Source organism: Pseudophryne corroboree, chromosome 2 (genome assembly GCF_028390025.1).
Source record: "Pseudophryne corroboree isolate aPseCor3 chromosome 2, aPseCor3.hap2, whole genome shotgun sequence".
Lineage (NCBI taxonomy): Eukaryota > Metazoa > Chordata > Amphibia > Anura > Myobatrachidae > Pseudophryne > Pseudophryne corroboree.
In genome coordinates, this window is record NC_086445.1 from 41,420,888 (window position 1) to 41,485,182 (window position 64,295).

A 64,295-nucleotide genomic window follows, 5' to 3' on the forward strand; every position below is an offset into this window, starting at 1 on the left:
GGTAGGACCCGGCATTTGCGGTGTGAATGCAGCATAAGAGTACTCTGAAGTATAACGTTATTGATTTAAATGAATATTACTGGTTTTTACAAGTTGCATTATTGAGATTGCATGGTTTAACTAAACTAAGGCCCGATAGTGTTGCCTATAGCAACAGCCAAGTTCAGAGTACTACAGTATTGTAGCAATTGTTAACCACATTGGTGTAAGCTCATTTTATACTACATCTGTTACTGATCCTTTGACATTTGCACAGATTCCATTTCCTAGTGAGAAAGTGTTAAAGATGAATACATCAAACCTCACTTTACTTTTTGGTGTCATCCTTGTATTGGGGATTTGGGAGTTCTCTGTTCCTCCGCAGTGCCATGACAAAACGAAGAGCCTTCAGGGACCAGGTACGATCCACACTACACATAAGCACCCACCACTAGGGGTGTCACACATCAACTCTGTATAGGTCACAAAACTGCAATTTTTTTTTCACGGACACATTTTGCCATTTCCTTGCGAATAAGCCTCTATGTTCACACAGGCGCAGTATACGGCTCCCAGCGTCTCTGCTGAACTCCCGACACTGTCAGATGCTGCTACTACATTTCGGTAACGCAACTTGTGAGTACAAATATTTTGTCAACAGTTTTAAAAAAAATCATAAAAGTTTGGAACGAGAAAAAGGAAATACAGAAAAACACAAAAAAATTCCCACCAGCAATTAACAGCTTCCCTGTAACAGGTTTTAGGAAGACCAAAGGAGATCATGTTGTGGGTGAGGGGGATGTGTGGAGTAACATTTCCTGACACTGGGAAAATTTCCCGTTGGGAGTCTGAGAAACATCCTCATTAAAAGCAGGCAATGCGGGAGAAAGGGTCTGATAGGCAGGAGAGGAACATACAGACATAGGAACCAATACTCACCCGGTACACATAGAGAAGGCTCCGGTACTCCGGACATGGTCCTCTAGGTCTACTGCCCAAATGGAGGATGAAGAAGTCATCAACCAGGCTATATTATGTGGGGACTTTGACCGCATCCCTACGGAAGAAGACAGAGGAACGGTGAAGGTTTTCCTGTGTGCGGACCCCCTGGGTAAGTAATACTACTATGGGTCTTCTCTATGGGCCATCAGAACTACCATTGGTGGTCACTCCTAACAGAGGAGTCTAACAGTCGGCCCTAACCAATATGGTGCTCTAGGCAAGATTTTGGCCGGTGCCCCCTATCACCGCCGCTATTTCCACCTCTGACCCAGCACCCCTTTCCCATGACCATCATCCCTAATGTTGGGGGCCTTTTTTTTTTGCTTCAAATACATCTTATTAGTGTTTGTATGTGAATAGGATGAACAAGCAGCTTCTGCTGTTTAAAATGATATGCGGCATGCCTATATTCTGTATGCATCTGTGGCTGTATCTGCATGTGAAATGCTACATTACAGTGATTTCCAGGAATACACTGTAACATAGCATTTCGCATGCAGATACAGCCGCAGTCACACACAGCATATAGGCATGCTGCATATCATTTTAATCAGCAGAAGCTGCTTGTGCACCTAGACATTCCAAGAGCTAATATTTTCTGTCTCACCTGTGTATAAAATATTGCTGCAAGCAGCTCTATGTTGCATACATACTTATTTAGTAATACCATATTGTATATATAGCAGAGTCTTGCTAGCATTTGCCATGCAATTCTGTTGGCTCCTCTACTGCTGTCCTAGCATTGTGAAAATAAAGATGGCTGCTGACTGCAAATGTCTGGACCCCAATGTTTAACTATACACCACCGCTACTGCAACTGCACAATCCCCTGTCAGAATCTGAGCCTCAATGATTGTACGGCACCTCAATAACCCCCCTACCCCCTTTCTTCTGGTTCTCTATGACCTCTGCAGTGTAAAAGGCTTTCTATATGTTTCTTCTAATTCTTCTGTCTGCTTGCGGTTCCTGACAGCTCCTCCTCAGTGTCCATGACGCAACGTCATGACATCATGTGCACCGCGCTGCACAGAACAGAGAAGCTGGGAGCCGAATGCTGCATGATAGACGCATGTTTAGGTGCCACTGGCGCAGCAGCTGTAGAGAACCTTTGGCCTTACTTACGCCCTTGGTGGTGGCACAGATTGCAGTGCTTTCAGTAGGTCCCTGTCACATAACATACTACTTATTGCATCTTGAAACTAGAACTGGTAATCAGCTCCTGTCATGTGACAATTGGGAGCTGATTGGCTGGAGCACCAGTTATCATACTTAGGCCCAGATTTATCAAGCCTTGGAGAGTGATAAATTGCACAGTGATAAAATACCAACCAATCAGCTCCTAACTGTCATTATTCAAACACAGGGGTCTATTTACTAATAGGTCTATTCATGAAGCAGTGAAAAGAGTGGAGAAGTGAGCCTGTGGAGAAGTTGCCCATGGCAACCGATCAGCTGCTTCTTACAATTGTATAGTATGCAAATTATAAATGTTGATTGGTTGCCATGGGCAACTTCTCCACTGGTTCACTTCTCCACACTTTTCACTGTTTCATAAATAGACCCCTAAGCCTTGGGTGGAGATAAAGTGCCAACCAATCAGCTTCTAACTGCCATGTCACAGTTAGGAGCTGATTGTTTGGTACTTTATCACTGTGCTATTTATCACTCTCCAAGGCTTGATAAATCTAGGCCTAGAGTTTTAAAACTCGTTGCTAATGAATGTCATTGATAAAACAGCCCCAAAGTACGTACAGCTGTCTTCCAAAGTGAAATGAAATCATTTAAGAGGAAACTTTCATCCAGCTCAGACAGATTCTATAGGTTGCTGTACTTGATGGATCCACATAAAGTTAATTCAAGGGAAGACTCATGGACAAAACATGTTCTCTCAGGACTTGCATGATCTGGGTGTCATTGTTTTGTAACGTTGCAGGTATACGAGGGTCCTATCACTTTTTAAGAATCGTTCTGTCACTGAAAGGTGCGGTTTCATTGAAATCATTGCATTTCATTGTTATTGTTAGAGCAAGCAAGAATATTTCCCAGCATAGAGAAATGTAATTATCAGGCCGCCCACTAGCTCAGACGCTCTTCCTCCTCGGGTAAGAGATGGGAAAAGCACATGAGGGAAGAGGGCCCTGCTCGTGAAAACTTACATTCTAAAGGGGGAGGGGCAGACAGACAGGGGTAACATGGATGGGGTAGAAAGTGAGAGTGGTTGACATTTTTTACACTTTGCCGACAAAAAACCCCACATGTATTTCACGGTGTGTATTGTTGACATGTCAGGGTGGTAATTTATATTGTGTCAGACGGGCGGATTAGGGGACAGGCCGCACCCAGATCTTATTATTGGGCACCACATAATACTGGACTGCACCCGATAACTGGGGTTCCAGAAATTTGTCAAAGTGCTAATAAAGGGGCATTAATACAGGAGATGAAGCATCACATTAATGCTTTAAATAAGGCAATGAGGTTGATATCGGAAAATGTCCTACTCAGAATCATGTGGACATCTCAACACGTGCAGCCCTGTCCACATCCGCATAATCATATGAGTGGACAGGACCGGCGCACTGCTCTCCTGAAATCACCTGCACTGCTGTGAGCTTTCCAATGATCTGATTGGTTACACATTGCTCCACCCTCACACATGTTACAGCCAGGGGAACGAGGAGATGCAAAATGAACTCAAAGAGGAGCTTAGATTCCTTTATAAATCCTGTATAATGTTTGTTATATTTATATGAACGTTTTTTTATTATTAACTGAAATTCCAATTTAAATGCAAATATTTAAATTGTGTATTTGGCGATCCATCTCCTCAAATAATCCCCTGTGTGTGAATTTGCTGTGTCCAGCAAGGAGACTTGGAATCCCAGGAACAGCTGAGAGGTAATGTTTTACCATGGAGTTATTTCACTCCTCTAAGTGCTTGGCATTGTGCTGCTGTAAGTGGTGGGCACGGTGCCTTCAGATGCCAGCTGGCAGAGACGAGTCCGCAGAAAATGGATGTATTTCTGTAACAAAACACTGCAACGGTAAAATTATCCGCCTAAGTGGTAAAACTGACAGAAACGTTTCCTCTGGATAAAAGCGGAACAGGAGATTATTCCCCAGGAATAGGCCTCTATGTCAGGATGTGTAATAAAGGCAGCGCACCTTCCCCTGCAGGTGGCCGGAGCACGCCGGAATCATCCCTACTATAGATAGCTGTAAATTGCAGCCTCTACCGGGCAGCCATGTCCTCACACCCTGGGGAGTCACCGCTGCTAGGAAAAGGTTCACTTCAGATTTATTTATTTGCTGGACAGTAAGGTCACAGCCAAGTTGCAATTCACAGGTGGGGTATAGTTTGTCAACATGAGAATGCTGACATGGTCGTAATGTCGACATGTCGTCACCGATTAAACATTGACATGATTAGAATGTCAACTAAATGTCCCTGGTGGTCTAGTGGTGAATTGCCTAACCCTAATCTCCCATAGCATAGCCCTCCTTATACCTAACCTCCCCTCCCATAGCCTAACCCTCCCCTAGTGCCTAACTCTAACCTCTCCTCCCATAACCTAACCCTCCCCTAGTGCCTAACCTCCCCTCCCATAACCTAACCCTCCCCTAGTGCCTAACCTCCCCACCCATAGCCTAACCCTCCCCTAGTGCCTAACCTCCCCTCCCATTACCTAACCCTCCCCTAGTGCCTAACCTCCCCTCCCATAACCTAACCCTCCCCTAGTGCCTAACCTCCCCTCCTATAGCCTAACCCTCCCCTAGTGCCTAACCTCCCCTCCTATAGCCTAACCCTCCCCTCCTATAGCCTAACCCTCCCCTCCTATAGCTTAACCCTCCCCTAGTGCCTAACCTCCTCTCCTATAGCCTAACCCTCCCCTATAGCCTAACCCTCCCCTCCCATAGCCTAACCCTCCCCTAGTGCCTAACCTCCCCTCCTATAGCCTAACCCTCCCCTCCTATAGCCTAACCCTCCCCTAGTGCCTAACCTCCCCTCCCATAGCCTAACCCTCCCCTAGTGCCTAACCTCCCCTCCTATAGCCTAACCCTCCCCTATAGCCTAACCCTCCCCTCCCATAGCCTAACCCTCCCCTAGTGCCTAACCCTCCCATATCCTAACCCTAACCTCCCCTCCCATAGCCTAACCCTCCTTGTGCCTAACCCTGACCCTCCCATATCCTAACCTCTCCTCCCATAGCCTAACCCTCCTTGTGCCTAACCCTAACCCTCCCCTAGTGCCTAACCCTAACCTCCCTTTCCATAGCCTAACCCTCCCCTAGTGCCTAACCCTAACCCTGCCATATCCTAACCTAACCTCCCCTCCCATAGCCTAAGCCTCTTTGTGCCTAACCCTAACCCTCCCCTAGTGCCTAACCCTAACCTCCCTTTCCATAGCTTAACCCTAACACTCCCATATACTAACCCTAACCTCTCCTCCCATAGCCTAACCCTCCCTTAGTGCCTAACCCTCCCATAGACTAACTCTCTTCATAGTGCCTAACCCTAACCTCCTCTCACATAGCCTAATCCTTCTTGTAGTGCCTAACCCTAGCACCCTCCCCAGTGCCTCCCCTCCTGTAGCCTAACCCTTCCTAACTGCTTGGCTGTTACTTTGGAGTCTATGTAGTAAGCCTTGGAGAGAGATAAAGTACCAGCCAAGCAGCTAACTTCCATGTTACAGGCTGTGTTTAAAAAATGACAGGAGCTGATTGGTTGGTAGTTTATCTCTCTCCACTTTATCACTCCCCAAGGCTTAGTACATCTGCCCCTGGGCCCTGAGTCACAGTCCCTTTACAGTGCTAGGAGAGATGTTACGCAGGTGAGGATGTGAAGCCTCCACGTTCATACAGAAGGAAGGCCAGCACATACCGCGCCAGGAACGCGTATGCCAGCTGGAGGTATCGGAATAACCGGTCGCATTCCTGCTTCAGTTAATTGAATTTAGCAATGATATGCTGTAGTGTTATATATGATGTGTATATGTATATGTAGTGTTATATATGATGTGCCGCACACCCTGCACCCATGAGAGATCCACCATCTGCTGCTTCAGAATCCGTGTGGCACCCCTCCAGTAAAGGTCCCTCCAGTGGGTCCATCTTGGCGGCCATGCATACCGCATGTTGGCACTGGCACAGCAGATAGCATAGACCCTGGCAGCACGCACACTTAAGTTAAGAACCCTCTTTCCAAATGTATTGTAGCAGCAAGGAGGACCTTTAGTGTGGGCCCAGGGCACAGAAACTGTCTTCTATCCAGGTATGGAGACTGGTCCATTGTACATAGGCCACCTCAGCTGTTAAAATGCCCCAGCCTGGGCCCAATATCTTTTCCAGTTTCCGTGCCGGATTTGCAGTAATATTGTTATCTGCACTGTAATGTAGAGAACCCTTGGCACGGGCAGGCCGCCCTGTTATGTCCTTGGGCGGTTGACTACAGGTGGCAGCTGACGTGTTGAGATAAGAAAGGTAAATGGAAACATAATGAAAACACAGTTAATCAGATGTTTATTTAAGTTTACAATTTCTTTTATCTCTCGAATTAAAGTTTTAGGAACAGGTTGTTTGACTCCAGACTAGTTATACGTACAGTATTTCACCTGTATTAGTTACCCATAAAGGGCAACTAACTCCAAAAGATACAATCTTAATACAAACTGACATGACTAGTGTTTCTGTAATTAGTACAGCGGTGGTGCACATGGGGGGGTTCTGAGTATCCCAAAACATCCTCTGATGGGCCGAGTCTCTCCGTATCGACAGTAGATCGTAGCCCCGACCCCGCGTGGGTCTATCTGAAGTGGGGGCAGCCATATATGACAAAATTCTATGAATTTGCATTAAAATGCCCCCACTTACCATTGAAATGGGGAGATCAGGGTAGGTAATGCATTATTCATGAGGACAGAGCAGGGCCAATATGACATTTTTAGCCATGATCCCCTCCATACACCTATGGTTCATGGCACTATGTGGTGAGCATTGGCCTATCTATAATGGATGCAGTATGTGCGGTGAACATGGTCCCCTGGGTCCAGAGGGGCCTGCCCCACATACCCTGCACCCATGTTTAATTACTTACCTCTCCGGAGTCACACATTGGCGCTGTAGCATTACATCACTTGGAAAATGGCCGCTGTGCTTGCTCATGAGAAGTGTCACCAGGACATGGTGGGCGCCATGTTTTCGGAGACCAGCGCATGGACGTCACTGGTTCCTATTGTGCCGAGGAGAGAAGGGGCGCCCGCACGGAGTTTGCACATGAGCCCCCTCCTCTGATAAACCGCCGCTGGTGGTGAGGGGTTGGGACCTAATGATAAGAAGCGCTTGGCTCCACCTCCGTCGTCTGTCAGCTGCATCTCCCCTAAAAACACTCTCCTGGAGTGTAGAAAGTAAATGTAGACAAGAACGTTAATTGACTAGGATCCAGTCACATGACTAAAGTACTTTGAGGCTGTTTTATTAAAGGCTCACTAACTCTTCATTCATTTTTGTACAAATAATATTGTCCTTTTTTATGCTGTATGACGTCAAGTCCGGACACGAACAGGCTGAAGTGATCGCAAGCGCTGAGTAGTTTCAGAGCTACTCAGAAACTGCACAAACTGTTTTTGCAGATCTCGGCTGCACATGCGGTCGCACTTCTGCTAAGCTAAAATACACTCCCCAGTGGGCGGCAGCATAGCGTTTGCACAACTGCTAAAACTAGCCAGCGAGCGATCAACTCGGAATGACCCCCATAGAGCAGGTGTGTTGCATTGGATAAGCCAGCAGCTGGAGATGTGTCTGAGACAGAAACTACCAGCGTAGACATACAGCCACAGAACAGGACTTCTGCAAGATCAAATAGTGGACAACCACCTAAGATATGTTATTATGAGTTAGCAAATATCACATTCTGTGAACCCCAAAATATCCAGGAAGCAAAGTCAAGTAACAACTGGAGTGAAAGGAAATCGGCAATAGACAAAGAGATGACATCGCTCAGTGGCAATAATAGGTGGACTATAGTTACAGAGTCACCTCAAAGTAGCCAGACCCTCCTCAAAGCAGTCAATAGCAAATGGATCTTCTACAAAAAAATGAAAGCAGACGGGATTACTGCGCATTATAAAGCTGGTCTTGTCACAAAGGGTGATACACTGAGATCTGGAGTTGACTACTGGGAAATCTACTCTACTGCAGCAAGGTACAGCACATGATGCTCAGTCTATTGGCAGGCGCAGCAGTAAACTGGTCAAGTAGAAAGCACCCACTGTAGCCCTATCCACCACCAAGGCAGAATACAGGAAGATAACCGACTCTTTTAAATAAGGATGACACCATCAACATGAAGTGTGACAATAAGGTGAAATTGACTTGTCCTATAGCACCAAGCACCATGGACGATCAGACACAACTTCATCCATGAGCTGGAGGGGAGTGGATCTATTCATGTGACCTTTGTAGCAAGTGAGAAGATTCCTGCTGATATGCTCACAAGGGAGTTACGTCACAATTACTAGTCTTATTTCTAAGGAATTGTGGAGTGGAATATACTTGACATGTTTATTTCTTGTTTAATCCTATATTTCCAGTTACAGGTCTTTACTGAAATAAAAGATGTAACCGGAGACAGCTTGTAGCGAGAGAAGGTGTTGATAAAGAAGTGCGCTCCTGTGCTATCTTCATAATGGAAGCATTAGATCCTTTACCAAGATGGATGCCAATATGTGTTCTGCACATATCGCTCCGGCACTCGCTCCATTTATTCATAAAGGAATAAATGAAGCGATCGTCAACTGCGAATAGACGCAGCTTGGAACACCATGCAGCATTCCGTGACGCAACGTGCTGGCTCTGGTGGTAGATAGTGTTTCCTGAGCCATTTAGCTCACTGCACGTCCCGTATCGCAGTAAGATGAGCATGGCTACATCTGTATACTGTATCAACAACTCTGAATGCATAGGCTGCACTCTCAGTGATATCACTGGTTCCTAGTGACTGGATAGGCTGCATTCTCAGTGATGTCACTGGTTCCTAGTGAATGGTTAGGCTGCATTCTCAGTGATGTCACTGGTACCTAGTCACTGGATAGGCTGCATTCTCAGTGATGTCACTGGTACCTAGTGAATGGTTAGGCTGCATTCTCAGTGATGTCACTGGTACCTAGTGAATGGTTAGGCTGCACTCTCAGTGATGTCACTGGTACCTAGTGAATGGATAGTCTGCATTCTCAGTGATGACACTGGTACCTAGTGAATGGTTAGGCTGCATTTTCAGTGAAGTCACTGGTAACTAGTGATTGGATAGGATGCACTCTCAGTGATGACACTGGTTCCTAGTGAATGGTTAGGCTGCATTTTCAGTGAAGTCACTGGTACCTAGTGAATGGTTAGGCTGCATTCTCAGTGATGTCACTGGTTCCTAGTGAATGGTTAGGCTGCATTCTCAGTGATGTCACTGGTACCTAGTCACTGGATAGGCTGCATTCTCAGTGATGTCACTGGTACCTAGTGAATGGTTAGGCTGCATTCTCAGTGAAGTCACTGGTACCTAGTGAATGGATAGTCTGCATTCTCAGTGATGACACTGGTACCTAGTGAATGGTTAGGCTGCATTTTCAGTGAAGTCACTGGTAACTAGTGATTGGATAGGATGCACTCTCAGTGATGACACTGGTTCCTAGTGAATGGTTAGGCTGCATTTTCAGTGAAGTCACTGGTACCTAGTGAATGGTTAGGCTGCACTCTCAGTGATGTCACTGGTACCTAGTGAATGGATAGTCTGCATTCTCAGTGATGTCACTGGTACCTAGTAAATGGATAGGCTATAATCTAAGTGATGTCACTGGTACCTAGTGAATGGATAGTCTGCATTCTCAGTGATGTCACTGGTACCTAGTAAATGGATAGGCTATAATCTAAGTGATGTCACTGGTACCTAGTGAGTGGTTAGGCTGCAATATTGTGGCGCCATATAAACAAAGGATAATAATAATAATGTCACTGGTAACTAGTAAAATGGATAGTCTGCACTCAGTGATGTCACTGGTAACTAGTGTATGGATAGTCTGCACTCAGTGATGTCACTGGTTCCTGGTGTATGGATAGGCTGCGTTCTCGGTGATGTCATTGACTCTTAGTGAACTCATTGGCTGCATTGTTATATTGGTTCAACTAGCAAATGAACTGTCCCCATCATAAGTTACATTGAGTTGACCAGAAGATGTAACTAATTCTTCTGTGATGACATTTATTTCCCTTAGAATCGGAGAGGGAAAGAGCTGCTCTGCGTACAGAGGTGTACCCCAAGCTAAGGGAGTATTGCAGACATGTCCTTGGTTTGGAGATTCAGGTAGGTGCTTGCAAAACAGCATTCACTGACTTTGTATTGTTGTAATAAACATATATATGCACCCCCATGTGTAGACCTATTTATCACATTAGGTACAAAATGGCAGTAGAACATCTAATATGACCCCTTCCACCCTGAACAACATGCATTGCTGTTAAACTTCCTTCCACGTTAAGCTACCTTAATAAAATAATTAAATTAACTTGTAGATCACTCACTTATTGCTAACATAAAGCAGCAATCCCATGAACATAAATGTCTGTGGTGGGCAATTAGAAGTATCTTGGTAAATACCTTTTTTACTTGCTTTGTTTCTTCAGACTGCTATTACTGATTTATGATTTTGCAGATTTTCCACAATGTCACCTAATTACTATGACAGCCACAATCAAATTTAATGTAGTGAGCAGAGTGGCGTAGGAAAGCCCCTCTGAGCACTATCTGCACTGTAACATCCTACCCATCCCTATCCCCCCTCCTTCTGCCACATGCCATGCTGAGATCTGTGAGCATGTGTCTCTATGGCAGACTGACTATCTCTGGCAGCCATACTTGTTTTCCCTAAAGATAAGGTTATATTGATCTCTAGGAAGTGACTATCAGATGCTTGTTTTTAAATGTATTTAAACTGCCTTTGCCTTTAAATTTTAGAATTTGTCCATTAAGGATGTATACGGATAATGACTGTTCTAGAATAATAAAACTGCTAAATGCAAACTAGTCTTTAATGATCATACAAAATATTGCAAAAATGTGACCCAGCAGCTCATATACCATTGTGTACCCTTTTTTGCGCAAATCACCAGTTTATTTGCAAAGCTGCTAAACTAGACGGATCAGATGGAGGCTTCTGCTGTAGGGTTCCCCCATTTTTATTTTAAGATTCCTGAACAGGTGACATGGACGAAACTGCAGCAGGGTAACAACCATTTATATGCCATCAGAACCCTCCACATAGCCCTTTATATGCCATCAGGACCCTCCACATAGCCCTTTATATGCCATCAGGACCCTCCACATAGCCCTTTATTTATTCATTTATTTATTTATTAGCAGTTTCTTATATAGCGCAGCATATTCCGTTGCGCTTTACAATTAGAACAACAGTTATAGAACAAAACTGGGCAAAGACAGACAGACAGAGGTAGGAAGGCCCTGCTCGCAAGCTTACAATCTACAGGGAAATAGGCATTTATACACAAGGATAGATGCTACCTGTTACATAATGGTTCCCCAGATTGCTAGGTTCTTAATGGTTTGTATGATATGATCACCCAGCAATGTTGGAAGACAAAATGTGAGTTTATGTGGACTGTACAGAGGGGATGTAACTTGATAGGGAAGCATTGAAGGTTATGTGTGTGGGTCTGAAATTTGGTAGGCTTGTCTGAAGAGATGAGTTTTCAGGGAACCTTTAAAGGTTTGGAGACTAGAGGAGAGTCTTATTGTGCGGGGGAGTGCATTCCACAGAGTGGGTGAAGCCCGGGTAAAGTCCTGTAATTTTGAGTGGGAACAGGTAATACATGTGGATGCCATCAGGACCCTCCACATAGCCCTTTATATGCCATCGGACCCCTCCACATTCTCCATTATATGCCATCAGAGTACCGTCATGAGTAACATCGGAAACATTGATACTTTGCTTCCGATAGTTGTTGAGTATGCCATCAATGGAGAGTTGCAATGTTTACTCGCTATCAGTTGTTTTCTTCAATGTCTTCATTCATTTGTATTGACCGGCTTCGGGGGCTGGCCAGGCTCCGCCTACTTCTTCCTTACAACCATTCTGCACGCACGCACACAGCACCAGCAGCACTCAGCAGTGTCTGTGCTGTGGGACTGATTCAGATGTGGTTGGAGGTGCACCCTGATGCGCAGAGTACCAATGTCTGCTACTTTGCGCATGTGCAGGACCCGTTCTGCGTGTGCGTGAACGGGGCCTGGCACACAGGACGCTATGGACGGCATCAGACAGTCAGTGATTGATAGTATGCTGCCATCTGGGTGCGGGGAGTGGGCGGCTCTGGCCTCCGTTTGTGACAGGTGACAGCTTGGCCGCTGAGACGCGATGGCAGATATATATTTCCTTAACAGAATCTGATGTTTACAGCTATGTGTATTTGGCAAATCATCAATATATCCTTCATGCTGTGGCCTATCGCAGGTGCTGGACGGCTATGACGGAATACACCCCGATGACCTCTACAGCAGCAGCGTCCGCAGGAACCGTATGCAGCTGCTGGAGGAGTGCGTCCTGTCCTCGGCCGGACCCTGCTTTGTGGTAAGGACGACGATGAGTGCCGGAGGGTGGAGGATATTTAACTCATCCAAACCATTTTCCTAAGTGAAAGCGGCAATTACATTGTTGCCAGTATTTTAAATAATGGGGGCGATGTATCAAACCTTCTAAAGAGAACAAGTGGATATGTTGTCTATGGGTGTGGTATGGAAGGTAGATAGCAACTAGGTCGACAGTGTCTAGGTCGACCACTATTGGTCGACAGTAACTAGGTCAACAGGGTCTCTAGGTCGACAGGGTCTTTATGTCGACAGGGTCTAGGTCGAGAGGTCAAAAGGTCGACATGAGTTTTTTTATCTTTTTTTGGTGTCGTTTTCTTCGTAGAGTGACCAGGAACCCCAATTAGTGCACCGTGTCCCCTCGCAAGGTGCCTCGCTCCGCTACCGTTTCGCTCGGCACAGATTACCGTTCCAATCTTAGTTCACGTGGATCGTTAAGTATGAAAGGGTAAAAAAGAAAAATAGTGAAAAACTCATGTCGACCTTTTGACCTGTCGACTAGAACATGTCGACATAGAGACCCTGTCGACATAGAAACCCTGTCGACCTAGTTACTGTCGACCAATAGTGGTCGACGTAGACACTGTCAACCTAGTTACTGTCGACCTAGAGACCGGATCCCGTTGTCTATAGCAACCGATCAGTAAGCACTAAGAGGCAGAAGGAAAGGGATTTTATTGGCCAGTTGAAAAATATTAAGAAATTCTGGATATTTCTGTGTACAAAAAGCTCTAAAGACAAATCTGCTAAATCTCGCATAGTCCTTGGAAAGTAGGGACTGCTGGAAAGTACAGTCGTGGATCATGAATATATCTGGCTGTGTGAGGATACAATAGCTCTATAACGCTCCTTACATATTACACACAATGACGCACACGTCCATAGGAGGTGCTGGTGGCCTGGCAATGCTAGGTTGTATACCTCCAGTCTCAGGTCATTACCCTGCTGTGTACCCCAGAGGGTTGTTACGCAGCCAATTTGTCGACAGTAAATTCGCCGATGGTAAAACGCTATTGGCTTCATGCCGATGCGGTTGTAATTCTGCCTAAAGCATTTTAGCTGTGTCGGCATTATAACTTTAAGCTTAATGTTTTGCCATGCTATAAATGAAAATGCTTTTATAACCGTGTCGGCATAATGCCACCGGCATTCTCCCGTCTGCATATTCACTGTCAACATATTGATTGTCAAAAAAAGGTATGCACTCCATTGCTAAAAATAGCAGACATTCATCAAAGAGTAAGGGGTAAATTTCCGAAGCATCTTATTTGCAGTTGAATTGAAACCGACAGGCATCGATGGTGGATTGCAGTCTAAAAACCAGTATTTACTATGCATCAGTTTATATTGGGATTTGTCATCCGTCGCCAATAGCCGTTAGAGTTCAAATCCCCGGTGTAAATCAGACAGTAATCCGCTGTCAGTCTGCAGACGATTTGACTAATTTTTATTTTTATACATTTTTGTCACTGAATAAAATCAGGAGTACTTTAATAAATGACATACTGTATAACATCATAGCTAGGCCCCATCACATCACGAGCAGGGTGTAGCGCACGGCTCTTTGCCCACGTTGCAGCACAAGGGATGCTCTCAGATTTACCGACCTGCAGCAATGTCCATGAGAATGTATGAGACGTAAAACGCAGACACGCTACGCAGTGATAAATGCCTCACGCACTGTATGTGTGTATCTGCAGTGAAACTGACAGCTTTTATCCCGGCTGTAAATATAAGCTCAATACATCAGAACAGCATCCTGTAAATGGGACATTAATGCCTCCCGTGGGCACCCACCAGGCTGCAGAATAAGGGATAAATTTACTAAGTGGTGCTTTTCAGAGCCACATCTTTGGCAGATTTAAAGGGGTAATAATATTAAATACAAAACATGCCTGGTTATGTATTTAATATACTCTCCCCTTTTAATACATCTTCCTAAACTGCAGAAGGCGCATTGGCTTAGAAAATCTCCACTTTTTTACCCCGTCTTCCATTGCCCAGTAATACATCATCAGGGGTATTACAGATAATATGCACGGGATGGGATCCAACATTCACTCTGCAGTGAGTTTGTACGGAAATACATGACGCTAAATGAATATATCAATTCAATTGTATTTATTAACAGTTATAATGTGGAGCACACATCTTCTGCCGTGCTTTTCATTCACTTACAGCAGTCCCTTCCCCAGGGGAGCTTGCAATCCCAATCACATATATACATACACACACTAGTATACATTTTTTGTGAAAATCCAGTTAAAACCTACCAGTATGTTTTAGTCTTGTGGAAGGAAACCCTTAGTTTAGTGCCCAGAGGAAACCCAACCAAACACAGAGAGAACATACAAACCCCACACATATAGAGCTTTGGTTGGAATCGAACCCAGGATCTCCATATACCCTCACATCTCATCATATAAATCGGTATACCTCCATATAACCTCACATCTCATCATATAATCGTTATACCTCCATATAACCTCACATCTCATCCTATAAACAGTACACCTCCATATAACCTCACATCTTATCATATAACCGGTATACCTCTACATAACCTCACATCTCGCCATATAACCAGTATACCTCCATATAACCTCACATCTCATCATATAACTGGTATACCTCCATATGACCTCACATCTCGCCATATAACCAGTATACCTCCATATAACCTCACATCTCATCATATAATTGGTATGCCTCCATATAAACCTCACATCTCATCCTATAATCAGCATACCTCCATATAACCTCACATCTCATCCTATAATCAGTATACTTCCATATAAACTCATACTGAGAAGGTGCTGGCCTCATGCACTGGCCTCGTGTGTAATTGGCACAAGTAGCAGCCACTTGGGTAGCCCTGCCAATAATCCCACTTCTGCCACCAAGTGCACATTTATACACTCGCTTGAAGACAGAAAACTAAGTAGCATTACTCATTGGTAGCTATGAACTGTAGATCAGATCATGTACATTCTACAAGACAGGTCCCTATTATAGTGGTGTCAGCTTTTTAATGCTGTTCTTTTTAGGACCCATCTCATGAAAGTTGTTTTGTGTTTACAAGGCTCTCATAGGGGAGGAGTATGGAAAGTGCTGTCTCCCGACACTGATCGACTGTGAAGAGTTTGATAATATTGTTCACACAGCTGAGGAACATAGAGTCTGCACAAAGCTCCTCCAAACATGGTACCACCGCGATGAGAATGCCATCCCACCGGTCTATAGTCTGCTGGACAGCGAGGAACTGCCAGACTGCACCAGGCGGCAGGTAACAGTTATGTCCCTTCTGCTTGCCGTTGTATATATATAATTTTCTAAGGATTGCTAGCACATAAAAACGTAGATGTATTCCCCAGAACATCATGCAGTTCCTGAATAACCTTCCATTCTCTTGTTCATCTCATTGCCATCTAGACAGCAACTTCACAGGCAATAGGGTCATCTGCAAATGCATACGTAGTGTTGCACTGGCCAAAGGGCAAACTTTGGAACCAGCATATGCCTTCTTATTCACAGCCTAACTGCCGCCCCCCCTCCCTCCCCCCTTATTTATTTTCCTCATTGCTTCTTCTACATTTTTTTTTATCTTTTAGGCCACGTCTCCGCAGTCTAGGTAATTTCACATGGAACTGCTTTCAATGTTCCCTTGAGCCTCATGCCTCAGTAATGTGACTCGTTTCCAAAATAATTGGGGGGGTCTATTTACTAAGCCTTGGAGAGATAAAGTGGAGAGAAAGTACCAGCCAACCAGCTCCTAGCTGTCATTTTCAAACACAGGCTGTAACATGGCAGTTGGAAGCTGATTGGCTGGTACTTTCTCTCTACTTTATCTCTCACCAAGGCTTAGTAAATAGAACCCTTGGTTCCATTCTTAGGTTCAGGACAGCCCACAGGGCCTGGTTCTGAGTCGGACTCATGTCTGCCTGTGGACGATTTTCACGATTAGACTGCGCGTGCCGTGCACCTCCATAAGTAATTAGAAACGACACATGCATTGCTTCATGGGTACGCACCTCGGTGGAGGATCTGTATGCGGCCAATTCTCTCTCTCCATGATCCGGTCATTTTTGTGTGTCCGCTGGGCAGCAACGTTGCAAATGCATGCAAGAGATCAGTTTTGTGGGAGTGTCATGGCAGTTCCGTAGGCATTGAGCCAAACTACCATGGAATTCTGAGTCGTGTCTATAAGGGAAGAAAGCCTGTTTCTGACGGATCTGCATGCCCGCAGTTACAGCCACTCTGCCCATTAATAATAATAATATGCAGAGTAGTTCCAGCCTACAACTCCTCCTCCCCGCCCCCGCACAGGCTAAACCACACCCATGCTCAATAATATTATCAATGGGGCTTGCACAGAAAAATCACTGCTGAAAATCATAAAGCATAACAATTAATAGAACATATTGTTTAAAAATAAAACATGACACTGTTTGCAGACTGGACATGGCTCCAGATGGTAATATAGAACCTTATTAAAGTGTTTCCTTCTTCTGCAAAACCCTGAGTCGTTTTACATTGCACTGACCCTGCCGGCCATTAATTCTTATTATATTTGTTTTCTTTAATGTCGCAGCTGCCAGCGAGCGGTAACACAGCGCTGTGCGAGGGCGTGAGTAAGCTTCATTTTGTGAGGCAAGAAAGGAAACTTTATTTGGGAGCTGCAAAGTAGCTTTTATAGACGTGCCTGCCTTTTATTACACCTGCTTTCATGGTGGGTTAGGAAAAAGTTTCCAGATAACAAGATAGTAGTTACTATACCTTGTTAAATTCTGGCAAATTACCTCTAACCCAAATCTGAAGAACCAATAAACTCCCCCAAATTTTAATTTAAATTTATAAAGCATATGGGTAAAATTAATTAGTCGCTGTTAACCTGAGATTCTCCAGCAGCAATGTTGCAGAGTAAACTTGGAGAGAGTATTATCTCCTTTACTTACAGTTGCCTACCCTCCCTGATTCTGCAGGAGACTCCCTGAAACAGTAGCAATCTCCCCGACTCCCTGAATAGACCAGAAATCTCCCTAATTGCACCTTACCGCCAGTAGTAATGCCCTCCTGTAGTATGCCCCCAGTAGTTAGCCCCTTTGTAGTTGGCCCTCAGTAATAATGTCCCCCAGTAGTTTGCCCCCAGTAGATGCCCCCCAGAAATAATGTCCCCCAGTAGTTTGCCACCAGTAGATGCCCCCCAGTAATAATGTCCTCCAGTAGTTTGCCCCCAGTAGTAATGCCCCCTAGGAGTTTGCCCCCAATATATGACCCCCCAGTAGTAATGCCCCCAGTAGATGCCCCCCAGTAATAATGCCCCCAGTAGTTGTCCCCCAGTAAAAATGTCCCCCAGTAGCTGCCCCCAGTAGTAATGCCCCCAATAGATGACCCCCCCAGTAAAAATGTACCCCACTAACTGCCCCCAGAAGCAATGCCCCAATAGATGACCCCCCAGTAGTAATGCCCCCAGTAGATGCCCCCCAGTAGTAATGCCCCCCCAGTAGTAATGCCCCTTGTTGATGCCCCCCCCAGTAGTAATGTCCCCCCGTAGTTTGCCCCCAGTAGATGCCCCCGCTGCACTAAGGAAGAAAAAACCATCATACTTACCGAGCCCCGTTCCCGCTTCCAGACCGCTGCAGCACTCCTCTTGGCGTCCGCTCCTCAGCACTATGAGATAGACGTCATGACTGACGTCTCTCCCATAGTGCACGCCGCACAGTGACAGCGCCGGAAGCCGGAGCTCAGTACTGAGCTCCTGCCTCCGGCTGCCGCTGTGCAGGGAGACGGGCGCCCGCTGGTAACACAATCTCAGCGGGCACCCGTCATCTCCCTGTGCGGCGCCGGGAGGGGACGGGGGGCGAGTGCCCCCCCCCCCCCCTGGATCCGCCACTGCTTTTTACTATATATAAATGTGATATATAGCTTAGTTAAGTAACAATTCATGTACACTTACCTTCCTGGCTTCAGTGATACTGTGTTCTCCTGCGGTCCTCTGGGAATCACCAGTCACGTTGTGCGCATGCGCCAGCGGCTGATGTCAGGGAAGGCTGCAGGGGTTGCTGGGATATCAAGGGGGTGGAGCTACTGCCGAGTGCAGGCAGAGAGCAGGGAAGCATTCAGCTTATTTTGCGCCCAGCATGGGTTAGGTGTAAGTCTCCCAATACTAATGATGGTGGCTTTCCGCTTGATCCCGTAAGGGGACCTCACATCGATGGACATTAGCATATGGTAGTAAATCTGGCAAACACGGATGTCTACCAATGCCGGCACTTTGTGTCTGAATCAGGCCCATCAGTTACTGCAGGCATATTACTTGTAATACACAGTCCGTGATACATATTATGGTCGCTGTTTCCTGCTGGTGTATGTACACGAGCTTTGTTTCTGTATGCAGAGAGCAGAGAGTCCTGACTGGATGTGCGAGGTGACCCATGACATCGGAAAGATCTTTGACACTGTGGTTCCATTGTGTGTGCAGAAAGGGATTCTGGGACATAAGCAAGCACGGAAGTATTTTACCTCAGGTAAAGAGATGCTGGGACCTGGGGCAGAGCTATAGTGGCTGCAGGGGGGTGCGGTGGCTCTAGGGCCCGGTGATGAGGACAGCCTAGCTATGGCAGCATGTCAGCTACAGAGGCCCTCGCTCTGCGTTCTATGAATGCCACTAGATAACATGGCGCATGTATTCAATTTCAGCACCGGAACCAGTGCGAAAGGAGGGCTGTGAGTAATGGTAACAAGGCGTCAGCTTCTGGCACATGGAGCCCGTCTCTGCCTAAGGGTGACCCTACAGCCCCATCAGAAGATGAAAGGGCAACTATGGGGGATATTTAAAGACAGATGCAGATCTTGCTTCCGCAGCAAAATCTGCGTCCATATACTCACATGCTGGGGGCCGCCCAACACAAGGCAAGGCTGACCAGTATGTGTGGTGCCGCCCCGCTATGCATTCGCAATTTAATTGCAAGTGTATCTAATAGAGGTTGACCCCTGCCTGCGCAGCCTGGCTGCATAGGCAAGGGTCCCGCCGCCATGTTTCCAGGCGCAGGATACACAGGCAACGTCATAGGCAGGTCCCGAAAATGGCCAAGACACTCCTGCATTTAACAATGCACCCCCCCCCCCCAACACTGCGACGCCACCCACAGACGCCTGACACCGGTCAATCACCATGCAATCGCACGGTGAAGGGTCGTGCATGGGCACTATGGCCGATGTGTGTGTGCAGACCCTATGGACGCGGCCGCCGCATGTGAACGTAGCGTCTGCGTCCACCTCTAAATAAGGCGCTGTATGCTCATTCGCTCACTTGTATTTCCTTCTGTGACTATTGCAGGCTTTTGGCTTTTTGTAAAGGCCAGTATTATGTATTGCAACATGATACACTGTGTTTATAGTATGTATTTTATAATTATATTAGCTGACATTCTGTTAAAAAAGAAAAAAACAAATGACTATTTTTTTTTCTTCAAAACTGAGATAATAAGAACATTATACAGGCTGCCCCCCCCTCCTTACCCCCCCCCCCCTCCCCCCGCAGTGATGGAGGCCGGTGTAACGAAGCTGAGGAGACTGGACCGATTGCACCCTGGTATTCCTCATGCCGCAACTGGGCCACTATTAGCGATGCTCAAACTACTGGGGTCAGTTCAGTTAGCCATGAGGGGGCATGTTGCTGTTGCAATGGCGTGGAAATGGCGCCGAGCATGCCGCAACTCTCGTCTCCTCGCGGCCCGATCTTGCATGCAGTTATATGGGGCTGGGGCGAAAAAATCTCTGAGTCTGGCGGGGTGTGATACATGCAGTTATTTTACCCCTCCCCTGTCCCCTACCCTAACCCACCTGAGGTTAAGATAGTGTGTGTGTGTGTGTGTGTGGGGGGTCGGACCCTGCGGCTAAAACTCCCCCTTCCCCCCAGTGCCTATCCCTAACACACACAGACCCCGGGCCCTATCCCTAACAGGCACCCAAATACTTACCTTCAGGATGTTGGGATGCTAACCACTTCTCGTCTGGTGGTACCTATGCCACACTTACGCTGCAAGTTGACTCTCAGGTAATTGAACTGACCCCGAACTGTTCTTCTTGCTTCAAGACCACCAGATATTTGCCAAAAAAACGTCCTTCAGGCAAACATGAACAGTGATAAACAGGTATAGGTGTGCCAGGGAAGGAATACCTACATAGCAGGCTCTGGGTGACCCACTTCATAGCCACCTGTAGGAATCGTTTATCCAGGGCTGTCTTAAAAGCATTGTAGGCCCCAGGTAAAGCAGTGCACTGGGGCCCCTACACACCCATTTACAAGAACCAATAAAATAAAAAAAATCACAATATGCCCCTCCTGTGCTCCTGCGCTTCCCTGCACATGCTTCCATACAGTGAATGGCTGTCAGCACTCTGATTGGTGGGTAGCTCCAGTCCTCCACCAATCAGCATACTGACAACCATTCACTGTCTGGCTGCAGGCTGGGAGTCAGGTGGAGAATGACTGTGTGACCACCACCCACTCACCCACCCAACCCTGTTCGAAGGCCCTTAGAATTGTGGGGCCTTGGGCAGAACCAATTAGATACCGTGTCCAGGCCTGGTGTAACGTCCTCGTTTTTTTTTAAACGCATCAGAAGCTTCTCGAGGAACATGACATGGCATGCATCCACGAACCAGAAGCCAACTATATATAGTGTGAATGACCAATAAGATGTTGTGGCCTTGCAGCCATTGCTGATAGACAGCTGTATTGCAGATAGTCTATGAGAATCAGGAACAGGGTAGGAGCTCATAATGACACTATATGTTGGCATTGCTGTAATATTGCCATACTCTATGCCAGGCCTAGTTGTGTTGTAGGCAGTACAGCTACATGTTGTAGTGCAGTATAATGAACGTTATCTCAGCAACTGGCCACAAGTGCAGGGATCCTGACAAACAGCAGGATCATTATGGCCGCCACACTGTAGGATAATTTGGCAAGATCAGGACATTTGGTACATTTGCCAAGTACCGATCTCACTTTCAGCTATAGTGCATTTGGAAGATGACCGCTATTGGCCCAATGAGTGTCGTAATTTTCCAACCACATTTACCAAAATGCCCAATAATGATCCTTTCCGCTTCCTCCCTTTTGTGGTTGCACAGAGCGGTTGACTCGGCTGACCGACATCCTCTGAAGTATTGCAACATACCTGGCCAGTATAAGAGGCCAGGGAGGAACTGATAATTCAGCTTCATGCTATTCTATTATATCCATATGCTGATGTTTATCTTCCTTTTTTCCCAATAGATATAAGGGATACTTTTGCGATCTGTAGCCCATAGGTTACTCTTCAGATGGCGTTAGCTGTGGGGGCCGGGCTCGGGTATGTTTTGCATTCCGGAGCTTGGCAAATCTGACAGCATTGCATCCCGCATAGAAACCTGTGGGATTTGCGGCTGCAGACAGGAATGGAGGGATCGGAGATATACATGCTGCTTATACTAAATGTTTCCGGTTACCCCAGAAAAATTGTATTTAAACCCCTAATATTTAATGATAGATGGGCCCCTTAGTGAGCACCTTCCCCTTACCTATTGCAGAGGACTGGCAGAGCGCATGGTGGATATATACTGTCTATATGACTATAAACACTCCAGGTCTATCACACATATAATCTTCCGGGTGTATCACACATATAATCCTCCAGGTGTATCACACATATCATCCTTCAGGTGTATCACACATATAATCCTCCAGGTGTATCACACATATAATCCTCCAGGTGTATCACACATGTAATCCTCCAGGTATATCACACATATAATCCTCCAGGTGTATCACACATATAATCCTCCAGGTGTATCACACATATAATCCTCCAGGTGTATCACACATATAATCCTCCGGTGTATCACACATATAATCCTCCAGGTGTATCACACATATAATCCTCCAGGTGTATCACACATATATAATCCTCCAGGTGTATCACACATATAATCCTCCAGGTGTATCACATATATATAATCCTCCAGGTGTATCACACATATAATCCTCCAGGTGTATCACACATATAATCCTCCGAGTGTATCACACATATAATCCTCCGAGTGTATCACACATATAATCCTCCAGGTGTATCACACATATAATCCTCCAGGTGTATCACACATATAATCCTCCAGGTGTATCACATATATATAATCCTCCAGGTGTATCACACATATAATCCTCCAGGTGTATCACACATATAATCCTCCGAGTGTATCACACATATAATCCTCTGAGTGTATCACACATATAATCCTCCAGGTGTATCACACATATAATCCTCCATGTGTATCACACATATAATCCTCCAGGTGTATCACACATATAATCCTCCAGGTGTATCACACATATAATCCTCCGGTGTATCACACATATAATCCTCCAGGTGTATCACACATATAATCCTCCAGGTGTATCACACATATATAATCCTCCAGGTGTATCACACATATAATCCTCCAGGTGTATCACATATATATAATCCTCCAGGTGTATCACACATATAATCCTCCAGGTGTATCACACATATAATCCTCCGAGTGTATCACACATATAATCCTCCGAGTGTATCACACATATAATCCTCCAGGTGTATCACACATATAATCCTCCAGGTGTATCACACATATAATCCTCCAGGTGTATCACACATATAATCCTCCAGGTGTATCACACATATAATCCTCCAAGTGTATCACACATATAATCCTAATCCTCCGGGTGTATCACACATGTAATCCTCCAGGTGTATCACACATATAATCCTCCAGGTGTATCACACATATATAATCCTCCAGGTGTATCACACATATATAATCCTCCAGGTGTATCACACATATATAATCCTCCAGGTGTATCACACATATAATCCTAATCCTCCGGGTGTATCACACATGTAATCCTCCAGGTGTATCACACATATAATCCTCCAGGTGTATCACACATATATAATCCTCCAGGTGTATCACACATATATAATCCTCCAGGTGTATCACACATATATAATCCTCCAGGTGTATCACACATATAATCCTAATCCTCCGGGTGTATCACACATGTAATCCTCCAGGTGTATCACACATATAATCCTCCAGGTGTATCGCACATACTGTATAAAATCATACAGGTGTAGCACATATATAATCCTCCAGGTGTATCACACACATAATCCTCCGGGTGTATCACACATATAATCCTACGGGTGTATCACACATATAATCCTCCAGGTGTATCACACATATAATCCTACAGGTGTATCACACATATAATTCTACGGGTGTATCACACATATAATCCTACGGGTGTATCACACATATATAATCCTCCAGGTGTATCACACATATAATCCTACGGGTGTATCACACATATAATCCTACGGGTGTATCACACACATATAATCCTCCAGGTGTATCACACATATAATCCTCCAGGTGTATCACATATATAATCCTCCAGGTGTATCACATATATAATCCTCCAGGTTTATTATATGATATATAATCCAGCACAGTAGCACAATGTCCTTGATATACAGTATATTAGTGTCAGTGTGCGGCCTTACTTGCGCTTTAATCCCAATAATCTCCAGATACCATTCTGTGAATACATGTGTGACTTTTGTTAGTTCTATTATTTATATATTAACTTGCATTTAAAGTTTACACTTGAACACCGGCAGTCCGACCCTGGAGATTATATTCACACCTCTCATAATGAGCATTCCATTATTCTTGGCAGAAGACCTTATACAGTTCCCTGCGTGTTACCGGAGACAGGGCCAACACATACAGAATTTACCAAAGGCCACACGTCGGTCTTGTGGACGACGAGGGGAATCGCGCAAGGTGATCCGTTACCGCGCAGTGTGCAGCAAGGGGGACACTTAGGGGTACATTTACTAAAGCTTCTAAAACAGAGAATTTATATTATGGCCAAGAAGCGCAGTGCGCCGCGAGTCGCGACACAGCTTCACTATTCCTTCCCTGTGACAAGGGGGCGCCCGAACCCTTAGATGCACTACTGCACCCACGCTTCAAAAACAAATAAATTGATTCTGGATAAAAGTTAGCCCAAGTGTGTATATGTGTGGGGTAGGGAAAATAGATTGCAAGCTCTACTGGGGACTGATGGGAGTGACAAATATACAACACTGCCTAAAATAGGGGTGCAATAGAAATAAAAATAATAATGATAGTCAGGGCAGTGTAGTACAGGTTCCATAATTCTAATATATAAAAAACTGAATTAACCCTTCAGTAGCTGATTACCCATATTATACATTGGTTATTCTTTTCCTGGTCTATTTTCTGTACAGTGTAGAATTGCAGAAAGTCACTGGCTGGAAGCAAACTTACGCCACCATGTGGCTATTATGTGTAACTGTTGTTCTGCAGATACAGTTTTATTGTCTGCAATAAGTTGTATACAAACAAGAATTTTACTTGCATAGAAATGTGTGCAGTCACCGTATGGCACATCAGCTGGAACTGCATCAATTCTTTTTTTTTTTTTTTTTCCTTCTCATTAAGGACCTAATTCAGAATTAGGACCAAAGCAAAATAATACTGCACATCTTACATCTACCACTCCCTCCTCTAACTCTCTCTACACATCTTACATCTGCCCCTCCCACATCTAATGCTCTCTGCACATCTTACATCTGCCCGTCCCACATCTAACGCTCACTGCACATCGTACATCTGCCACTCCCTCCTCTAACTCTCTCTACCCATATTACATCTGCCCGTCCCACTTCTAACGCTCTCTGCACATCTTACATCTGCCCCTCCCACATCTAACTCTCTCAACACATCTTACATCTGCCCCTGCCACATCTAACACTCTCTGCACATCTTACATCTGCCCGTCCCACATCTAACGCTCTCTGCGCATCTTACATCTGCCACTCCTACATCTAACACTCTCTGCACATCTTACATCTGCCCGTCACACATCTAACACTCACTGCACATCTTACATCTGCCACTCCCTCCTCTAACTCTCTCTACACATCTTACATCTGCCCCTCCCACAACTAACGCTCTCTGCACATCTTACATCTGCCACATCTAACACTCTCTGCACATCTTACATCTGCCTGTCCCACATCTAACGCTCTCTGCGCATCTTACATCTGCCTCTGCCACATCTAACACTCTCTGCACATCTTACATCTGCCTGTCCCACATCTAACGCTCTCTGCGCATCTTACATCTGCCACTCCCACATCTAACACTCTCTGCACATCTTACATCTGCCCGTCCCACATCTAACGCTCACTGCACATCTTACATCTGCCACTCCCTCCTCTAACTCTCCCTACCCATATTACATCTGCCCGTCCCACTTCTAGCGCTCTCTGCACATCTTACATCTGCCCCTCCCACTCTAAAGCTCTCTGCGCATCTTACATCTGCCCCTCCCACATCTAACACTCACTGCACATCTTACATCTGCCCCTCCCTCCTCTAACTCTCTCTACATATCTTACATATGCCACTCCCACATCTAACGTTCTCTGCACATCTTACATCTGCCCCTCCCACATCTAACACTCACTGCACATCTTACATCTGCCCCTCCCACATCTAACTCTCTCTGCCCATCTTACATCTGCCCCTCCCTCCACTAACTCTCTCTACACATCTTCCATCTGCCCCCCACATCTAACGCTCTTGGCACATCTTACATCTGCCCCACCTGCAGCGCAGCATGGTTTTACCCAGGTGCAAATTTCTCCCTTTTTTTGCTTCTCACTCTACATCAGGTCATATGGGGTGTATTTACTAAGCAGCGTCTTGTAAAAGCAGCTACTTCCAATAGCATTTAAGCACAAAATATTAGGCTTAAACAGATGGCGGCTTGCAAAACAAAACACGGTGTGGATTTAAAGACAGACAGTAAATAAATTACCAGTCAATACGTCGACACCAGATGGTCAACAGTCTGTAGGTCGACAAGGTCAACAGGTGGACAGTTAAATGGTCAACATGGACTAAGGTCGACGGTTCCAAGAGGTCAACATGTAAATGGTTGACACGGAAAAGGTTGACACTTATTTTTGTTTGTTATGTTATCCCTAATCCTAACCCTCCTCCTGGTGCCTAACCCTAACCCGTCCCCTAGTGCCCTTCCCCAACCCTCCTCCTGGTACCTAACCCTAACCCGTCCCCTAGTGGCCGTCCCTAACCCTCCTCCTGGTACCTAAACCTAACCCGTCCCTAGTGCCCTTCCCTAACCCTCCTCCTGGTACCTAACCCTAACCCGTCCCCTAGTGCCCTTCACTAACCCTCCTCCTGGTACCTAACCCTAACCCGTCCCCTAATGCCCTTCCCCTAACCCTCCTCCAGGTGCCTAACCCTAACCCGTCCCCTAGTGCCCTTCACTAACCCTCCTCCAGGTGCCTAACCCTAACCCGTCCCCTAGTGCCCTTCCCTAACCCTCCTCCTGGTGCCTAACCCTAACCCGTCTCCTAGTGCCCTTCCCTAACCCTCCTCCTGGTGCCTAACTCTAACCCGTCCCCTAGTGCCCTTCACTAACCCTCCTCCTGGTGCATAACCCTAACCCGTCCCCTAGTGCCCTTCACTAACCCTCCTCCTGGTGCCTAACTCTAACCCGTCCCCTAGTGCCCTTCACTAACCCTCCTCCTGGTGCCTAACCCTAACCCGTCCCCTACCCCAACCCTCCTCCTGGTACCTAACCCTAACCCGTCCCCTAGTGCCCTTCCCTAACCCTCCTCCTGGTACCTAACCCGTCCCCTAGTGCCCTTCCCTAACCCTCCTCCTGGTACCTAACCCTAACCCGTCCCCTAGTGCCCTTCCCTAACCCTCCTCCTGGTACCTAACCCTAACCCGTCCCCTAGTGCCCTTCACTAACCCTCCTCCTGGTACCTAACCCTAACCCGTCCCCTAATGCCCTTCCCTAACCCTCCTCCAGGTGCCTAACCCTAACCCGTCCCCTAGTGCCCTTCACTAACCCTCCTACAGGTGCCTAACCCTAACCCGTCCCCTAGTGCCCTTCCCTAACCCTCCTCCTGGTGCCTAACCCTAACCCGTCCCCTAGTGCCCTTCACTAACCCTCCTCCTGGTGCCTAACCCTAACCCGTCCCCTAATGCCCTTCCCTAACCCTCCTCCTGGTGCCTAACCCTAACTCGTCCCCTAGTGCCCTTCCCTAACCCTCCTCCTGGTGCCTAACTCTAACCCGTTCCCTGGTGCCCTTCACTAACCCTCCTCCTGGTGCCTAACCCTAACCCGTCCCCTAGTGCCCTTCACTAACCCTCCTCCTGGTGCCTAACCCTAGCACCCCCACCCATCCCTTCCGCAGCCTAACCCTAACCATCCCCTTCTGCAGCCTAACCCTAACCCCCCCCCCCCCCTTCTGCAGCCTAACCCTCTGCCAAGTGCCTAACCTTAAATGTCTTTTTTTGCAGCCTAACCCTAACCACCCCCCTTCTACAGCATATCCCTAACCTTCCGCCAAGTGCCTAACCCTAACCGTGCCCTTCTGCAGCCTAACCCTCCGCCAAGTGCCTAACCCTAAATGTCTCTTTCTGCAGCCTAACCCTAACCGTCCCATTCTGCAGCCTATCCCTAACCTTCCGCCAAATGCCAAACCCTAATCGTTTCCTTCTGCAGCCTAAACCTAACCGCACCCATATGCATCCTAAACCCCCCCCCCTTCTGCAGCCTAACCCTCCGCCAAGTACCTAACCCTAAATGTCTCCTTCTGCATCCTAACCCTAACCTCCCGCCAAATGCCTAACCCTAACCGTCCCCTTCTGCAGCCTAACCCTCCGCCAAGTGCCTAACTCTAAATGTCTCCTTCTGCAGCCTAACCCTAACCGCCCCCTTCTGCAGCCTAACTCTAACCTTCCGCCAAGTGCCTAACCCTAACTGTCCCCTCCGGCACCCTAACCCTCCCTCAAGTGCTTAACCCCGACCCTCACATCTACCCCTAATGATGAGTATGCTGTCAACAACATCATACTTCTGGATGTGGGCACTGACGATATAATTTGCAAGATTGCACCATGTGTATGCACTATGGGGGTAATTCAGGTTTCCTGCTGTCGGATTCTCGCGGGGTTTGAATTCCATAAACAGCCGCGCGTCGCCGCCATTTTCACTCCGGCATAGGAGAGTGTAGAGAGAGGACGTGTCTCTGTCCTCAGTGTTGGTGTCTTGTGTTGCATCTGTCCAGTCACAGTGGTGGTGTGCTCTGCTACCATATGTCCAGTGCGGGTGTAGTATGGAATACCGGCGGCCGGGCACCCGGCGACCAGCATACCGACAGCATGGCGAGCGCAAATGAGCCCCTTGTGGGCTCGCTGCGCTCGCCACGCTATTTATTCTCCATCCAGGGGGGTCGTGGACCCCCAAGAGGGAGAATAAGTGTTGGTATGCCGGCTGTCGGGATTCCAGCGCCGGTATACTGTGCGCCGGGATCCCGACAGCCGGCAAACTGAAGACCACCCGTCCAGTGCTGCTGTATAAGTCCAGTCCAGTGCAGTGGTGCTGTGTTGTCCTGCATCAGTCCAGTGGTGGTGTCCCTGTGCTGCCGGCCTGCCGTATATGTCCAGTGATCCTGCCGTATATGTCTAGTGATCCTGCCGTATATGTCCAGTGATCCTGCCGTATATGTCCATTGATACTGCCGTATATGTCAAGCGGTACTGCCGTATAAACCCAGTGATCTTGCCGTATAATTCCAGTAATCCTGCCGTATAATTCCAGTGATCCTGCCGTATAATTACAGTGGTACTGGCGTATAAGTCCAGTCCAGTGATACTGCCGTATATATGTCCAGTGATACTGCTGTATATGTCCAGCGGTACTGCCGTATATGTCCAGCGGTACTGCCGTATAAATCCAGTGATCCTGACGTATAATTACAGTGGTACTGGCGTATAAGTCTAGTCCAGTGATACTGCCGCATATGTCCAGTGGTGCTGCCGTATATGTCCAGCGGTACTGCCGCATAAATCCAGTGATCCTGCCGTATAATTCCAGTAATCCTGCCGTATAATTCCAGTGATCCTGCCATATAAATCCAGTGATCCTGACGTATAATTACAGTGGTACTGGCGTATAAGTCTAGTCCAGTGATACTGCCGCATATGTCCAGAGGTGCTGCCGTATATGTCCAGCGGTACTGCCGCATAAATCCAGTGATCCTGACGTATAATTACAGTGGTACTGGCGTATAAGTCCAGTCCATTGATACTGCCGTATATGTCCATTGATACTGCCGTATATGTCCAGCAGTACTACCGTATAAACCCAGTGATCCTGCCGTATAATTCCAGTGATCCTGCCGTATAATTACAGTGGTACTGGCGTATAAGTCCAGTCCAGTGATACTGCCGTATATATGTCCAGTGATACTGCTGTATATGTCCAGCGGTACTGCCGTATATGTCCAGCGGTACTGCCGTATATGTCCAGCGGTACTGCCGTATATGTCCAGCGGTACTGCCGTATATGTCCAGCGGTACTGCCGTATAATTCCAGTGATCCTGCCGTATAAGTCCAGTGATCCTGTCGTATAATTACAGTGGTACTGGCGTATATGTCCATTGATACTGCCGTATATGTCCATTGATACTGCCGTATATGTCCAGCGGTACTAACGTATAAACCCAGTGATCCTGCCGTATAATTCCAGTGATCCTGCCGTATAATTACAGTGGTACTGGCGTATAAGTCCAGTCCAGTGATACTGCCGTATATATGTCCAGTGATACTACTGTATATGTCCAGCGGTACTGCCGTATATGTCCAGCGGTACTGCCGTATATGTCCAGCGGTACTGCCGTATATGTCCAGCGGTACTGCCGTATAAATCCAGTGATCCTGTCGTATAATTCCAGTGATCCTGCCGTATAAGTCCAGTGATCCTGTCGTATAATTACAGTGGTACTGGCGTATATGTCCATTGATACTGCCGTATATGTCCATTGATACTGCCGTATATGTCCAGCGGTACTACCGTATAAACCCAGTGATCCTGCCGTATAATTCCAGTGATCCTGCTGTATAATTCCAGTGATCCTGCCGTATAATTCCAGTGATCCTGCCGTATAATTCCAGTGATCCTGCCGTATAAATCCAGTGATCCTGCCGTATAATTACAGTGGTACTGGCGTATAAGTCTAGTCCAGTGATACTGCCGCATATGTCCAGCGGTGCTGCCGTATATGTCCAGCGATACTGCCGCATCAATCCAGTGATCCTGACGTATAATTACAGTGGTACTGGCGTATAAGTCCAGTCCATTGATACTGCCGTATATGTCCATTGATACTGCCGTATATGTCCAGCAGTACTACCGTATAAACCCAGTGATCCTGCCATATAATTCCAGTGATCCTGCCGTATAAGTCCAGTGATCCTGCCGTATAATTACAGTGGTACTGGCGTATAAGTCCAGTCCAGTGATACTGCCGTATATATGTCCAGCGATACTGCTGTATATGTCCAGCGGTACTGCCGTATATGTCCAGCGGTACTGCCGTATATGTCCAGCGGTACTGCCGTATATGTCCAGCGGTACTGCCGTATAAATCCAGTGATCCTGTCGTATAATTCCAGTGATCCTGCCGTATAAATCCAGTGATCCTGTCGTATAATTACAGTGGTACTGGCGTATAAGTCCATTGATACTGCCGTATATGTCCATTGATACCGCCGTATATGTCCATTGATACTGCCGTATATGTCCATTGATACTGCCGTATATGTCCAGCGGTACTACCGTATAAACCCAGTGATCCTGCCGTATAATTCCAGTGATCCTGCTGTATAATTCCAGTGATCCTGCCGTATAAATCCAGTGATCCTGCCGTATAATTACAGTGGTACTGGCGTATAAGTACAGTCCAGTGATACTGCCGCATATGTCCAGCGGTGCTGCCGTATATGTCCAGCGGTACTGCCGCATAAATCCAGTGATCCTGCCGTATAATTCCAGTGATCCTGCTGTATAATTCCAGTGATCCTGCCGTATAATTCCAGTGATCCTGCCGTATAATTCCAGTGATCCTGCCGTATAAATCCAGTGATCCTGCCGTATAATTACAGTGGTACTGGCGTATAAGTCTAGTCCAGTGATACTGCCGCATATGTCCAGCGGTGCTGCCGTATATGTCCAGCGATACTGCCGCATAAATCCAGTGATCCTGACGTATAATTACAGTGGTACTGGCGTATAAGTCCAGTCCATTGATACTGCCGTATATGTCCATTGATACTGCCGTATATGTCCAGCAGTACTACCGTATAAACCCAGTGATCCTGCCATATAATTCCAGTGATCCTGCCGTATAATTCCAGTGATCCTGCCGTATAATTCCAGTGATCCTGCGGTATAATTACAGTGGTACTGGCGTATAAGTCCAGTCCAGTGATACTGCCGTATATATGTCCAGCGATACTGCTGTATATGTCCAGCGGTACTGCCGTATATGTCCAGCAGTACTGCCGTATATGTCCAGAGGTACTGCCGTATATGTCCAGCGGTACTGCCGTATAAATCCAGTGATCCTGTCGTATAATTCCAGTGATCCTGCCGTATAAGTCCAGTGATCCTGTCGTATAATTACAGTGGTACTGGCGTATAAGTCCATTGATACTGCCGTATATGTCCATTGATACTGCCGTATATGTCCATTGATACTGCCGTATATGTCCATTGATACTGCCGTATATGTCCAGCGGTACTACCGTATAAACCCAGTGATCCTGCCGTATAATTCCAGTGATCCTGCTGTATAATTCCAGTGATCCTGCTGTATAATTCCAGTGATCCTGCCGTATAAATCCAGTGATCCTGCCGTATAATTACAGTGGTACTGGCGTATAAGTACAGTCCAGTGATACTGCCGCATATGTCCAGCGGTGCTGCCGTATATGTCCAGCGGTACTGCCGCATAAATCCAGTGATCCTGACGTATAATTACAGTGGTACTGGCGTATAAGTCCAGTCCATTGATACTGCCGTATATGTCCATTGATACTGCCGTATATGTCCAGCAGTACTACCGTATAAACCCAGTGATCCTGCCGTATAATTCCAGTGATCCTGCTGTATAATTCTAGTGATCCTGCCGTATAATTCCAGTGATCCTGCCGTATAATTCCAGTGATCCTGCCATATAAATACAGTAATCCTGCCGTATAATTACAGTGGTACTGGCGTATAAGTCTAGTCCAGTGCTACTGCCGCATATGTCCAGCGGTGCTGCCGGATATGTCCAGCGGTACTGCCGCATAAATCCAGTGATCCTGACGTATAATTACAGTGGTACTGGCGTATAAGTTTAGTCCAGTGATACTGCCATATATGTCCAGCGGAACTGCCGTATATGTCCAGCGGTACTGCCGCATAAATCCAGTGATCCTGACGTATAATTACAGTGGTACTGGCGTATAAATCCAGTCCAGTGATCCTGCTGTATAATTCCAGTGATCCTGCCATATAATTCCAGTGGTACTGGCGTATAATTCCAGTGATCATGCCGTATAATTCCATATAGGTCCATATAATTTCGTATAAGTTCAGTCCAGTGGTGCTACCATATAAGTTCAGTGATGATGTCCTGTGCTGTATATTATTTACTCCAAATAAAGGAGTTATTAATATTTAATCCAAATAATTTTCACAGGGTTTGCCCTGTGTGGTGTAGAGGTACGCTCTCCTGTGCCGCATATTGTTATATAACTCCAGAAAAATAATGGAGAACTAAAATTTGGAGGATAAAATAGGGAAAGATCAAGAACCACTTCCTCCTAGTGCTGAAGCTGCTGCCACTAGTCATGACATAGATGATGAAATGCCATCAACGTAAAAAAAATAAATGTAAATGGTCTGAGGAGAAATGTATACTTGCCCATATGCCATTTACGACACGGAGTGGCAAGGAACGGCTGGGGCCCTGGCCTATGTTCATGGCTAGTGGTTCAGCTTCACATGACGATGAAAGCCCTCATCCTCCCGCTCGAAAAATGATAAGAGTTAAGCTGCACATCAAAGAACTGTGCGTTCTAAGATGGTATCACAAATCCCCAAGGAGAGTCCAAGTGTGTCGGCGGTTGCGATGCCTGACCTTCCCAACACTGGACGGGAAGAGGTGGCTCCTTCCACCATTTGCACGCCCTCTGCAAGTGCTGGAAGGAGCACCCACAGTCCAGTTTCTGATATTCAAATTGAAGATGTCACTGTTGAAGTACACCAGGATGAGGATATGGGTGTTGCTGGCGCTGAGGAGGAAGTTGACAATGAGGATTCTGATGGTGATTTGGTTTGTTTAAATCAGGCACCGGGGAGACACCTGTTGTCCGTGGGATGAATAAGCCCAATGTGATGCCTGGGCAAAATAAAAAAAAAGCCACCTCTTCGGTGTGGAATTATTTCTCCACAAATCCGGACAACAGGTGTCAAGCCGTGTGTTGCATCTGTCAATCTGTAATAAGTAGGGGTAAGGATGTTAACCACCTCGGAACATCCTACCTTATATGTCACCTGCTGCGCATTCATCAGAAGTCAGTGTCAAGTTGTGAAACTTTGGGTAAGAGCGTGAGCAGTCCACTGACACCTAAGTCCCTTCTTCCTCTTGTACCCAAGCTCCTGCAAGCCACACCACCAACTCCCTCAATGTCAACTTCCTCCTCAGTCAGGAACGTCAGTAGTCCTGCAGGCCATGTCACTGGCAAGACTGAGGAGTCCTCTCCTAATCGTGATTCCTCCAGAGGATCCTTGAGTGTTACGCCTGCTGTTGTTGCCATTGCTGCTGTTGTTGCTGCTGGGAGTCAATCATCATCCCAGAGGGGAAGTCGGAAGACCACTTGTACTACTTCCAGTAAGCAATTGACTGTCCAACAGTCCTTTGTGAGGAAGATGAAATATGACAGCAGTCATCCTTTTGCAAAGCGGATAACTGAGGCCTTGACAGCTATGTTGGTGTTAGACGTGCGTCCGGTATCCGCCATTAGTTCAGTGGGACTTAGAGAATTGTTTGAGGTACTGTGTCCCCGGTGTCAAATCCCATCTAGGTTCCACTTCACTAGGCAGGTGATACCGAGAATGTACAGAGACGTCAGAAAAAGTGTCCTCAGTGCCCTACAAAATGCAGTTGTACCCACTGTCCACTTAACCACGGACATGTGGACAAGTGGAACAGGGCAGACTAAGGACTATGTGACAGCCCACTGGGTAGATGTATGGCCTCCCGCAGCAACAACAGCAGCGGCACCAGTAGCAGCATCTCGCAAACGCCAATTCGTTCTTAGGCAGGCTACGCTTTGTATCACTGTTTTCCGTAAGAGGCACACCAATGACAACCTCTTACGGAAACTGAGGGACATCATTGCACAATGGCTTACCCCAATTAGACTCTCCTGGGGATTTGTGGTATCAGACAACGCTACCAATATTGTGCGTGCATTACATGTGGGCAAATTCCAGCATGTCCCATGTTTTGCACATACAATGAATTTGGTGGTGCAGAATTTTTTGAATAATGACAGGGGCGTGCAGGAGATGCTGTCGGTGACCCGAAAAATAGCGGGCCATTTTCGGCATTCAGCCACCGCGTGCCGAAGACTGGAGCGCCATCAAACACACCTGAACCTGCCCTGCCATCACCTGACGCAAGAGGTGGTAACAAGGTGAAATTCAACACTATATGCTTCAGAGGATAGAGAAGCAGCAAAAGGCCATTCAAGCCTACACATCCACCTACAATATAGGCAAAGGCGGGGAATGCACCTGACTCAAGCGCAGTGGAGAATGATTTCCGTCTTGTGCACGGTTCTCCAACCCTTCGAACTTACCACACGTTAAGTCAGTTCAGACACTGCCAGCTTGAGTCAGGTCATTCCCTTCATCAGGCTTTTGCAGAAGCAGCTGGAGAAATTGAAGGAGGAGCTAAGACGGAGCGATTCCGCAAAGTATGTGGGACTTGTGGATGGAGCCCTTCATTCGCTTTGCCAGGATTCAAGGGTGGTCAATCTGTTGAAATCAGAGCACTAAATTTTGGCCACAGTGCTCGATCCTAGGTTTAAAGCCTATGTTGTATCTCTCTTTCCGGCAGACACAAGTCTGCAGAGGTTCAAAGACCTGCTGGTGAGAAAATTGTCAACTCAAGCGGAACGTGACCCGTCAACAGCTCCTCCTTCACATTCTCCCGCAACTGGGGCTGCAAGGAAAAGGATAAGATTTCCTAGCCTACCCGCTGGCGGTGATGTAGGGCAGTCAGGAGCGAGTGCTGACATCTGGTCCGGACTGAAGGACCTGCCAACGATTACTGACATGTCGTCTACTGTCACTGAATATGATTCTGTCACCATTGAAAGAATGGCGGAGGATTAAATGAGTGACAGCCTCCAAGTAGGCAAGTCAGACAGTCCGTACGTATACTGGCAGGAAAAAGAGGCAATTTGGAGGCCCTTGCACAAACTGGCTTTATTTTACCTTATGCTGCTTTCACATCGCAAACCCTGCTTTTGAAACGGTTCTTTAAACGGGTCTGAGTAGTTAAACCCCCTTCACATCGCATGTTGTAACTGGTATATTACTGTTTCATTACTGTTTTGGTACCTTTCACACTGAACCCATTTCTCCCATAGACAACAGTGGTTGTCATTTTAAATGGACTTTTCTGGCCCACAGATTATTAATAATTATTAATTAATTATTAATAATTTGTCTAGTCGTACGATGGAACCCAGCAGCTTCAAGCATCTTTACCATGTTTTTGTAGATTACTGCATCCTTCACTGTCCCAGTGATTTGTCTAGCAATTTCTTCATCCCCTCTGATCCTTTGCAGCTCCCTAACCTCCTCATCACTCCAATTTGCCATTTTAAACTGTATTCTGTATAATAAAATGCTTCTTCACTCTCATATGTTTCATCCAGTTTATTTCCTGCTTCTGCCTGGTGACATCACGCATGGAGACAGCCTATCACCTTCTGTGGTTTGGAAATACCATTTCAGAGCCTTTCACATTGCACAATGAAACGGGTCTGTACCATGTAGGACCCTGCTTTTTAACCGTTTTAAAATACCAGTAATCTGTAACCAGTAAATTCAAAGTGGCCCTTTCACACCGCAGCTAGAACCGTTTTGGAAGGCTTAAAAAACGGCAATTTACCGGGTTATAGCTGCGGTGTGAAAGGGGTATAAGTTGCCCCCCCTCCAGTGTGTACTCCGAAAGAGTGCTTAATGCAGCCGGTAACCTTGTCAGCGATCGGCGTAGGAGGTCACTTCCACAAAACGTGGAGAAGATGGTGTTCATCAAAATTAATTCTAAATTCCTCCGGGAAGACCTTGACCAGCAATTGCCTCCAGAAAGAACACAGGGTCCTGTGATGGTGGATTCCATTGGTCGACAAATTAATACTCTGTGAGGAGGATGTACACAGTGAAAGGAGTGAGGTATCGGAGGATGAGGTCGACATCTTGCCTCTGTAGAGCCAGTCTGTGCAAGGAGAGATTGATTGCTTCTTTTTTGGTGGGGGCCCAAACAAACCAGTCGTTTCAGCCACAGTCATGTGGCAGACCCTGTCGCTGAAATGCTTGGTTTGTTAAAGTGTGCATGTCCTGTTTATACAACATAAGGGTGGGCCCAAGGACAATTAAATCTTGCACCTCTTTTTCTTCTTTGCATGATGTGCTGTTTGCGGCCTAGTTTTTTAAAGTGCCATCCTGTCTGTAACTGCAGTGCCACTCCTAGATGGGACCAGGGCCGGATTAAGCCTTGGGGGTGCCCGGGGCACTTAAGACTGGGGGGCCCCGATGGAAGGTGGGGGATGTATAGTACATTGTGCATTCCTCCCAACATGTCCCATTCCAAGAGGGACAAAATGCTCTCAACCTGGACTTCCCACTTTATGTATGATTGGCATCACCTGTGTTGAACTATTTAATTGATAAGAAAGGTATTTCAACACAGGTGATTGCAATCATAAATTAAGAAGGAAGTCCAGGTAGAAAGCATTTTATCCCTCCTGGAATGGGTCATATTGGGATGTATGGATTGTGTATATTAAATTTAAACCAATGGTGTTTATTAGTTTTAAACTAATAGTTTAATAAGGGCTGGGTACTTTTTATAGCTCCACCTAATTGAAAGACAACTAATATATAAACTTTTCTTGTAGTGTAACAAAGACTACTTAACCTTAAAATACACATCAAAAAATAAAATAATTTATCTTGTCACACGCAAGAATAGCAGCAGCCTCTGTACTACTTACACACTGGGACAGGACTCAGGAGGACTCTCTGTGTGTGTCTCTATCTCTAGACCCAAATGGTTTAGTTGCATAACAGTTTACACAAGACTCAGACACCCAGGCGGGGCAGAGGAGAAGCTGGGATCCCAGTGTCACTTACAGCTCTCTCCACCCTCCTATCTCTCCCCTGGTTGGAAACGTCTATCGGTAGCTCATGAAACATGATACTCCTGTGTGTCTGCCTTCACTGTATACTGCCCTGCTCACATTCTGGCTGCTGGTTCTGCTGCTGCTTAAGAAGGAAAGTTAGTGATGTCAGTGTGCTCTGGCCGGGGGGGCCCCCGGAGAAAAGGGGGCCCGGGGTACAGTATGCCCTGCATCCTCCCTTTAATCTGGCTATAGATGGGACAGGTGTTTGTGCCGCACAAGCGACTTAGCTTAGTCATACAGCCACCTCGGTGCAACCTTTTGGCCTAAAAACAATATTGTGATGTTAGACTGGAAATGAGTGGAAATTAATGTTATAGAGGTTAATAATACCGTAGGAACAAAATTAGCCCCAAATTCTGTGATTTTAGCTGTTTTTATGTGTTTTTTTCAAAAATCATCCAGATCCAAAACCAAAACACGAAAAGGGTGGTTTTGGCAAAACCAATCCAAAACCAAAATACGAGCGGGGAATTAGAACCAAAACCAAAACACCAAAAGCGCCCGCCGCACATCTCTAGTTATAACACACTCAGTAGCGGCTCTTGCCACAGGTAAGCAGGCTTTTTGCCCGGGGCGCCGCTACCTCGAAGGCACCGCCGCTGTGGCAAGAGCCACTACTAATCCACCCTCCCTCCCCGTTCCCCGGCTGCAGCGGGCGCCATGTGCGCCCGCTGCAGCCGGCATCGCTGACTGACGCTAGAGGTCAAAATTGACCCCTAGTGTCAATGCAGCGCTGCTATGGGAGAGACGTCATGACGTCTCTCCCATAGAGAGGAGCCGGCGCCCGGAGACAGCAGCAGTAGCAGCGGTGGCAGCGGTCCGAAAGCAGGAGCGAGGCTGGTAAATATTGGTTTTTGTTTGTTTGTTGTTATTTAGGGTTTCAAAGCGACGCTACTACAGGAGGCACATACGGGGCGCACAGCTACAGGGGGCACATACTGGGGGCACAGCTACAAGAGGCACAGCTACTGCAGGCAAATCTACAGGGGGCACATACTGGGGGGCACTACTACAGGGGGCACTTCTACAGGGGGAACAGCTACTGGGGGCAAATCAACTGGAGGCACAGCTACAAGGGGCACAGTTACTGGGGGCATAGCTACAGGGGACACAACTACAGGGGACACTGCTACAGGGGGGAAATTAACTGGGGGCACAGTGTCAAAGAGTTCAAAATGCACCACCTTTAGCCCCGTTACACCCCTGGGAATGGCCTTCATCTCCATGGCAGCGTCTACATATTGACTTTGCTGGTCCATTCATGGATTGTATGTTTCTTATTGCAATGGATGCTCATTCAAAATGGCCAGAGGTAATAAAGATGAAATCCACTACTTCTGAGAAAACAATTGCTGTGCTGCGAACCATCTTTGCTAGAAATGGTCTACCGAAGCAAGTGTGCAGTGACAATGGGCCACAGTTTGTGTCCATGGAATTCAAAAAGTTCATGCAAGACAATGGAATTAAACATTTTACATCAGCTCCACACCATCCAGCCACTAACGGTTTGGCTGAGAGATTTGTCCAAACATTCAAAAAAGCTATGGAGTCCATGCACCATGAACATCTACAATTGCAACACAAGATTGGCAACTTCTTGTTTATATATCGTAGGACTGAGCACTCCACTACCGGTCAGCCTCCTGCGGTGCTATTTATGCAACGGAACTTACGGTCTCAGTGGGACTTGATAAAACCGGATGTAAGGTACATAACAAACAGTTTCAATCAGTTTATCAGAAACCTACTCGGTTCTTCCACATTGGCCAAGAGGTTCTGGTCCGTGATTATAGAGGAGACAAATGGCAACCGGGAATAGTTTCTTCCAAATCCGGCCCCCTGATGTACGTGATTGAAGTTGGAGAATTGTGGCGTCGCCACATTGATCAAATCATTGAGACTGACTGTACGTTGACAGCTGGACATAGCCAAGCCAGTGATGTGGGGGTTTATGTATACCCCTCTGGAACTGATACAGAGACTGTTCCCAAACCTGTTATGGAGTCACCTGAGCATGAGGTTCCCTTAGTAACAACTGATCCTGAACCTTCTAGTGTGATTTCTCTGGAGCAGCCGGTCACTCTGGGAGTTAAACATCGGTATCCAGATGTGATAGTGTTCGTAAGGCACCTCAAAGGCTTGATTTGTAGCCTTCTGGGGTAACGTATACATTGCTTAGTGCTAACATTTTCATGTCTGCATTTATCTAAGTTGGGAGGAGTGTGGTGTATATAGTTCCCATTGCTGTATATGTGTTCTGGTGGAAGGTTACAACAGATCTTATTTTGTGTTTGTATTAGTTGGTGTATGAATCTATTTCTGTGTTCTTCAGTTTCCTGTTCTTCTCCAGTAAAGAAGCATGCAACACTCCCTGTGTCCTGGTTACATTATATACTCTTATTGAAATATAAGTAACAGATTTAACACACAGCTGCTGGGGGCACATCTACTGGGGGCACAGCTACTGGGGCAAATCTACAGGGGGCACAAACTGGGGGCTCTACTACAGGGGTAACTGCTACAGGGTGCAAATCAACTGGGGGCACAGCTACTAGGGGCATAGCTACTGGGGGCACTACTACTGGGGGCACATTCTGGCGGCACAGCTACTTGGGGCACAACTACAGGGGGCACTGCTACAGGGGGAACAGCTACTGGGGGCACAGCTGCTGGGGGTACAACTACTGGGGCACAGCTACAGAGGGGCACAAGTACAAGGGGATAACTGTGGGTATGCCCCTTCCCTATGAAGAAGCCACGTACTTCCCTATGAAGAAGCACACCAACTGTATTTTACCTGGGGTGGGGGTGGGGGGCGCCACAAGGTCTAGAACCAGCCCTGAACACACTCTTCTCATAACTGTTCTGTATAAATGTAGCCTCAGCCCCATCAGTTCTCTATTCAATCTATGGTTCATTAGAAATCATCTATCCAGTGATACTGTCATCGCTTCACTCCTTTTCTTCCTTCCTGAAGGCTCTAAGCGTTCATAAGGTAACACATTAGCGGGGTGAGGGCTTGAGACTCTAGTAATGTAATGATGAAGTAGTAACCAGTCTTGTTTGTGATTGGTTAAGGTATACATAAATATGACCATTAGATTGTCGTTTAAATTTGTATCCAATGAAGAGATTTGTGATCTCAAAACTTTATGTTTATTCTGTAGTATCTGCAACTGAACAACACTCATAGGAGTCGTCGTCTTCCATTGTCCTATTGTACCCCACTAATTTGCACACACGGGGTGAATCAGTTGTTGGCGCTGCGTGACACGGCTGCACATATATCAGCCAGTTACGGTAAAGCGGCAATTTTCCTGCGTAGCCCTATGGTGTGTGAAGCAAAACTTATGTGGATAGACTTCATGTACTGTTGCCCCCATAGTATTAGCATAGTGTAAGTCATTATTTAGGTCATGTCTTCAATATTGGTTATTGCTTGGGCATACTTTTCAGACATCCGTCCCATAACTCTCCTTGTCCCCATACCTCTACCCATGTACTGTATATGAAGGAGATGGTAAAACTTAAATCTAACTATAGTATAATGTTAGATTGGAACTTGCAGCACAAACCGTGCAAAATGTATTTGTTACCAGTAAAAACAAATGTATTTATGGTTTTTAATAAATTTATTCAAAATTTTTCCCCCCAGCTCTAGAGGAAGAGTTACTGTTTGTTCTAGAAAACTGTCGTCAGCACCTGCTGGAGAGATGCGTCTGCTACATACACAAAGTGCCGTATAAAGCGTTCCGCAAACAGAGGGGAAAAGCAGAACGATCGGAGGGAGTCATCACTGACGGTTACGCCAGGCTCTGCCGCCTCAGGGACGTTCTCATCCCAGCCCTGTCCCGCACTGGGGGTCTCCATGTGTACAGCACCAACACGACATGTGACATCAAGGTGGGCTACACAAAAGAGAAGAAGCAACAGTACGTAGAAGGCCTATGCGGACAGTTTTATGCGGACATGGTGACGTTAATTAACCGTGGAACCCGTAGACACCCAGCGCCCCTGAGAAACGGGACTGAGGAAGGCTTGGAGCATCTCTCTCTATGTACTATGTATGCAAACCTCCAGCAATATGAGTCCAGAGCAGCGGAGAGTATAAAGAGCTACATTCTCTGTGATGGGTCTCGTAAACCCATGGTGGTGCTAGGGGAACCAGGCTGTGGGAAGACTGTTCTCCTGGCTTCTTGTGCAAAGAAGGTAAAATGCTAGTTGGTTGCTTATTATAGAGGAAACAGATGTCATGATGTTGTGTGGGATATATACCCCTCTTATTGAGTGTCAATGTCACCAGGGCCGTAGACAGCGGTGATGGGCCTGGGTGATGGAGTAGTAGGCCATATCCTAGGGGTGCCACATCTGTCCAAAATAAAAATGAACGGATACAAATAAGAGCATCAAGGTGGCATTCATCCCCCTGCACTGCTGGCCCGGACCTCTATCTATGATGATGGCTGGAGCTGCGGCCTGGCCTTATGCATGCAGATGTACAGACACTCGCATAGGCGGGCGGATGTGAACATCAGCACAAGGTAGCTAGCAGTCCGCCTCAGGCGGAAGGAAAAACACCCGCAGATGCCTCCGAGTCAAAAGCGGCCCCAAGGTGCTTCCTTAAGTAGGGTCAGAAAGAAGGAGTTGTCGAACCTCATTGATTCAAGGATATTCCAGTTATTGGACCAATGGCCCAGATTATTTTCCGAATGTAGGATCATTTCCGCTCTTTACTCTTCCACCCTTTCCCGTGGATCAGATACATAGTGGTAGTTGCAAATTAAATAAGTGTAAAGAAATTGTGCAGCCCATTTAAATGGATTGGGCAGCCTGCAAGCCTGCCCCCCTCCCCAGCTGGGCCCCTTGCTACATGACTGCTAAATTCCCCCACATGCTACTTAGTGCTGGCCAAATCAACCTCCACAATTTACCTACCTCATTGTTTCTCTGCTCCCCTTTCTCCTTTCCCACTCTCTGCCTTCTTCATGTAATGCGTTGGCTTCCTGTCACTCACAGACTGGGAGAGCGCCACTCAGTGATGAGGTCACAGCGCAGCATGCCACCTGCCTACGAGTGACCATGACCTGCCAAACTGCTGGACAAAACAAAAGCAATACAGTTCAATCATTACAAGTCCCCTAGTCGTCCCCCATATCCTTCAGATGTATATTAGAAGATAACTAATTGGTTCCTATTGTCTTCTTTTCAGTTGACCTATTTCTTTGTTTTTTTCCCCCAGGTCCAACTATGGCTTAAAGACTTTGACCCAGCATTAGTAGTTCGCTTTGTGCCCCCATTTGGTGAACCTCTGACTTTGAGCGGATTAATAAGAGGCCTGTGCCAGCAATTAGCCAATATTTTCAGAATACAAATTCCTGCACAGGAAGATGACATCATTGTGTTAGCAGAACGGTTTCTCAGCCTTCTGTCAGCATCCACCGGGCAAAGACCACTGGTCCTGCTACTGGACAGTGTGGATAACTTGATGTGTTGCGAACGCAATGGAGAACCGTCTTGGTGGTTGCCGTCTCCTCTTCCTCAATTCACTAAAATAATTGTATCTGCCACACGGGACAACTCTGTAAACCAAACTCTGCCTTGGAGGCCAGACCAGGTCCTCTTTCTTGAGCTGAAGCCAACAAGGAAAGAATGCAATGACAATTTAAAGAAGAACCTTTTAAATGAACAAAGGAAAATCACTTCAGGCCAACAAATTTATGTGAACAGATCCTTGGGGAGCTGCACTACCCCTTTGCAGGTGCTACTGCTGTATAAGGAAGTCATGGGATGGAAGTCCCACCATGATGTTGGAGATCAATGCCTTGGAGAAAGTGCCTATCAATCAACCGAAATATTATTCCATAAATTGGAAAACAAATATGGCTATGAATTTATCTTCAGGGCGTTAAGTTACGTAACACTGTCAAGATCTGGCACTGGAGAAGCTGAGCTTGTAGACCTGTTGTCAGCAGATGACGTGGTACTTGCCCAGTTGTATCATGTACACGAAGCCCTGGAGATGTTGAGAGTTCCTGACTGGCTAGTTGCAAACATATTACTTGACCTCGAGGGCTGCATAGCTTACAGGGTTGTTGCCGGTTACCGTTTAATAACATGGACAAACAGGCTTTATCAACAAGTTGTTAGTAAGCGGTATCTCAAAAGTCCAGAAGTAGTTCACAAGTTACATGCACATATGTGCAACTATTTTAGTGGGCGCTGGGTAAGTGGAAGAGCAAAGTCGATATCCGGTAAACAGAACAACAGGCCACAGCGTGATGCACAGCAGTCAAAGACAGTTACTACAGGATCCGATCCACTTGCCAAGATTTACATTGACAGACGGCTCCCATCTCAACCATGGTCTTTTAATGGCCACTTAGGACGTACAGACATTGGAAATGTAAGAAAGGCCCTTGAACTTCCTTATCACCTGAAGGAGTGTGGACAACTAGACATCCTGTACACCGATGTTTTCATGGCATTACCTTATTACAAAACCCTCTTAAAATCTGGTCACCTAAATTCACTGATCCACAGTATGGAAGATGCAGCCATGCTAATGGGTAAAGAAGAGGTCTACCTCATCTGCGACCTGCTAAAAGAAACCAGGTGTCTTCTGAACGACCATCCTAAAGCTTTTGAGATGATTGTGCAGTCAAAGATAATGCCACTTGCATCTATATACCCTTGTCTTTTGACGTTTGTCAAGCAAATATTTTATGAAAGTATTAAGAATTCCTTTCTGGTTATTTTGAATTCGTCAGTTTTCAAATTGCCGGTAATTAAAATCCAGTTTCAACAGCCATCGACTATTGTCAGCCTCCTGGAGATGAGAACAAAATCTCAGTTAATCATAGTTTTGCAGCGTGGTTTTGTTTATACTTGGAGCAGGAGAAAGAGACTGTGCTTAGAATATCAGTCAATCAACGGCTCAGAAATCATTGGTGCCTCCTTGGAAAACGAAGGTCGATATTTGGCACTTTCCACCCGCCAAGGGTCAATCATCCTTCTTGACTGTTTCACCTGGACTCTTCTTAATGAAATCAGCAATACTGCCCAGGAAGTTGACTTTATGCCTAAGGGCTGTACCCTGTGTAATGAAATGCTTATTGTTTACTTTGAGAATACTCCAATGGTTAGAGTTTTCAATGTTCTTTCTGGTAAGATTCTTAAAGAAATCATATTTGCCGAAAAGTTAACTTATTTTGCGATTGTTGACAATGGGAAATACACAACTCTAGGACAAACAAATACACTTATCATCTATAACACTGAGTTCTTCTCCAGGAAAATTGTGTTGCAGATGGACCATTTAAAGCATGTTATATGTGATGTCTATATACAGGGGACTGATGTCTATGTCATTGATAAAGCTGGTAATATCACAATTTGGAACATAGCAGATCCTTCTAAGCCTCAACTTGTGGGTGTTGTGAATTCTGTTGATGGCCACGACGAGGTGATCTCTACAGAATATTCCCCAGATCGTCTACTAATTTGCAGACCAACAACTTTTGATGTATGGGAAACATTGACTTGGGAGAAAAATAACTTCAGCATTCGACTAAAAGAGAAATTTATTTCTTGTGTGTTGTCCTATAGTGGGGAAGAGATCATTGCTGCTGTAGAGAATGTTTCGTCACTCTTTGTCTGGTGCAGAAAGAGCGGACAATGCATTTCAATGGTGCACCTTGAACCTGATGCACTCCCTTTCCTGACCAAGAGTCTTCAGCTGAACTTATTGCAAGCAGTAACAAAAAGTAAATCAATAATGTTGTGGGACTTGAAATCAGTCACCAGTCCAACAGCTTACTCTCAAACGGGGCGGCCAGTTCAGTCACTCCTCCTGTGCCCTCTAGGGGGCCGTGCATACACCTCAGATGGTTCAGATATGGTGTGTAAATGGGATATACCTAGCTGTAGGATTACATCCCTTTATCAGCATGGAGGTTTTGTAGAAATGATTAAAGTAACTTCAGATGGTGAGCTCCTAGTATCATCAGTGATGTCTGGAGAACTTTATGTCTGGGAAGTGGAGACTGGGATAAATACATTCCGTATCCACAGTAGCGCTGTATCCCAGATGCTTATAGTACCGAACAATAATTTTGTGGTTACTCTGTGTGAAGATGGAGTTTCAAGGGTCTGGAAACCCACAACGGGGGCTACGGTCTGTAAGATACATACTACTATAAGTCGGGCAGTCGTAACTACTGAAGGTACCTTTGTCATTGGTATGAATGGTAATAGACTCTTAGCCATCAGCCTATGGTCTGGTTTTGTCAGTAAGCAGTTCTGCTGCTCTGATCAATCTGGTACTATCATGGCTTTTCAATGTTTGAGCAGCTACCCAGATATAATTGTCTTGATGACCTCAAACGGACATTTTCTCACATGGAATGTGGTAGAAGAAACCCTTTGCCACCACTCTAGCTTGTCTGTTCAGCTCTCCCTCCCTTGTTATTTATTTCAAGCATCATCTAATGGGGACGTTCTAATTATAACCGAGGGTGGGACGGTCAATGTGCTAAGTATGCAGGAACAAAATCTTTGCATCTTGCACACGCCCAACGCTGTTTTATATCAACATTTGACCAAAGATGGCAAATATCTGATTTACTTATGTCAGGGTTGTGAAAGTCACTGCAGGTGTGATTACCACGCGAACCCTGTGCTTAATGTTATAGAAGTCCTTGATGGAAGAAAGATCGGCCAGTGCCATCTTGGGAAAGTACCGTGTGCCATGACCGTGTCCGGAGACGATGGCACGGTCTGTGTTGGGTTTGCAGATGGCACTCTTGGCTTGTACTCAATAGGCAGGAAGTGGAAGGGTAACGAGGTGACTGAAATCTTTTTCTCCCTGTGTGGTAAGAAAGAGTCCGTTGATGATGATGTACCTGTGAAAATATATCGGGAAAATATATCTGCAGACATAGTGTGGAAGGATTCCACCAGTGTCGACTCCAGTCTTGACTGCTCGTTGGATAAAGAGTAAAGAGTCCACCAGTGTCGACTCCAGTCTTGACTGTTCGACGGATAAAGAGGAAGGAGTCCACCGGTGTAGACTCCAGTCTTGACTGCTCGTCGAACAAAGAGGAGGGAGTCCACCAGTGTAGACTCCAGTCTTGACTGCTATTCGGATAAATAGGAAGGAGTCCACCAGTGTAAACTCCAGTCTTGATTGCCCGTCGGATAACGAAACTGAGACGCAACTTATGTAATGGTTTCTATCCCCTACACACAATGGACGCAGTGACGGCGGCCCTAGCTGATCTGTGGGGAGAGGCATCACCTGAATGACTCTATTCTCATCCCTACCATAAACTTTGTAATTCCAACCATTGTTAGAGCAACCATTAAAGTCAAAACCACTATTTGGACTCTTGAATGAAGAAAATTGCAAATGTCAGGAGGAAGTGGCCATTTTAGTTTCTGCAGATGCAAGTCCAGCCATTTTATCAACTGTAATTACATAGTATATTGTTAATAAAATGTCAGTGTTGTAAAACTGTTTTTAATGCTTTATCAGAGCTAGGGGATTTACAGAATGTATTATTATTATTATTATTATTATTATTAGACTGCAATAGTTTTGGCTTGTCAAAGTGAAAGGTCTAAATGCTGGAATGTTCTATTTTATTTGTTAGGCCACACATTGGGTGCACAGCGCTGTACAGGATGTAGACATACCAATAAAATGAACAGTATAAGTACTGTACAGTGCACAACTGTGAAACATCACTAGAGTCAGCAAAGGACAAGGATCACTGGAGGTAAGGAGAAGGACAGGAGGCCAGAGAACCCTGCCCTAGAGCTCACATTCTACAGGGGAGGGGAATAAACAGTTGGAGGCAGCACCGGCTCCAGAGGTGGGGCTGCAGCTCGGTTCAAAATTCAAATAGTGAGTCTCAACCGGTGATGTCTGGCAGTGTTTGGGGTGGCGGTTGATGTTGTTCTCCTATTTGAATTTTGGACTGTGCTGAAGCCCCACCTCTTGGAGCCTCCACTGGTTGGAGTGGGAACTAAGAAGGAAACAAGGTGGGCAGGAAGATTGAGAAAGAGAGAGTAGGTAAGATGGGGCCTGGCAGGCTTTAATAGAAAGGTTAGATTTTAGGGAAAGCTGGGAAAAGTGGCAGACTGTCAAGGTTGGCAAAGACAAGCCTTCTAGAGGTGGTGGTGGGTGGGGCCTTGGGAGAAATCTTGGGGGCCGCTCATGGGTTTTATTTACAGTCATCAATAGAGCATAGAGGTTATGCAGTGCTTTATAGATATTTTCAGTTATTCACATCAGCCTTAAAGTCTGAGTTCCCTACCACATGGACACACACATATACATACACATTAGGGTAATATTTTCTCATCTGACAATTCACCTTGACAATTAAGTTTGCAAACTCATCATAGTGAAAGTGCTACATACTTCATTGCTGAATATCTCTGTGGTCGCCTTCAAAGTACTTCCCTCGTGAAGCTATGCACCGATGCCAGCGACTGCCCCACCAATTTTGGAACTGGTTTTGTGGAATGTCCTTCAGACATGCCGTCATATTACTCCTCATGTCATCAATGTCATCAAAATGCCTTCCTTTCAATATTTACTTTCTCTTTGGGAACAGAAAAAAGTCATTGGGGGCTAGATCTGTGAATGGGGAGGGTTATTTAAATTGTTACTAGCTAAAAACTCCCTCACAGACAGTGCAGTGTGAGCAGGTGTATTGTCTCGATGTCAGACAGATCCATGAGTTGTTGGCAAAAAGTTTGGGTCGTTCCCATCTAACTTTTTCATGCAGCCTTTTCAGTACTTCCAATTAGTAAACTTTAGTTGACTGCTATGCTCCTGACAGTCAGGCAAAGATTTTCATGCACAATTTGATGTACCTTTGCAACGTTTTCTTCGGTTCTGCTCATTGTTGGCCGTCCTGATAATAGATGCCACTCAGGTAGAAACTGCTGTAGATCAACAACAACACATCTGTGAAACGCTGATATGCCATCATCATCAGACCATACTGAGGTTTCTGTACAGTGCTGTCACGGCAATCACACGGTGGCATGTTCGCAAAACATAATCACCAGACCTCATGTTAGTGCTTGGTAATGCACTGCCAGCTAGAGAGGCGGTTGGCCTGGACGGACCCCTTCCTCTCGTAATATGCTCATGCGCCAGCTGATCTGAAGTGAGCAGAAGTGAGGTGGCGGTCAGAGGAGGAGCAGAGGGGGCGAGAGGGAGCGTGGACAGAGATGAGGCTGCAGGTGTAGGATTGGGCGGAGTGATTAAGGGCTATTATGGGAGGGTGAGGAGTTGGAACTGGATTCTGAGGCAGGTAAGGAGCCAGTAAATGAGTCTGCAGAGGGGAGACAGTAAATGTGAGACCAGCAAATGGGACAGCCTAATTACCTGCCCCTTGCTGGAAAGCCCTGGGTGCTTCATATAATCCTAGCAAATTACCCCTCCCAGCGTTACCTCTCCCATGCTAAAAACCCCTTGGCTGTTTAACCAATGTAATTACCGTTTTTTGGAACCCCATGAGTGGCAGCTCTGCCAATCCAGTCATTATAGTTTAGTCGGCATGGGTATCTAAGTCCCCCAAACACCATACCAAAAGTGGGCACAGACAGAATTGTGACTTAAAACTAATATTTGCGTTTTGTTCTTGGTTCAATGTTATTTAGTGAACTTTTTCTTCTACCGTCATAGGGGGGTCATTCCGAGTTGATCGCTAGCTGCCGTTGTTCGCAGCGCAGCGATTAGTTAAAAAAAACGGCAATTCTGCGCACGCGCGTCATTCTTTCACAAAAGCCGACGTAGTTTCACGCAAGGTCTAGCAACGCTCTTCAGTCGCACTGTTGATCGTTGAGTGATTGACAGGAAGTGGGTGTTTCTGGGTGGTAACTGACCGTTTTCAGGGAGTGTGCTGAAAAACGCAGGCGTGCCAGATAAAAACGCAGGAGTGGCTGGAGAAACGGGGCAGTGGCTGCCGAACGCTGGGCGTGTGTGTGACGTCAAACCAGGAACTAAACGGACTGAAGTGATCCCTAGCTAGGAGTAGGTCTCGAGCTACTCAGAAACTGCACAATCTTTTTTGTAGTAGCGCTGCGATCCTTTCGTTCGCACTTCTGCTAAGATACACTCCCAGAGGGCGGCGGTTTAGCGTTTGCACTGCTGCTAAAAGCAGCTAGCGAGCGAACAACTCGGAATGACCCTCATAGTCCAATGGGTTTAAATACTGAACAAAAACCTGCAACAAGCAGTATGGAGATTGGAGATTTGCCCACAGCAAATAATCAGCTGCTACCTGTCATGTTATAGAATATACATGATGAATGCGCCCTGGAAGCTGGTATTCTATTATACACCTTTGTAAATAAGCCTTATATGGATATGTGTATCCTAGATGGTATTTGCAGTGGATAATCTGTTAAAAAGCAGTTTCTGCGATCAAATAGTTGCCGCCCAAAAATAGAGAAAAAAAAGCCCATCGTTAAAACTGCGAATGCATCGCAATATGCGGCCTGATCGCAAAATCATACGCAGTTACAGGAACATCGAATATTGCTATCTGCGCCAGGCAAGGTCGTCCACAATTTTTGCTAAACAAGAGGCTGGAAGTGGTCATCGCTGGCGTCAGAGGCCCTACTTAGAAACGGCTGAGCACGCCTGCGTTTTTTCAGACACACCCAGAAAACGGTGGGTTTCCGCCCAGAAACGCCGGCTTCCTGTCACTCACTTGCGATCACAATGTGTGCGCATTTTCTGTCGCTGTTTTTGCTAGCGCGTGCGCAATGCGAGAGCTGCGCATGCTCAGTCGTTCGATAATTGCCCAGATTGCGAATCGCAAATTTTGCGATCCAACCTGAATTAGGCCCATGGAGCTGAGTATACACCGGAGGTGGTGCTGAGCGTACACCGTAGGTGGTGCTGAGCGTACACCGGACCAGCCAGTCATGTATGCAGGCAGAATCACAGGACACAGAGCTGAGTAGTACACACGTCACGTGTTACCACTGGCGTTTCTATAATGGGTGCATTGTGTGCGGTGCACACGGGCCCCTGAGTCCAGAGGGGGCCCCCACCGCACACACTGCACCCATTTTTAAAATACTCACTCCTCCGAAGTCCAGCGCCGGCATCCGCAGCGCCGTTAGAACACAGTGAAAATGGCCCAGTGGCCATTTTCACGGAGTTCTGCGCATGCACAGTAGAGAAATCTCAGGGAAAATGGCCACCGCACCATTTTCCCGGAGAACTGCGCATGCGCAGTAGAGTCTGAGCCCTCTAGTGCTCAGACTCTACAGCGCTCCGGGCACAGAGGAGGGGGCCCGACGAGGAGGCTGAAACAGGCCTCGTCCTCTCTTAAAACGCCCCTGCGTGTTACACTACGGCACTCAAACACAGTAACAAAATGGTGCCGCACATGCGCAGACTAAAGAACGGCAGCCATATTGGTAATGGAGAATGCTTCATCTGATGGCGCATTATGGAGGGAGTGCAGTAGCACACTCCATATACCAACAACTTAATGGCAGAAAACTCCATTAAGAACATGACATGGTGAAAGTGTCGACATGTGTGAACGTTGACATTTTATGTGTTGACCTAACGCCCACGTCAACATTCTGACTGTTGACATTAAGAACCTGTTGACAACATTCTGACTGGAACCCAAACGTATATAGGGGGTAATTCCAAGTTGATCGCAGCAGGAATTCTGTTAGCAACTGGGCAAAACCATGTGCACTGCAGGGGAGGCAGATATAACATGTGCAGAGAGAGTTAGATTTGGGTGGGGTGTGTTCAATCTGCAATCTAATTTGCAGTGTAAAAATAAAGCAGCCAGTATTTACCCTGCACAGAAATAAAATAACCCACCCAAATCTAACTCTCTCTGCACATGTTATATCTGCCACACCTGTAGTGCACATGGTTTTGCCCAACTGCTAAAAAATTTCCTGCTGCGATCAACTTGGAATTACCCCCCATGTGCACTGCAGGGGAGGCAGATTTAACATGTGCACAGAGAGTTAGATTAGGGTGTGGTGTGTTCAATCTGCAATCTAATTTGCAGTGTAACAATAAAGCAGCCAGTATTTACCCTGCACAGAAACAATATAATCCACCCAAATCTAACTTTCTGCAAATGTTATATCCGCCCCCCCTGCAGTGCACATGGGGGGTAATTCCAAGTTGATCGCAGCAGGATTTTTGATAGCAATTGGGCAAAACCATGTGCACTGCAGGGGAGGCAGATTTAACATGTGCAGAAAGAGTTAGATTTGGGTGGGTTATTTTATTTCTGTGCAGGGTAAATACTGGCTGCTTTATTTTTACACTGCAAATTAGATGGCAGATTGAATACACCCCACCCAAATCTAACTCTCTCTGCACATGTTATATCTGCCCCCCCCCCCCCCCCCTGCAGTGCACATGGTTTTGCACAATTGCTAACAAAAATCCTGCTGCGATCAACTTGGAATTACCCCCATGGTTTTACCCAACTGCTAAAAAATTTCCTGTTGCGATCAACTTGGAATTACCCCCATATTTTCTTTTCTTATATGGAATGGTCCTCCGGTGACACCTGGTGGTCAACAATATTCTGAAAATATTTTTGCGGTGTGAAAACAATAACATTCCCCCCATAATCAGATCAGCAAATAGACACTAATACAAAGTGGAGGTGAAGTCATAAAAAATAAAACTGCAGAATACTGTAGAAACGCATTTTAAAATAATACGTTATGTTGCTCTCGCTGTGGTTTTTTTTGTTGCTTTGGATTTGTTGGATTTGTGCGGGGAACATAATAGCCTCCAAGACCAATTCCATCGATTTATCGTCGATTTCAAAGTCACTATATTCTTCTGAAACTCTCACATGACCCCAACTCTCTCATATCCTCCAACATGACCCGCAGCAGTCCATGCATTGTGGCAGAGCCGGCCCTAGTCAATATGATGCCCTAGGCAAGATTTTGGCTGGTGCCCCCTAGCACCACTGCTGGTTCCGCCTCTGACCTTGCACCTCTTTCCCAGCACCATCACCCCTCACCCATAGCAGTCCTTATTTTGGTGTTTGTACCCCCTATATTTTAAATAGGAACAGTTCGCACATTTGGCGCACAGCCCAAAAAGGGGTGTGTTTTTGCTGGCAAGGGGCATGGCCACACAATAGTAACCCCAATTCCAATTACACAGTACTGCAACTTTATTCACATTTTATCTTGCGATAGTGTCCATAATTCATATTACATCCCACAGTAGTATCACTTTACCTTATAAACATTACTCCTCACAGTAGGGCCCCTTATTCACATTACATCACACTGAATTGCTCCTTATTCACATTACACCACACCCTACTGCTCTTTATTCACATTAGACGACACAGTAGTGCCCTTTCTATACGCACCGCCACATAGTAGAGCACCTTATACACATAATTCCACACAGTAATGCTGCTTACACATATGAGACACATTATTAATGTCCTTATAAACATAATGCGTCTTACACATTATGACAACCTTTATTAATGCCCTTTTACACATAATGTCCCTTACACATATGCTGCACATTATTAATGCCCTTATACACATAATGACATACATAGTGCCCCCTACACATTTGCTGCACATTATTAATGCCCCTATACACATAATGACACATACAGTAGTATCCTGTTACACATATGCCACACATTATTAATGCCCTTATACACATGACACACATAGTGCCCCCTACACATTTGCTGCACATTATTAGTGCCCATATAAACATAATGACACACATACAGTAGTACCCTGTTACACATATGCCACACATTATTAATGCCCTTATACACATGACACACATAGTGCCCCCTACACATTTGCTGCACATTATTAGTGCCCATATAAACATAATGACACACATACAGTAGTACCCTGTTACACATATGCCGCACATTATTAATGCCATTATACACATAATGACACACATAGTGCCCTTTACACATATGTTGCACATTATTAATGCATTTTTACATGACACACATAATGCTCCTTACACATATTCCGAACACTACTGCACAACCAACCCACTCACATGCACACAGCCCTCACACTGCCACTAACACTGTGACCTCTGCCTCTGCTTGGATACAGATGTGTCCTCATAAATCTTGCCTCAATGCTAAAGTCTGGCACATTTTTTTAATGAAAATGCATCTTATTTGCATTGCTATGTGGCTAGAAAGCACAAGCACCTTCTACTGATTAAAATGATATGCAGCATGCCAATATACTGTGTGAGACTGTGGCTGCATCTGCATATGAAATGCTACACACAGAATATAGGCATGCCGCATATCATTTTAATCAGCAGAAGCTGCTGTAGCCCCATGGTATATCAAATGCCCTAGGCAATTGCCTAGTTTGCCTATGGCCGGCTCTGCATTGTGGGGCGGCCCGGGTGACAGCAGCGTTGAACGGGACCACCAGCAGACAACTATGGATGTAGAGACAGAGCCGGCGGCGGTGGTATTTTGAATTCAGTCCATGCCAGGCCGCTAGCCAATGTGAGCTCATAGACCGGCAGCTAATCAGGAGCGGTAGCTTCTTATTGGCTGCAGGTCCGCGAGCTCTGATTGGCTAGAAGTCGGCACAGAATTCAAAACACCACCGCCGCCGGCTGCCTCTCTATCCATAGTTGTCTACCGGTGGTCCCGATCAAAGCTGCTGCCACCCGGGCCCCCTTTCAGTCCAGACCCAGGACTGAAGTCTCGTCCATACCCCCTTGATGACGGCCCTGCCAGTAGCAGTTAAGCAGCGCAGTTCAAATTCAAATAAGGGAGCCACATCTACTGCCACCCCAAACACTGCATAACACCACCGGCCAGGACTCACTGACAGTTGGTGTGGCCAGGGCTGTAACTAGGTGTGGGCGTCAGCATCCAACCCGATTGGCCGGCGCCAGCTGCAATGCTGTGCGCTATAATATATAATAGCAGCATTGCGCCCAGCTCCTTCTCTGCTGGACGCACAGCTGCTGACATATTTTACAGGCAGCAGTGCTCCACCCACTCCCTCGCCTACAGCAGCAGCGCAGTTTCAGTACACACCTGGCCAGGGCACGCCTGCATAGGGGACGCTGGAGTTTTAATAGACTAGCGGCAGCTCCATACCGCATCATCCACACAGAGACATCCGCCGGCATGGCCGTCCGCACTCCCAGGAAGAAGAAACATAGCTACGACACCACCGATGGGTGAGTGACGGGGGAGGGTGGCAGGTGGGTCAGGTGGCAATCACTGTCTCTGTGGTCCCGATAGCCGGCAGCAGCTGTGTGTCTGTGCTGGAAGGGGGGCATATTAATTAAATGGGTTAAGGCACCCAGATGTAGAGAGGTACTGTCAGGCAAGCGGGCACCTCTCCTCCCTCACACCATCCTGCATCAGCTGCCCCTCTCACTCTCCCCATGGCATGTCTGTAGACCCCACCCCTAAAGGTGTGTGCTAGGTGTGCATGGAAGGCGGGACGTCAGCATCGGGGATGGTAACGGAGGGGACTGTCTACACGCTGCCTGTGAGTAACACACACACACTGTGTCTAAGAGGCTCTACCTGGCGCAATGTGTATAAGGGGCTCTACCTGGCACAATGTGTATAAGGGGCTCTACCTGGCACAATGTGTATAAGGGGCTCTATCTGGCACAATGTGTATAAGGGGCTCTACCTGGCACAATGTGTATAAGGGGCTCTATCTGGCACAATGGGGGTAATTCAGACTGGATCGCTGCAGCAGCAGCGATTGCAGTCTGAATTACTTTGTGGAGTGCGCTCGCGTAGCGGGTGCAGTGCGCTGGCACATCTGGGGAGCCCAGTGAGATGCTAAAACATCTGAGGGCTGCGATCGCCTCTGCCTGATTGACAGGCAGAGGCGGTCGCGGGGCAGGAGGGGGTGTGCCAATGGCATTAGAACACCATTCGCGGGACGCGATCCAGACAATGGAGGCATGTCCGGACGGGCCACAGTGGCTGCGTGATGTCAAACGCAGCCGCTGCGACCCGGGACGCGGTGAGTGGGAGGGGGTGTAAAAGTACTTACCCCTCCGACGTCGGGATCTGTCATGTGACCGCCGGCATCCCGACTACCGGGATATCATACCTCCCAGCTGTCCCAATTTTTGCAGGGTAGTCCCATTTTTTTGGGACTGTCCCGCTGTCCCACCCGCGGGCGGCAGTGTCTTGCGGTGGGGGGGGGGGGGCAGTTGGGAGGCTCCTGTCACTGGCTGATCGGCTTAGAGCAGCGGTGAATAGATGCTGTGCGCATGCGTGCAGCGTTTATTCACGGGAGATACAGGAGCAGGGGGCATAGCCAGCAGATCATAGAGCGCTGGCCATGCCCCCATAGTGACAAAAAAGGGGCGTGGCTCGCTAACATGGCATTCCTGCAAAGCCACGCCCCTTTCCATTGACACCACACCCCTTTTTGAGAGTGCACGGGTATGCCGCGCACGGGATGATGTTGGCAGGTATGGGATATTATACCAAACCCTATGTCAGGCCTGGTCAGCCTGTGTCGCTCCATCTGCTGGGAGGCTGCAGGTTCTGGCACGCCCTGCCACAGCTTTGCTATTAGGGAATGCTAGTGTAGAAAGTCCCCCTTGCCTGTTTTGTGGGCCTGATGTGTGTCGGGTGTCTGTTACACTTACCACGGGCGGTCCCTCTGTTCCCCTACGCCCTCATTCCGAGTTGTTCGCTTGCAAGCTGCTTTTAGCAGCATTGCACACGCTAAGCCGCCGCCTACTGGGAGTGAATCTTAGCTTATCAAAATTGCGAACGAAAGATTCGCAATATTGCGAAAAGATTTATCTGTGCAGTTTCTGAGTAGCTCGACACTTACTCGGCATCTGCGATCAGTTCAGTCAGTTTCGTTCCTGGTTTGACGTCACAAACACACCCAGCGTTCGCCCAGACACTCCTCCGTTTCTCCAGCCACTCCCGCGTTTTTCCCAGAAACGGCAGCGTTTTTTCACACACTCCCATAAAACGGCCAGTTTCCGCCCAGAAATACCCACTTCCTGTCAATCACATTACGATCACCAGAACGAAGAAAAAACCTCGTAATGCCGTGAGTAAAATACCTAACTGCATAGCAAATTTACTTGGCGCAGTCGCACTGCGAACATTGCGCATGCGCAGTTAGCGGAAAATCGCTGCAATGCGAAGAAAATTACCGAGCGAACAACTCGGAATAAGGGCCACTATGTGCACAGGAAATACAATACAGAAACATTCAGTGACACACAATACCTAGTCTATGAGAATACAGTGAAGAACAATACCTATACCGAGAGGGAGCCTCACTGAGGGCTTACCTGGACCACCGGACAGCAGGGTCAGAAGTAGTGGCAAATGCAGCAGCCGAATTCTGGACAGCAGTGATCCCAGGGCAAACCGCAGCAGCAACACGAGGAGGAGGAGGAGCAGCAGTAGCAACAACAGATGCAGCAGCAGACGTCCTTCTCCAGCTGGGCTCCACGTGCAGGGCTCCCCTTCCTCCTCTGCGCCGTCCCTTATATACCCCCATGCAGGGGCTTCTGGGCCTGGTGACGTGGCGGCTCCTTATTCGTCGCCCGCATCACCCCGTGATGATGCGGGGACCAGTGCTGGCTTCCGGCCGGGCGAAGGGGGCCTGCGGCTGCTTCTGGCCGAGCGGTTGCGGCTTCCTGCTGGGCGGCCAGTGTGTGGGGGGGGGGGGGAGTTGGCGCCCATAGCGTCTCACACTAGGACTATGGAGGAGCATGTGTGGTTTTGCAGCTGGGGAGTCACAGCTTGGTTATCAGCCAGTGTATGCTCCCCTCCCTGTATATAGGCCCGCCATCAAGGGGGGATGGTGGGTACTCCAGTCCCGGGAGGTTTGTAGTGAGTATCAGGGGGTCAGGTCAGCTGCCTACCTGCCTGCGCATCACAGGCAGCCACGGAGGGACAGAGGCAGAACCGCGGCACGCGGTCATATTCTTAATACAAAGCCGGTCGTGAGCCAATCGAAGCTCAGGGACCGGCAGCCAATTAAGCATATGACCCCGGCTGTGTCCCCCCATGGCTGCCGATGCGCAGGCAGCTGACCTGACCCCCTGATACTCACTACAGCCACCCGAGCTCTGTCACATGGTAAAGTTTGGGGAATGCAGGAGGGGGGGGGGGGGGGGGGTCGGACAGTGTGTGTGGTGGGGGTCATGCCTTGTGAGGGTCAGTCCCGGACCCCATCACTTCAGATGGCAGCCCTGCCTGTATATTATATCACTGTTATACCTCATAATCTGCAATAGGCACACACAGCAGTGTCATCACTGATCTGTATTATGTGCTTGTGATTGATCTATTCTACCTCAGCACACGTGACTTATAGCATACTTGCCTACCTGACCCTCTCCATGAGGGAGAAAATGCTCTGTTCCTGGACTTTCCTGGTAATGTATGATTGCCATCACCTGTGGTGAGCTAGTTAATTGATAAGAAAGGTGTTTCACCACCACAGGTGATGGCAATCATACATTACCAGGAAAGTCCAGGAACAGAGCATTTTCTCCCTCATGGAGAGGGTCAGGTAGGAAAGTATGACTTAAGGCAGGGCTGGCCAAACCGGTCCTCGAGATCTACCAACAGTTCACATTTTCCAGACTACCTAGCTGGTGCACAGGTGTAGTCATTACTAATTAAGATGTGCTGCATTCATTCCTAACTGACAATTCTACAGATCTCCAGGAGGCCTGGAAAACATGCACTGTTGGTAGATCTCGAGGACCGGTTTGGCCAGCCCTGACTTAAGGTGTGTACACACGGTGAGATTTTTTCTTGAGATTTTGACTATATAGTCAAAATCGCAAGAAAAGTTAGTGCAAATCGCAAGGTGAAAGTCACCTTGCGATCCCGATGCACGGCCCCGCCAGGTCGGCATCGCAAGAAAAGATACTCTGTGCAGGCAAGTCAATCCTTGCTAGATCGGTGTACTATCTAGTACATCTCACATGTCAATGACATCTCACATAAGCCAAAATCTCACATAAGCCAAAATCGTAAGCACACATAGTCCATATCTCAAGAAAAGTTAGTCAAAATCTGTCCTATCTGGGCTCCAGGGAGTTCAAGGGAAATCGCAAGTAAAAATCGAACATAGCAAGGATCTCACCGTGTGTACACACCCTTATAGTGAAATTACTATTACACTAGGTCAGGCATTCCCAACCCCGATCCTCAAGACACACCAACAGTGCAGGTTTTAGGGATATCCAGGCTGCAGTACAGATGGTTAAATTAAAATAACTGAGCTACTAATTAAGTCACATGTGCTGAAGCCTGGATATCACTAAAACCTGCACTGTTGGTGTGCCTTGAGGACCGTGGTTGGGAATGCCTGCACTAGGTGCTTCATCGCGCCCTACGGGCGCTCTTCACACCGTCGCAAGGGGCTACGCCCCCTTAACCCTTGCATACCTTTCTGGGGTTCAATATTTGTATTATATGGAGTATTACCTGCATTTCTTTGTTAGTGGTTAAATTTGCACAATGAAAGGGCGTGCGATGGTGAAGGAGGCGCAGCCCCTTGCGACGGCGTGAACAGCACCTGCAGGGGCACGATGTACAGAATGTAGCGGGTGCGGGGGGGACTGCGGATGGGGGAGGGTGTCTGTAGATGCTGCGGGTGGAGGGGGGGGGGGCGGAAGCAGGGGGGGCCCCGGATGGGGAAGGGTCAGGAGGTGCTGCGAGTGGGGGAGGGGCAGAGGAGTGGGGGCTGCAGATGGGGGAGGGGTCCGGAGGCACTGTAGATGGGGGAGTGGCAGGGGTGCCACGGGTGGGAGAGGGGCAGGTGCGGGGATGTTGCGGATGGGTGAAGGGTTCCGTAGGCGCTGTGGGATGGCAAGGGGTGGGGGTGCCAGGGGTGGGGTAGGGGGTCTGGAGGCACCGTGGGTAGGGGAGGGGCAGGTACGGGTGGTGCGGCGGATTGGGAAGGGTGTCCGGAGGCGCGTCAGGTGCGGGGGTGCCATGGGTGGGGGAGGGGGGGTGAGGGGGGGACTGCAGATGCTGCGGGTGGAGGGGGGCAGGTGTGGGGGGAGACATATATGGGGGGTGGATGGTGGAGGGGGTCTGGAGGTGCTGTGGGTGGTGGAGGGGCTTAGGAGTGGGAGCCACGGGTGGTGTAGGGGGTCTGGAGGCACAGCGTGTGGGGGAGGGGTAGAGTGCCGCACGTGGTGGAGGGGAAGGTGCGGAGGTGTGGTGCATTGAGGGGGGGTCTGGAGGCGCTGCGGGTACTGTACCTGCCAAAAAGGTAGTTGGAGGGCATGCAGTAACATGGCCAGGACAGGAGTGACAGGGTCAGAACAGGAGTGACGGGGCCAGGACAGGGGTGACAGTGTCAGAACAAGGGTGACGGGGCCAGGACAGGGGTGACAGTGTCAGAACAGGGGTGACGGGGCCAGGACAGGGGTGACGGGGCCAGGACAGGGGTGACGGGGCAAGGACAGGGGTGACGGGGCCAGGACAGAAATGACAGGGACAGGATAGGGGTGACAGGGCCAGGGTAGGGGCGGCAGGACCAGGACAGGGGTGACAGGGCCAGCATAAGGGTGAAAGGGCCAGGATAAGGGTGACAGGGCAAGGCCAGGGGTGACAGACAGATGTGTCTTACCGGAGTCACTGCTGCTGGCTGCTGCTGTTCCACTCCAACCTGTTGGGATCTGCTGCTGATGGATCCTTGGTGTGGCTGACTCTCTCAGGCTGGAGTCCTGCTTCCTCTGCCCATCAGCATCCCTCCCCCCTCTCAGTCACACACCGCAGACCTCGCGCAGCTGCCAGGCACTGTGGTAAGGGGAGACTGGGAGTGACTGGTTAGCCCCCAGGAGATGCTACGACTGGAGGGAGGAGGGGGTCATAGCATGCACGCGGCGCGGACCTCGCGGCTGCCGGGCACTGTGGTAAGGGGAGACTGGGAGTGACTGGTTAGCTCCCAGGAGACGCTGCGGCTGGAGGCTGGAGGGAGGAGGGGGGTCATAGCATGCACGCGGCACGGACCTCGCGGCTGCCGGGCACTGTGGTAAGGGGAGACTGGGAGTGACTGGTTAGCTCCCAGGAGACGCTGCGGCTGGAGGGAGGAGGGGGTCGGAGCCTGCAAGCAGCTCGGACTTCTGCAGCGCTACCCGCTGGCTAAAGTGTGTGAAGGAGCTGGGCGCACCTCACTGCAGGTGGCAGCGCTGCAGCTAGCGGTGGGGTTTCCGGGGCTGGAGATAACAGAGGCAGTACGGAAACTGCACAGCGGCAGGTGCCCTACAAAACTGCAGCTAAGAAGCGTGGAGTGTGCTAGAAAGTGACGCTCCTCCGCGCCAGAGAGACCCTGCTGAGTATGCTGATGTGGGGGGTCAAGCACACAGTGAGCCGGTGCCCGTCTGTCTGTACGGCATACCCCCTCACACACCACCATACCTCCCAACTGTCCCGGGGTTCTGGCAGCAGACCCGGATTAAGGGGGGGGGGGGGGGGGGGGGGAGGCAGGGGGTACATACCACGGGCCCCACAGTTTTAGGGGGCCCCCCGGCTGGAGTAGCTCTGTCCCAGCTCAGAAGCTCCCCCGTCCTGCCAGCAACAGCGGCAGCATTGAGCTACAGTCAGCACACGCTGCTGCGTGTTGGCAGGTCTGTGGTCTTGCAGGGAGGCAGCAGTCTCCCTGCTTTCTTCTGCCTGTGCGGGTGTGTAGGGGGGTGCGACCACCTCCTCTGGATTTAGCCCTAGCTGAGGGGCCAAAATTCCATATAAAAAAAAAAAAAAACCACAAACAGGAATTTGCATAAGGGGGCGTGGCCAGGTGTACCTGTGATTAGACCACGCCCCCAACCCCACAGCAGGCACAGCAATGAGATAGGGCTCCCCAGTCTCAAGTGCTCTGGGCCCCCCGGACTCATAATCCGCCCCTGGAGGCATGCCAGCAGCTCACAGAGCGCTGGGCATGCCCCCTCACTGACGAAAACAGGGGCCCTCCCGTGAAGCCACGCCCCCTTTTGTTTGCCACGCCCCCTTTTCGCCATGCGTGTGTCCCTCCTTCTGCCTGAAGAAAGCTGGGAGGTATGCACCCCTGTCTGCCTGAAGAAAGCTGGGAGATATGCACCCCTGCCTGTGCCATGGCCATACTATCTGCTTCTGCTCCTAGTCTCCTATAGATTTGCCCAGATCTGTGACTCATTTGACTAACTCCGCCCAGTGTTGTGACTCCGCCCAGCGTTAGCAAATGAGTCACAAAGTCACAGATCTGTGTTATTATATAGGAGATGATATGTGAATAGGACATGCAATAAACACATTAGACCATGATGCACCATGTGGGGGGGGTGTACAATAAGCAGACACAGTTACACTGGGGTGTGGTGTAATTTGCAGTAATCTATTGTAGTCTACTATTTTCCGTATACACCAGAGGTTCTCAAACACAGGACTCGAGGCTTTCCAACGGCCCAGGTATTACATATACCCATGCTTGGCCACAGGTGACTTAATTAGCACCTCAATCAATTTGATTTAACCATCTGTGCTGAGCCATGAATATACCTAAAACCTGGTCCGTTGGGATGCCTTGGGGGCCGCGTTTGAGAACCTCTGCTATAGATTGTACGGGGTCAAGTCATCGTAGCTGTGAATCATCGCGGTAGGGGTCGCACTTTATGGCGGGCCGAATTTACACAAAACTGCTTGCCACCCCATAGCGGTCCAAGCAATTTTGTGCGAATTGGGGCTGATTGGAGCCCATGACGGGTGCGAGATCGGGTGCCGCTGCTGGGGTATAAACGCCGTTGCAGCAGCACTTTGTACCCTTCGCAGCTAATTGGCTTGACCCCTATGACTGTATGTTATTACCCAGTTATTATCACTGTTGTTTCCAACTGTAAAGTGCTATGGCATATGCTGCGCTATATAAGAAACTGTTTATAATTAGGCTTACCATACCGTCCCTTTAAACAGGGACGCTCATGAATTAAGGGGCCTGCACACCGGGCGATGTTGGCGATATTATCGACTATTGATATAATAGATGGTCAATTATTCCACCAACGATTTAAAGCCTAATACTGGACGACAGCGATGGCCAATTTGGACGATATGAGAGTACAGACATCTATCTCATGACTAGCATGTTTAACCCTCAGTCAGGCGCAGCTGGCCTGACAGGCGCCGCAAAGCTGTTCTCGCTTCCCTCTCTCCAAGGGGGCGCAGGGGCTTGTCCCTCCTAGTACCTTCCTATCTCTAGGTGCTGTTGGAAACCCCCCTAGTCAGTTTTCCCGCCGCCTGCGTGGAGTGCAGTAGTGACCCTCCCGGCCTCTCAGGCACACCGCGCCCAAACTCCTCCCACTTTTGAAGGTTCGTTTTTCCTTTTATTTTCATCTATTGTTTATTTTGCTCATTTTATGACTGAAAATGACAAAGGTTGTGGATATTTTGCGGAAATATGTAGGTTTGTCCAGGGTGGCCCCTCAGGCGCACTGCGCCCAAACTTATACTCATGTTCATGTTTTCTCTTTTTTACTTCAGATTTTCTGCTGAAATGGCCGTAAAACCTGCGATTTCTCTCTTTGTACGTCCTAATGAAGGTCACTGATCCCTATAAGAGCGTTAGAATAGAGTTAATTAGGTGCTAATGACGATGTTCTACTCGGGAGTCCCAGAGGTGCGCCTGCTTACCATACCGTCCCTTTAAACCAGGACGCTCATGAATTACACAGGTTCTGTGGCTAATAAAACCAGCTGAAATGCAGGCTTAAATTCAGCCAGCCCCAGAATCTGTGTAATTCATGAGTGTCCTAGTTTAAAGGGATAGTATGGTAACAAGCCTAATAATAATTATTATTTTCTCCTAGTCCGTAGAGGATGCTGGGGACTCCAAAAGGACCATGGGGTATAGACAGGATCCGCAGGAGCTTGGGCACACTAAAAAGACTTTGACTGGGTGTGAACTGGCTCCTCCCTCTATGCCCCTCCCCCAGACCTCAGTTATAGGAACTGTGCCCAGGAGAGACGGACATTTCGAGGAAAGGATTTTTGTTAAACTAAGGGCGAGAAACATACCAGCCCACACCATTCACACCGTACAACTGGAGTAGCAGGAAACCAGATAACAGTATGAACTAACAACAGCAACAAGCTGAACATAACTGATACACAAACCACGTGTA

General features: G+C 47.4%; 1 protein-coding gene across 1 annotated transcript; it reads left to right on the forward strand.

Moving 5' to 3' along the window:
* The first annotated feature begins 791 nt into the window (after positions 1–791).
* On the forward strand, positions 792–47,099 carry LOC134989958 (NACHT and WD repeat domain-containing protein 2-like). Its single transcript, XM_063950635.1, has 8 exons — positions 792–1,090; positions 10,241–10,329; positions 12,494–12,610; positions 15,710–15,913; positions 19,025–19,154; positions 41,757–42,310; positions 43,341–45,864; positions 46,579–47,099. The coding sequence occupies exons 1-8, from the start codon at positions 979–981 to the stop codon at positions 47,097–47,099; spliced, it is 4,251 nt and encodes a 1,416-aa protein (XP_063806705.1). The 5' UTR covers positions 792–978.
* The last annotated feature ends 17,196 nt before the right edge of the window (positions 47,100–64,295 follow it).

Excerpts from the sequence above, each read along its gene's own strand:
- LOC134989958 (XM_063950635.1), top strand. The coding sequence starts at position 979 with ATGGAGGATGAAGAAGTCATCAACCAGGCTATATTATGTGGGGACTTT. Across the intron at positions 10,330-12,493 it reads TCCTTGGTTTGGAGATTCAG|GTGCTGGACGGCTATGACGG; the intron begins GTAGGTGCTTGC and ends GGCCTATCGCAG. Across the intron at positions 45,865-46,578 it reads ATTGCAAGCAGTAACAAAAA|CATCATCTAATGGGGACGTT; the intron begins GTAAATCAATAA and ends ATTTATTTCAAG.